Source organism: Lissotriton helveticus, chromosome 10, assembly GCF_964261635.1.
Source record: "Lissotriton helveticus chromosome 10, aLisHel1.1, whole genome shotgun sequence".
NCBI classification, from domain to species: domain Eukaryota; kingdom Metazoa; phylum Chordata; class Amphibia; order Caudata; family Salamandridae; genus Lissotriton; species Lissotriton helveticus.
This window is the reverse complement of record NC_136071.1, coordinates 329884040-329956128: the sequence shown is the minus strand read 5'-3', so window position 1 is coordinate 329956128 and position 72089 is coordinate 329884040.

Sequence of the window (72089 nt, the reverse complement as noted above, 5' to 3'; positions counted from 1 at the left end):
GAAGGGGTGTAACCACCCACTCCCCAGGTCCTCCCATAGGTGGGACCCTAGAGTTAGTCCAACCCTAAACTTAGTATAAGTATAGGAACCCAGTCCCTAGGACTTTAGATTACCTGGATGAAACTCTGAAGAAGAAATCCTGGACCTTCAACATTTCATTTCGACTGAAAGACTGAAGAATCTTCCTTGTGGTCAAGGAGTGACCTCCCTGTTCAAACAGGCACCAAAGAAGCATCTTTGCCATTCTGCATTTTCAAGGCTCCCACCGGACCCCGAAGAATCTGTGACACAGACACAGACTTCCAGACATCTCTGGAGCTGACACGAGTTACCTTTTGCACCGAGCACCTCTTGCACCGAAGTACAGAGGCCATCACTCCACAAGTGACCAGTGCATCCCCTTTCTTCACTGTGGCTTGAGGCTCCTTTGTGGTTCCTAGTCCGTTGGCTAGTGGGGCCCCACAAAGGCCAATCCTTTGTTTCTTGAGCTTTCCTGGTTGCTCCAGATGTGCTCTGACTTCCCTACACAGGAGGAGTCCCTCAGACCTTGTTGGTCTGAACCAAATCCAATCTTGTCATCTTGCGTGGGTTGCTGTTGCCAAGGCTTGTTGGGTCCAATCCGGATTCCGACGCTGCAGCACTTGACATCCTTTATGGGACAGCTATAATCCAGCTCCTGGTCATCGTTGACGCCTCTTGGACCTCGTGGGTGAAGAGTCAACCTTCACCTGCTTCACTTGAAAGCACCTGACATCGGCTGGCATTTTCCTGTTGCCATCCTGGTCACTGGCTAGTGACCCAGACTCTGTCCCCTCTGCTTTCAGGTTCTTCACATCTCCGGTCCACCCAGACAATTTTCCTCTGGTCACCTGCAGCAATTCTTCGCAGCTCTCCATTGGAATCGATGACGAAACCCGACACCAAAAGACACCTATGCACCTGGCTTCCGTGGGTGAGGTAACACGAGTACTTCAGTGCTCCCGTGGGTCTTGACTCTCAAAGTGTCTAAGTCTAAAAGGGTTCCATCGTAGATCACCTCTAAATGCCCTTAATCTTTAAAATTGTAACTTGTTCGTTCTCCATAGAAAGTCAATGGTGATTCGCAGCTGTGTTTAGACCCTGCACACGTCCCGCGTGGGTCTTCTGCATCCCTACCTTGGGTGGTTTCTGGTTGCCCCAGCGTTTCTACAGGCCCTAGACCTGCTATCTAACCCTCAAGTAGTTCTTATACCACTATTTTGGTATATGGTTTGTGAGGCCCCTAGGGCATAACATATACTGTGCAACTTATCGTATGCTAATTAAGTTACTTGTATTGCACTTTTACCTCTGACACCATAAAGAGTCCAGAGGGGTTGTGTTTAGAATAAATACAGTATATTTGATGTATACCTTGTGTGGTGTGCTTTCTTTGACCATTCAAGAAATTATAGACTGGTAAAACAACTTGCTTAACTCGCCTCTAAGTGTTAGCCTGAAGGCTGCTCTCCACAGCTACCACCAGGATAGCTTTCTATAAGGTTGACTTCAAACCTACCATCAATAAGGGTCATTTGGACTGGTGCAAGGTGGCCACTAGAATAGTGGACATCATATGCCAGGCCAACTTCTCACACAAGGGACTCCCTATCTATGGGAACCTCCCCACCTACTGGCGTCCCTCCCGGTCATTTTCTCTCTTCTGCCACTAAACATAAAAGTGTAGAAAACACCATTTAAAAATGACACTTTTGAGGAGAAAACAAAATCATAAACAATAATCCCCAACGTGTGACTCTCTAAAATGCAGAGTATTGTATTGCAGCCAGCCGTCACTGTGATACTACGCAAACGCAAGTCCTATCCCACAGCTGCCACCAATGTTAGAAATGGGATCTCTGGTTGGCGGAGGCTTGCGCCAAAGCCAGGAAGAGACCAGCACTCTTGTTAGGGCTGGGAAGTTACACACCAAAAATAACCCCTGCTCACCCCCTTGGTAGCTTGGCATGATCAGTCAGGCTTATCCCGGAGGCCATGTGTAAAGCATTTGCGCACGCACACAGCAACAACATCCCAGTCACACCACAAAAGGAATTCCACACAATATCAAAAATAGCCTTTGTATACTCAAAACACATTAGAATAGTAATCACACTATGTACACTGTGCCAACTGGCACAGGGCAATATTTACAAGGGATTATATACACCTGACAGGGCCACATGGACCACTGTGAGAACCATCACAAAGTTAACTTAATAAAAGTCAAATGGATAACATAAACTACATTATGCACAGTATTACACCAGGTGCGAATTACATTCTGCGCCAACCTCACCAGCATAAACACATTATGCAAGCATTTCTCAAGTCTAAACACATTAGACCCTAACCTCCTAAGCACAACTCATACTAGGGGCATAAATCACACAGTGAAACATAATCTCACTAGCATAAACCATGATATGCAGAACAACCTCATAATCATAAACAACAGTTTAGAGGTATAACACAGGGTGCGTAATCATACTACATACATTACATTTCCTAGCACCATATCACATTAGGGCCTGGCGCCCTTTAAATCTAACCGTCCCCCTGGCATCTGGCCATCTCAAAAGGGGCTCAAATGCCCTATGTCCAAAGAGTCAGGGCTGCTGCCTAGACAGCGAAGGTCAAGGGTGCACCACTGCACAAACCTAAACGTTGCAGCTGCCCACTACTTACTGGGCAGCTGTGGAGAAAAGTATGGGGCAAAGAAGTGCATCTCACTCCCAACTTCACAAGACCCCAAAAGAACTGTGCACCTAAACGGTGCAGCTGGCATTAATTGCTGCGCAGCTGTAAATAGTCAAATGAGGCATGGGCTCTCAATGGCCCTTTAAACAAATATGCCCACGTGGGAGCCACCCGGGTTAAGTATTGGCACCAAATGTTAGAGCCACAGGGGGCTCTGTAGACAAATGATGCACCCATGGAGCGCACAGGCTCCTGAAAATAATTATGCGAGCATTGGAGCCGCTTGGGCTCTAAAACAAATACTGCGAAGCATTGGAGCCATCTGGCTCTGAAAATAAACATGTCCCCTGTCGTTGGGGTGGCCCTCTCGCAAGCGTGGCTGCCCAGGCACCGACATTGCGCCTCGATATGGCTCCAGGTACGGGGACCAGCACAGGCCCCTCTGGGGTTCTTCAAATAAACATGTCACCTGTTGGACCCACACTGGGCTCTTAAAATAAACATGGCCCCACTGTTGGAGTCCTGCTCGGGGGACTCGTAATTTGAAACTAGGGCCCATCGCTAGAGCCACACCGGCTCTGAAACACTGAGGCCCCGTTGGAGCAGCCATGTACCCTGCCCAGCCCTTACTCACCGGGCTCCTGCGCAGGGGACCCCTCTCTCTGGATGCGGCGGGGGCAGGCACCAGCAATGTGCCTCGCACCCCCTTCCACAGGAACAGGCTGTGGCGCTTGCGGGGCTCTCTCTCCTCACGGGAGCCCCGCCTTCCTAACGTGCCATGCTTCACCCGGTCGCCCGACTCGGGACTGGGACTTGTAGTGTGGAGCCAACGAGGCTCCAGGCTGCTGCCTCCTTCTTTCAACTAGATTTCAGGCCCCGACCACATCCCTGGCAAGGGGCGCTTGACTTCCGGTTCGGTGCCGCGGCGGTGATTTCTATTAGGGGGCAAACGAGGGGTAGGCTGCCTCGAGATTAAAAATATACAGCGGGGTAGACACCGGCTTTCGTTAAGGGCAAAGTCGCGGGGTGGGCACCCGCGCATAAAAATAATAAAATAAGCGGGGTGGGCACCCGCATTGAAACTAAGGCAATAAGCAGGGTAGCCTCCTGCCAAAAATAAATATTAAGCAGCCAGGCGGGGTGGGCACCCACACAGCTCAGAAGGAGGGGGGAATCCCTACGCTGGGTATTCCCTCCAAAAGGGCTGCAGCATCAGCGCTGTGCAGCCCACGTGCTTTCCTGGAGAAAAATAAAAGAAATGCAGCACAGCGCTCCCAGGGCGCAAAAGCAGCATCAGGCAAAGTCAAAGAACAAGCAAAAGGTCCACGAAGATCTGGAGGCATCAGAGGGCCAATGTAGGGCATGGGGCCAGCACACAGGGCCCTCCAGCAAGGAGGCAGCCCCCATGACGGTCCCTCCTGGGCCCCACCAGCAGCAAGCCTCCCTCTGTCAGGATCCAAAAGAGAACGACATCATGAGGTCACAGCCCCTGCTTTTATACAGCATTTTCGTTTGTCTACAAGGTGCAGGCAATGAAAACACCAGATACAACTGGTTCAGGGGAGCTCCTGAGCACTTTGTTTTGCTCAGCTTCTATTCACAAGACAGTCCAGCGACATCAGACACATCACAGGAGGTGGAGCCAGCATTGTGGAGGGAAGGCACAGCCCTATTCAGGTCCCAGGTGCAACTCCAGTGGCGGCTGGTGACATTTGAAAGCTGTGAGGCATAACAGTGAGGCCTGAGTGCACCACAGCCAGTGAGCGCAGAGAGCAAGCCAGAGTGACATAAGGGGGGTTCGGGGAGAATCTCCCCCGAGAAATTGTTTTTAAAAGATTGGGCAAATGGTGCATTAATAAGCAAATTTGATAAAGCAAGAAGGTTAATAAAGCAATTCTGAAAGTGTAGTTAGTACATTGCACTTCCCCATTCTGGAACTGACCCCAAGGCAATGGTAGTAATGCGCAGAGAATTAATATACCTACTGCAAAGAACATATAGCATGCAGATCACAAAAAGGTCATATAATGTAAATAGTTAAGTGGATTGCTGCTTTTGTTAGAGTCATGCTTTTGTTACTTGCACTTTAAAAGTTAGTTAGTTTAAGAGCCTAAGTTAGTGTATAGAGCTAGTAACTGTCATCAGAGAGCTGCATAAAAATTGCAAGGCAGAGGTTAGAGCGTTATGATTTTTTTCCTCCAGTCATTCATTATCCTAATGTTGCGAAAAAGGCTGCATTTGTCTAGAAATGTATTCTTATTTGTATAGTCAACACAACCATGGTGTTACAACTGGTTTTAAATTTTACGTTTGTGCTGCTCCAGACCAAAAAGTCAGTCATAAACTATACTGCCTACCATTATGGATGACATGTGGCACCTGCACCATGTAGTCCACGTTTGTTTTATGTAACATTCCCTATGCAATGATTTACACACGTATGCTATTGTCTCTGTATAATGTGTGTGTGTATGAGACGGAGGAAGGGGGAGAGCCTTGGGTTTAACTACGAGCAGAGGAGAGAGAGGTTAGGCAGCAGCAGCCAGCATGCTCTAGGGGGTAGGGAGGGAGAATCGCGGGTGGAGAATAACAAACAAATAAAATAAAACTTATCTGAGTGCCCGGATACCGCACACCGCCTCCGCTCAAGGCCGGTCAAACTCTACTGGTGGGTCTGCATGTTCCTGCTGCAGGAAGCAGCCAGCAGGCAGCTTCCCTCCCATTGCGCAAGCCAATCACAGCGCTGGTAGGCGCAGCAGGAGAGCGCCCCAGCCAGGACGTTTTCTCCGCATAGAGAACAAGGGAGAGTGGGCGGTCCCACTCGAGGACAGGGGGGGAGTGGCTTACCCACTGTTGTGGGTACTGACTGTTTGGTCTCCCCACCTGCCTGCCCCCAACCAGGCAAAGAGGCACTACTGCTTTCTCGCAATGCAAGAAGGCAGAAACATAAATGGTAGTTTTTACCATTATGTTTCTGCCTTCTCCCACAGTGAGTAAGCAGTAAGGCAACGCCCCCACTGCCCAATGGGGGAGCCGCCACTGTGCAACTCTTCCCTCCCATCTACATGCAGATCTCCCTATTCACCACCTGGCAGACCCATCCTGGCTCCTGGAGCCAGCCACACCATCCAGCGCTTGTCACTCACAAGCCAGACAATCAATTCACATCACACAGGCAGACACACTGCACACAGAAATGTCAACTTCTAAAAGTGGCACTTCTCCACTAGTCACAATAAATCTGCGCACACCATTGCGCAGCATTTATTCTCACGAGTTCGCACATACTAAACTCGCCCCTGCACTCCTCTCATACCAGGAACTATCAGGGACACATATTTCCCCATTCATTCCTATGGGAGAGCAGCCCCATCTCACCACACATACACAGAGAGCGCAAGCACTTTACACTGGGCCACAGTGCTAAAGTGCACAGAGGCCTAAAATCACAAACACCAGGTTACAGAAAAAGGCTAGGAGAACGCAAAAAGCTTCGGGGTGAACCTGCCAAAAGGGCCAAGTCCAACACACAGCATTATGATATATAGCACAGAGACCGCACAAAACATGTAATGGATTTTGCTTAGTCATAAATGATTGTGCTGACTTTTTTGACTAAGCCAAGAGGTCTGCTTTATATATATATTGATGTATAATCCATTGATAAAGATAATTGGCCTGCAGGGGTGGTGGGTGACATTTGAAAGTGGTGGGGCGCAAAGTGATTTGCATACAGCACTGTAGATAGCGAACGCAGCGAGCGATCCCGAACCCCAAAAGGGGGTTTGGGGGTGTTACCCCCCAAGAAAAATTTGAAGAAAAATCATGCATTTTCATGCAAATTTGAGAAAGCAGGAAGGTTAATAAAGCAATTGTGAAAGTGCAGTTATTACATTAATAGATGGCATAACATAGGTAGCTGCTTATAATAGATGGCATAACATAGGTAGCTGCTTATTCAGTATAACCACAGAGCTTCATACATTCCGTCCTATTACGCTCAGGTGCTGAATTCAGTACAGTGCAATAATATCAAATTTCAGTATAAATACAGTATAAATACATATAAATACATATAAATATAAATACATATATCTTGTGCAGTATCGTAATACATCTCCAACATTCTCTTTAACCAGACCTCACATCATTACCAGACCTCACATTATTCTCTTTTTCTCTCTCTCATTTTTAAAAGTTTACAACGCATCAACTCAAATCACACAAGCCACATATTCACATAATATTCACTTATTCACTTATTAGGTTTAAGGATCATCTTGTATTTCTGTAGAAACTACTCTTAACTCTCCCAATTATTTAGTTGCTGTAATAAAGCTGTAAACGGTAATAGGAACTGCACCTCACTTCCGTGGACTGAAAATAAATGCATCGCCACAAGTCCAGACAACAACAGCTTACTGGCTCTATAAAGCCAGGCCCGGATTCTCAAAGCAAATCTTACACTTTTGTGTAAGTTTACTACTTTTAGGTGTTCACAAGCTACATCTGAAGTTTTACATCTCTGCTACTAAGTATGTGGACAGAAAGATCTGCCTAAAGAGCTCATCCCGACAGAGATATCATTTCTCTTGCTCACCAGCAAAATCAAACAACCACCGACCCCAACATGGGTATTGGACATCAACTTTGAGAGCTTTCCTGCCAAGCTAACACTCAATGTAAAATCACTTAGAGTGATACACTCTCCAGAAAGAACTCCTTTAAAAAGCACATCACCTAGAAAATGCATGGCATCAGTTTTCACTACTGAAAAAAACATGAAACTCTACCTCGCCAGAACAGGCTTTAGGGCATCAGTGCAAGTCTTAATACTCACCTAGATGCAGGCTATGATCTACTCAACGGTTTCCCCTGAATCAGGGGAACCGTTGAGTAGATCATAGCCTGCAGGGTCATTTTGCAGAACTAATAACTACTAAAATTCGCCAAAGCCAGGTAAATTAAACCGCAGAAATAATTCTGGTGCTCATTTACAAGCTCCTTGTACCTCACTTTTTCCCAGTTTAAAAGTGACTCCCCAGCGGCTCAAGGGACTTGTAAATAAGCCCCGCTGTGTCGCTCAAAAATCGTGCTATTTGTTGTGACATGTTAGTGTATTTTACAACTAAAGATACACAATATGAGAGTATTGCTAAAAATATCAGTTGAAAAACGTAGGATTTTGGATTACTCAAACACAATTTAAGATTTGTGCTGTGAATTGCTGCACTGAAAGAGTCAAACATTTGGGTTCAAATTAGATAAATACATTCATAAGCTCAATTAAGAAGGAAAGTCCAATGGATCAAAGCAGGGTAGACAATGTAATATAATTAATTATTGATAACAAAAACTGTGCCTTTAATTTGCCAGAGTCTCTTGTACAAACGTCTTCCATTGTTTAAACCTTGTAAAAACAACCAACTGTCAAACCAAAGGCAGCGTGACAGGCTCATGGTTGAGTTTTCTATCGTAAATAGCTTCTTAAATGATGCAAATGCTAATATTCAAAGGACGATTCCATAATGAAAAACAATTAACTGAGCACAGCGTCACACAGCCTAGGCCTGATCCAGCAACTAGGCTTGTCCGATCACTCCCGCCCAAACTAGGGGCCCAACACAGATTGTGGTAAGAGGGTCGCCGCCAGCCCCCGGCCTGCGCGTCACATGGGCTAGGCCCAAGCCGACCTCTGGGCCCTCACAACTGCGGACGCACAGGGAAAGTTCTCCAGTCAGCGCTCTGGTTCAGGTAGTATGCGGGCAGCACTCACCCTAGAGTACTTGTCCACTCTCCAACCGCAGTGCAACTCACCTCACACACCAGGTCCACGAGGCGACCAGAACCGGATCCTGTAGCCTGCCATCCGACATCAGCAGCCTGAGCAGCGCCATGCACCGCGAAATGGCCAATCACTGCATGACTACATTCAAGTCAAACACAGTGATTGGCCATTATGTAGTGCGGCTGAGCAGCAGTGCACCACCCACGCGGGGCATCCAATAATGGATTGCCCTACCCTGCTGCCCGGTGACCGGCCAATCCTGGCGCTGCAGCAGCGCCAGGATTGGCTAGGGGGGCACACTCACTGCTCGCCCTCTCGCCCTTCCTAACGCTGGGGGCTGCTGCCCGGCATTACCAGCACCCCCCCTGGTCACTCTGTATGGGGGGGGAGCTAACTGCGCATGCTCGGGCTAGTTTCAGCCCCAAGCTTCACTTGCGCGCTAGGGGTACCTGTCTCTGCTGCTGCAGCCCAGCCTGTCACTCAAGCTGTGCAGGACAGCCCCCTGCGCACAGCGCACTCCCGGAAAACTCGGAAGCTGCCCGGATTCCAGGCGGGGCTCGGCGGCAGCGCTTAATAAAATACTCAGGTGGCGATTATTTTTTTTAAAGAAAAGTACAACATTTCCTTTGCAGCCGCTGGGCTATGTGGGCTAGTGGGGTTACGCCCCTACGCCTCAATGGACGCACCGCGGCTGTTGGCCTGCCTTTTATATATTGATGTTCTTACCCTTTAAGAAACCAGTAGGTCTGCAGTATTTAAAATGTCACTCTTCTATATTATTTCTTTACTTTAAAAAATACAGAAATTCATTGGAAAAAAACAGAGGTCAAAATACTGCTCTAGTTGTTATCCGTGCCTTTTTCTTTGCAGGTCATGTTCTGACAGACATGTTATGGACCCAGTGTGTGAGAATGTGTGTCAGAGGAGGCTGCTATTTTGTCTTTGTACTACATGCTTCCTTGGTCAAGCTGTGACAGCCATTTGGGGGGTGGGGGGTAGGATAGGCAATAACTTGTCTTCTCTCTTCGTGTCACTCTAAGATCCAAGAGCAGATCAGACTCCATCCACCAGCATCTAAAAGGCATTCCGTAGAAATCTTCCTACAGAGATGCCAGCTTGAGTTTGGTTTTCTTCCCATTCCTCATTCCTTTGTCTTCCTCTTGTCAAATCCTGCTTCCTTTGCCATTTGATTGGTATTAGGGATATGCCACTGTGGGCTACAGTAGGAATTCATAATAGTGCAGTGTTTCTAAGGGTTTCAACATCAAGTAATTCTTTCCAGCAACATTACACAATAAAGCCATAAGATGTTCATGAAATTATGCTTTTAAGGCAAAATGTGCTTCTTTGGTATCTTTTGTGACTTTCGTTATGCGCACACACAATTGAGGTAAAAATTATTTGTGAGATACCGGAAGGAGACCACTAGTTCAAGCAAAAACTGCCTTGTGGCAAGAATTTGTCTGCGTGAACAAGTCTCTTACGTGTAAATAAATATGCAGATTTGATCAAGTCAAAATTTCAAGGAATTTCCGGTAAAGTGAAATTAGTGAATTATGCATATTTTCCCTGGGTATTTACTGATAGCATGGCAGAGGCTAGCCAGTACTTCCACATCTGGAGTTGCATCCTTTGTGGTACATGGTTGGTGGCAGTGCAGATATTTTTTGTGACCAGATATTTTCCAATGTGCTGATGGCAGGTAGCAGGCATGGCAATGTCATTTTTTTTTTCAAGAAGGCAAATCAGCGGGGTCATGTGCAAAACGCCTCTTGGGAGGAGGGCCTGCTGCATTCATCTTACACTGAACATGGAAGCACTGTGGCAAGTCATGTTTAATATTTTGTATTTGCTTTATTCATTCTTTGAATTAATTTCAATATTTGACTTTATAACCTTCTTATCTTTTTACAATATGCATCTTCTGATGTTGATTCGGTGTGACAATCTACAGCTACTTGGTTCCCAACTCAAATTTTTTCTTTCTAAAACTTCTAGTAGTACTGTCTAATGGCGAGGATGAAATACCTGTTCATTTTTGTCATTGTCAACCTCTCCACATTAGAGAAGCTCCTTTTGTCCTTATGACACTGACAATTGATCCCATTTGCAATGAAAACCCATTCAGAGGGCATACCTGCTGTGGAGAAACATCCTTTACAACGCAACTTTTACAACGCACTACCATTACGACACAACTTTTACAACGCAAGTTATTACAACGAATTGCGCTGGGGGGCGCTCTAGGATAGGGAATAGTTTAATTACTATCCAACACCTTCCCTACTATCCACGGGGACTGGAGTTGGAATAGTAAATTAAACTATTCACTATCCAGCGCCCCCCAACGCAAGTCGTTGTAACGACTTGCGTTGTAAAACCTGCGTCGTAATGGCATGCGTTGGAAAAGCATGCATTGTAGTGACATACATCCCCTGCTGTGGGACCCAATAGATTCTTTATTGGCTACTGAGTTAATGCCACACTCATCCACATTCGATATTGTCTATTGCTCTTTTTGTTTAATGTGTTTATTAAAGTTTTATACATGGTACAACATAAACTTCAACAGTGGCTCCAAGTGCAGTAAGACATGAGAAAGTATTAGAGTCAAGTTTCTTCGTTGAATTGGCAGTGCCTCTGGCTCTGGATTGCCCATCAAGAAAATATTAACAGCAAACATATGAAAAATATTTCACTCAGAAAAGAAAATGGAAGAAGAAAAGAGAAACTCTGCAGTCTGCACAGGATATAAGAGAGTAACAGGCACATGCATCAAGAAATGAGTTTGCGATTCCTTATTTGTGATTTTTAAGGAATTGCAAATAAGGAATCGCAAAACGCGATGCATGACTGAAATTGCGAATAAATAAGGAATTGGTAAAAATCGCCGAAAATATAGCGATTTCTTTTTTTTTGCGAACTCGCAAATTGCGATTTCGCAATTTGCGAATTCGCAATTTCCGGGGTCGCACTTTGATGCATGTTGATGACATCAGAACCAGGAAGTGTGCTCTCCAAGCCTCATTTTCAGTGCTGTGGCTCAGGCAGAGGAGGGAGCTGGCTCTGGGAGCACAGGAGAGTGAGAGAGAGAGAGACTGAGAACACCTGCAAGCAACTGAAAAATGGAACCAGAAAATACAGCAGAGGACAGCCAAAGTTCAAGGAAAAGAAAAGTTAAATTTTCTGAAAAAGAAATAGAAACTCTCATTGAGGGAGTAGTGCACAGCAATGACAAGCTTTTTGGAAAAGCTTCACTGAAGATACCTGATCAGGAGAAAAGGAAGATATGGATTAGAATTCAGAACAGAGTCAATGCCCTTGGGGTGACTCACCGTACCACAGAAGAACTGAAAAAGAGATGGTACGACCTGCGCAGTCGGGCCAAGGCGCGCATTGCAGACCGATTGAAGGAGGCAAGTAAAACAGGAGGGGGCACACCACCAGACACTGGAAACACTCCCATGGAGGAATTGGTGGAGTCAACAATCCAGCCTGAAGCTGTTGTTGGAGTCACGCAGCTGGACACCTCAGGAGCTGCACACACGTCTGAAGGTAAGAGGAATGCATGTTCACATTGTCCCAATTACAGAAGTCATGATGTCAGCTCAGCACAGCGTAAGCGCACACTGTAAAGCATGTACTACATTTCCTTTACTATGGGAAGTGCATCATGGGAGTTGTAGTCAGCGCAAGCAGTAATAAGGACAAACACACATGTACAATTTACAATAAACAGTTCCAATAGTGTAGCAGATGTTCAAAAGAACATTAAATTAATTTAATTACAACTGTGACCTAACCTCACAAGCATACATTAATGCTGTTTTGCACTGTTTAACCTCACAGATGCAGAACGTGATGAGGCCGGGGATATTGAGGATCAGGAAATGCACCACAGCAGCGCTCTGAACAGGAGAACACACCAGCTCTGCCAGCTACACATTCACGTGTACTTCATTCCCGTAGGTCACCTGTCCCAACACTGCTTCCCATGGAGTCAGATCATGAGTCCAGTGCTGCACCTGCGGTCAGTGTCCATCCAAGAATTAGCGCCACAAGTACACCAACGCAGATGCGGAGAGGCAATCGCAGAGTGCAACGGAGAAGACGCAGAGCACGCAGGCCACAGCAGGTTGAGCAGACAAATCAGGTGTGGGGTGGCTTGGAGGGACAGATGCTCCGTTCACATCGCCTGCAGGGCAAGAACACCCGATTAGTGAAGGATGAAATTGCAAAAATGTTAGCCAACATTGCAGTACTGGCCAGTAGTGTCCAGGAACTGACAAAGGTCATGCAGGAGGGGCAAGCATCGCACAATAGACAGCACCGGCAACTAATGCAGCAGCTCAAACAGCAAAAAAAGTCTAACAATAGGCTTGCAACAGCCACAGCACTGCTGGCACGTAGATCTGTTAAAATACAGACCGAAATGTGTCATTGGAGTGGAGATGTTGCAAAAGCTCTAGATCAAGTTACTAATGCCGTAGAGATGATGAGTGCATCTACTAGCGGAGTGAACACGACTGCACAGGATGAAAGTAGTGAATGTGCCTCAAGCCTAAGCAGTAAAACAATGCCAGTTGCAAGTGCAGTGAGACGCAATACACGCAGCGCAAACACATCCACTGCCAACGTAAGGCAAGAAGATGCTGCCGCAGAGAGGCGTCTGGGTGTTCGGGGGAAAAAGCGCTAGGCACCCATGCACAATATGTGCCACAAATGGTGACTTAACCATTGTTACAATGTGACCTATTCACTGACTTTCAAGTAATATTATTTTAAATTCATAATGTTTTATTGCAAGACTCTGGAGCCACTAGTCACTCTTGAAGTTTGCTGCAATACCCTGGTCACAATACCTTTCCATAAAGTTTACTTTGCATTGCATGTCCAGTGTTTGTGTCATCATTACTCACCTTAGAAGTAATTCTGTGTAATCTCCAATCTGCACCTGCGCCCTTCTGCTGCGCCTGATCCTTGTTGGGCAGTGTGTTGTTGCACTTGCTGGTTCCCATCCTCTGAGTCACTGTCAGACAGCTCCATTTCCAAACCTCCCTTTGTCGCAATGTTGTGCAGCATGGCACATGCTGCTACTATTTTGCAGCATTGTTCAGGATTGTATTTCATTGCTCCTCCGGTCTTATGGAGTCGTCCAAATCGGCTCTTTAGCAGCCCAAATGTTCGCTCTATCACGTTCCTTTGTAGAAATATGTGCTGCATTGTATCTCCTTTGTGCGGCAGTTGCAGGATTGAGATATGGTGTCATCAGGTAATTTAGTAAGGCATATGCGCTGTCACCTACATGTGAGGGATGAAAGGGTGTCAGTTCATGTTTGACATTAAGATTTGTAATAGTAATGGAATGATGTATTGCACATATTTACCTAGCAAATGTCCCTCTCCAAAATCTCCCCTTGCTAGACGGGTCTGAATGCCAATTTTCCTGAAGATATAGGAATCATGTGGATTGCCAGAAAATTGTGTCACAATGTCCGTTATAATGTTTTTTGCATTACACACAACTTGAATATTTAGGGAATGATAACATTTCCTATTCCTATACAAATATTCCTGTGCTGCAGGGGGACATATTGCCACATGGGTGCAATCTATGCAACCCAGTATTTGGGGGAAGCCTGCTATTTGGTAAAAATCCTGCTTTGTCTTAGCAATTTCATGGGCTGTGTTAGGGAAACTTATGTGTGAGTTTATCCGCACCATCATGGCATCAAGGAACTATTTCAATATTTGTGACAATGCACTCTGCGACACACCTCCTGCTACTGCAATGACTCCCGGAAAGCTGCCTAACGCCAGTAGATGTAGGCAACATAAAATCTGGACATGCGTTGGAATTGCATTGGTCCCATGAGTCTGTCGTCAGTCTATACTTATCATATATTTCGTCCTCCTGCTGTCCTAGCAATGTTATGTGGACTCTGAAGATGCGTTCATTGATTTGCCTCCCTCTCTGTCGCGCAGCTTGCAGCCTCATCCTCCTCGCCATCAGGTACATTTTGACTTCTGGGACCTCATTGTGGGTGTGTTTAAATCACTTTCTTTGGCTCTTCAGCTGTTTCAGATTTGCACTCATGATTCCCACCTGGTTCAGTCCCTTCTTAAAATGCAATAGCAATTTTGCGATTTTTGAGAAAATCGCAAATTGCGAATTGTCATGCATTTCAATTGCGATTCCTTATTTGCGATTCTGTATTTGAGAATCGCAAATAAGAATTCGCAAGGGTTTTCTCAGATTTATTTTGCGATTCCTTATTTTTGCGTAGACTTACATATTTTGGAAAAAATTAGGTTCATGCATAGCGACATGGGAAATTGCGATAGCAATTGCGCTTTTTTTGCGATTCACAATTTTTGCGAGTTCTTAAACGCTTGATGCATGTGCCTGTAAGTGTCTTACGGGTAAGTGGTAGCCAGGGGGAATAGTCTTCAGTGGTACCACCCGAATAGAAGCTGCAATCAGACCATAGTGTGGGGAGGTGGCTCTTCCATGGTAGACCGATGGTGATGTCGGATGTTGGGAGAGGTCAGTCTTCAATATGTATCCCGATCCTGGACTTGGTACCCACGGGTCCACCGTGGGTCTCGTGGGCTGGCAGGGGGACTGCTGTCATATCTATGAGCATGTGTTTGCAAGCCTATGTGCAGATCGTGCAAGTACGAGTCGAGGTGAATGTGTATCGTTTTTGGCTGCTACCTTAAGCAGGAAAGTCTCCCCACATTCATCACCTGTGAGGGAATTCCCCCTCATGCGAAGCAGTTTGAGAGTGTGGGCTTCTGCTCAGGTCCATGTCAGTAATACGTTAAGCCAGTGCTGGAGGCCAATGGCGGGCGGGCACCTTCCATGCCATAGCCAGGGCCGGACTGGCTACCGGGCAGTTGTGTGTGCTGCCGTGCTGGGGGCTAATTTCGTTGATTGGGACCTGCGTGTGCAAAACAAAATTCGTTTTGCTTTTTTTATTTCAAATCGCACGCAGGTCCACATCAACAAAATAATCCCCCACCGCAGAGAAATTAGCCCCTAGTTGGCAGCACACACAACTGCCCAGTAGCCAGTCCGGCCCTGGCCATCACTGCTTGCCGTTTGGACAATACAACGGCCAAGTTGATGAACTGGTGAAGATGTTTCACCTTTTACTCGGGCGTAGGCCAAGCAGGCAGGATTCAGGTGTGGGTGTAAGACTGCCACTGCAAGGTTCTGGAACTATTCAGCAGAAGACCTCGTAGGGGAGATACCTCTAATAATTAATAACTACGTTTTCCTACGAGAACAATTTTCAAAGCTTTTCTCATACCTAATTTCAATTCAGGTACAAAATCACGATCCATTTGAGGGTGTAGTTTCTGGGTCGTGTTTTTGCCATCCAACCTGCACGTCCATTTTTTGGGGATTAAGACATTGATATGATGAAAACGCTGCTTATTTCTTTGTAGAGATGCTTGTGAAAAAAGCCAGTTAAAAGGCTACTTATTATTTTGTACTAAAAAATAGTGACGGAGATACCTGTCTGCCAGAAGATGTTATACGTACAGTAAACCTCCGACAGGTATTAAGCATCCGTAATTAGGGCCTCATTTATGAGGCTCTGCATCACTTTTATGCCGCTGGTGCGTCACTTTTTGTGACGCACCAGTGGCATAAAAAATGCGCCTTGTTGCGCCATATTTACAAAGTGACGCATCTAGGTAGATGCGTCACTTTGTAAACCCCTGCGCCACATTATACCTGCACCAGGTATAATGTATGCAAGGGCGGCGTTTTGACGCAAGAAAGGGTCATGGAAGTGACGCAGTGAAATCTATAAGATTTCACTGTGCCATTTCTTGGCCGCCAATGCGTCAAAATCCTACGCCTGCTTCATGGCAGGCGTAAGACTGACGCAGGCACTAACAACATGGGACTTGCCCATGTGAAAGTACACATTGCTGGAGTTGCGTCACTTTTGTGACACACTCCAGCAATGCGTCACTTTTGCGCCTACAGATATGTCAGAAATACTGACGTATCTGTAACTCCTTGCGACATGATGCGTCATATTTTAAATATGACGCATCAATCATGACGCAAGGAGTGTGCACTGAGAAGTGACACATCGCTGCTTTCACGCAGCAATGCGTCATTTCTCATAAATGAGGCCCTTAGTGTTTTGCCCTTGACAATGCATACTCTCATTCTACATATATTAATCGAAACATTCTTGCATTTACACCCAAGACCACATGTTGGGGTATATATATTAAAATGCACAAGTCCCTTAGCCCAAATAAGCAGTTGCATAGTCAGTGTGCAATGGGCCCAGTAAGGAAATGGTCCCCGCTGGCTACTTTTTGATTATAAAATAAATAAAAAATCAGCATTCAATGGAACCCTCAGGCCTCTGGGTCCTGGTCCCACTGCACCTGCTGCACTAATAGAAGTTATGCCCCTGCAAAGAGAACAGGTGTGCTGGTAAATGGACAAATGCTTAGAAACAACTGAGGGACGCATATGCAGCAAATTCTTGATGTGTGACTATCCAACCACTTTCCACTCAAGAGACTCTAGCAACAACAATGCCTTGGTATCTGGAGTAAATCCTTAAAATCATTACCATAGGACTGAAAGGCATCTTAGGGTTGAAATGTTATTAAATCTGTAGTGAGGCTGGCAACCACATAGTGTTCAGGAAAATAACCTTTGGGGTTGAGCAATACACTTACTCCTCTGCAAAGGTGGCTCAAGGTCATTTGATCAATTCGAGGGAGCAGTAATAGAACATCTTTTTAGGAATCACCTGCATGCTGCTAATGTCACAGGCCATATCCATGGGATGTCTGTCGAAAGGCCGGTGATCATCCATAGGGTTGGAGAATGTGTAAAGCTTTTCGCTTCATATTTGTTTAAGACATCTGAGGCATACATATTGTCTCTTCAATTTACTTCCGCTTCACCCAAGGGAGCAGCCTTCTACGTTATGATTGGAAGGCAATCCTACGTGCAAAATACACAGCTGGGGCAGACTGTATTATTGGGATGCAATCTTTGCTTCTGGGTATTTGTGGTATGATACCCTTATTTTTTAAGGTGCAGTAAGCTAAAATGATCCCCCAAGAGAGCCTTCCACCATCAGGTAGACATGCTAACAAGAGACCATGGCATCAAGTGTAGAGTAAGGGGGTTTTGTTCTAAAACATTGAGTTTTATCGAAGTCTACCAGTTGGTGTCAGGATGGGTTGAAAAGCAGGAGAAAAAGGATTGGAATGCTGCATCGTGCTTAAAGAGGGCACAGGTGCAACCAATCAATCAAGTTTCTTGCAGAGTGAGACTACTCACCGGTTAGGGTCTCAAAGTGCTGTGGGGGGATTTGCGGTTCAGTCGAAGAGCCAGGTCATGAAGTCCTTCCTGAGTTGCTGCAGCAATGGTGATTGCCTGAGGTGCAGAGGGAAGGAGTTATAGGTCTTTGCAGCGAGGTGGGAGAAGGATTTTCCTCCAGCTGTGGTCTTGCGGATCTGTGGAATGTTGGCTGAGGCCAGTTGTGCAGTGTGAAGATGTCTGGTGGGAGTGTAGGAGAGGCAGGGTTGAGGTATGCAGAGCTGGCATCATGGATAGGCTTGCGTTAGGAGTTGAAGGTAATTCTTTTGGTGATAGGTAGCCAGTGAAGGTCTCTCAGGTGGCAGGTGATGTGGCTGTTGCATGGGATGTTCAGGATGAATCTGGTAGAGGCGTTCTCAATGTTCTACAGTTTCCTTAGGAGTTTCTGGGTGGTGCTGGCATAGAGTGCGTTGCCGTACTCGAGTGTGCTGCTGACAAGCGCATGGGTGATTGTTTTCCTGGTCTCGGTGGGGATCCACTTGAGGATCTAATGAAGCAGTCAGAGCGTTGAAAGCAGGAGGACAAGACGGCATTTGTTTGGTGGTTCATTAAGAGCGAGGAGTCCAGGATGATGCTGAAGTTTTGTGTAAGGTCCGTAGGTGTGGATTCTGAGCGTTGTGGGCAACCAGTAGTCATCTCAGGTGGAGGGAGTGGAGCCCAATATGAGTTGAGCTTGAGGCAGCTGTCCTTCTTCCAGGTGGCGACTGCCTCAATCCCGTTATGGAAGTTGCTCTTGGCGGCTGTGGGTTTGTCTGTGAGGGAGAGAATTGGCTGGATGTCGTCGGCGTAGGAGACAATGTTGAGTCTGTGGCTTCTGATGATGGCTTCCAGCGGGACCATGTAGATATTGGGGGTGGGGCTCATGGAGGAGCCCTGAGGCACTACGCAGCTGATTTATTTGGGTTCTGAGTTGAACGGTGGAAGTCTGACTCTCTGTGTTTGGCCGGTGAGGAAAGAGCTGATCCATTCTAGGGCTTTGTTGCACATGCCAGCGTAGTGGAATCTTCCGCAGAGGGTGTGGTGGGAGGTGGTGTTGAAGGTGGCTGAGAGGTCCAGGCAGATGAGGGCGGCCGTCTTGCTTCGGTAGAGGAGGGTGCATATGTCGTCGGTAGCAGCGAGGAGAGTTGTCTCGATGCTGTGGTTGCTTCTTAAGCCCGATTGGGAGAGGTCCAGGATGTGGTTCACTTCGATAAGCTTGGAGAGTTCGGTATTGATGGCTTTCTCAATTACTTTGGCTGCAAATGGGAGCAGAGTGATCGGTCTGTAGTTCTTGTGGTCCATTGGATCGGCAGAGGGTTTCTTCAGCAGTGTGTTGATCTCTGTGTGCTTCCAGTCTACAGGGAAGATGGCGGACTCAATCGAGCAGTTGATGGTGTGGCAGAGTCTGGGTGTGATGGAGGTGCAGGTTCTGTTGAAGATGTAGTGAGGGCAGGGGTCTGAGGGGGCTCCCAAGTGGATGCTCTTCATGATCCTGAGGGTGGTGTCAGAGGGGTGGGTGGCCCAGTTGGGGAGGGTCCACTGGGGTCAGAAGCCATTGGATATGGTGGTTGTGGGTGGGGTGGGTGGTTCTTGGGTGTGAAGCTGTCATAGATCTCCTCGTTCTTGCAGTGGAAGAAGGTGGTATGGTTGCTGCAGAGGTCTTGATCGGGGGAAAGTCTGCTGTTTCTGTGCTGGGTTTGGTGAATTCTTTGACCATGGCAAAGAGTTATTTGCTGTTGTGTGTATTGGCATTGATGTGTTCCTATATGGCTGCTATTTTTGTTGTTCTGATGAGGTGGTGGTGTGCGGTGATGATGGTTTTGAAGGCTGCATGGTCTGCTACAGTTTTGCTGCACCTCCATCTGTTCTCAAGCCGTCGGCAGGTGCTTCTGGACTCTTGGAGGGCGTTGGAGAACCAGCGAGCCTCCCTGGAGGGCTACTTGCCTGAGGGTTTCCTGAGAGGAGCCAATGTGTTATCACTGTGCAGTGTCTCATGCACAGGATCCACAGTCCTGGATTTAGACTTTAAACTACACGTCTAAAGACAGAGACAAGGGTTCTGACAAAAAAACCTGAAGTGTAACTGACTTATCAGAAGGGTGTGCAGGGCAGATTTGCATAGGTATGGTGATGCTGAAATCTGCAATGAGAGTGACTTATACATGTTTTATGTTGATGATCCAGTTTCTGAAGGGAGGTACCATTGGTTCTGGTGAGAGAGATGCAAAAAAATAGGAAATTGTTGAAGTAAAAAGTGCCCTTTTGCAGGTGCATGGATCACTGTTGAGTATTTTGGCCTTGTGTCAACTCATGCAGAGTGCAGTGGTGGCTCCAATGGCATCACACAAACTACATTTTATTGACCACTACAAATGCATTCACAGCAGTGCATGATTTCGTTTCCCCCTACTTACTTTAACATTACATAAAATGACATAACATAATATAACATAAAACAACGTGTATTTGTAAAGTGCACGTTCACCCAGTAAGGTAACTGGGCGCTGAATAACAGATGTTTTTCTGTCCACTTCAAATTCACTACCTTCATCAACCTCAATTTATCATCCACTGTTTTGGGTTGGCTTACAAGAATTTCAGGAGTGGAGAGCCACATACTTCAAGGAAATTCATAAAGCACTGTTGTCAAAGTGCTCAAGTCGCTGTGTCATTAGATATTGAGAAGGCATTTGACACCCTAAGCTGGGGCTTTCTTCATTTAACTCTCATCAACATGGGGTTTGGTCCGGCGTTCCTGGATTGGGTCAGCACCCATTACACTGATTCACCAGCATGGGTTAAGGCTGGTCAATTTGAACAGCTTTATTTTTCAAAGGGGCACCAGACAGGGCTGCCCATTATCCTCCCTTATTTTTGCTCTGGCCATTGGGCCACTGGCTTGCCATCTCCCCCAATGGACTGGTGCATCCCAGAGAGGGGCATGCACACCATCATTTCGCTATATGTTTATGATGCCCTGGTCTACCTATGGGACATTTGGACCACTCTTCCTGCCCTCACACGTTTAGTATATGACTTTGCGAATATATATGTCCTACTCGTGATTTTGGCCCAAGTGCTCTTTGTTTACCTTAGCGCCACGGCCTGACCTAGACCGGGTTGATTCCATGAAGACGTGTCTTCAGTGGGGTTATGACACCTTCAAATACCTGAGAGTTCAGATTTATCACACAAAGAAGTACCTTAAAGAGGGCCATATTTACAAGGCAGTTGGTTCCTTTTGCCGGTCTTTGGACTTCTGGCAGTTGTTACCTTTGTCCCCGCTGGGTCGAGTAGCGGTTTGCAAAATATTAGTTCTACCCCAATTACTTTTCCATAACGCTCCCAAAAAGCTTATTTCACAAGCCTAATGGATCATTGCTCAAGCTGATTTGGAGCGAGTGTTGGTACTGAGCTCCATTAATCACACTCCAGCAACCACTTTTCGGAGGGCAGGCTTGGTGCACCTAACTTAGACCGGCGCAACTACAATGGCAGATGGCCGGGTTGCATGCTCCAGCCTGACCTGAGTTACAGGCTGTCTAATGCTACTGTCCATCCTGAATGTGAGACAAGACAGATGGTGGTGGCCCACGCCTGTTGGCACAGGTTCATGCACCCCAGAGGCCCACACCTTCCATACTCCCTGGCAGTTGCCATCAGGGAACTACCATGATTGGTGTCTGTAGCGCAGCGCACTGACATGACCCCCTGGAGGGAAGCAGGGCTTGAGCAAATAAGAGAACATTACAATGAAGGAACCACAATGTAATTCCAGGATGTCATGGGCACTTACAGAGTAGGTGCTGGTCAGTTTTTAACATTCTTTGACATACAAAATGCGATGCGTAAAACGTGGAACTTTGGGGATGAAGAGCCCACTTCCTCACTGAACATGTTTCTGTCATCTGACGGTACTCTAGGCCGCCATCACAACCCTTTACGCAGCACTCAGTATTGCTCCTCCTGACCATGTGGTTGGGTAACACACCAAGTGAAAAGGAGTGCTGCAAAAGCCTCTATTGCATGCAGCTTGGGCTCTAGCTCTTCAGTTGATGGAGGGGATATCCAGTAACCCTAGGTTCCGCTTTACACAATTCAATTATGTATCTCTGGGAAAAGTTGTGCAAGTCTGATGGTTCATATCCTGCCCATCAAACAAAAAACATATTATATTATTTAGAATTATAATGTGTACTGGGCTTAAAAGTTCAGTTCTCAGCTCACTAATAGACCCTGATAAACCAACGGCAGTCTCGGTATCATACTAACTACCTGAGTGAACGAACTGGGGCTCTCATTGGCCAATCACCTTAGGGCACCGAATGCAGCATATCTGACTGTACTACAGCATTGAGATCGCCATTCAGATTGTTAGTATGCCAGAGACTCTAGAAATGCAAGGAAAGTATAAAAAACAAACGTCGTGGCTCTGTGCATTTATGACTGCACATCTATGTCTGTATGCTGTGTGTATTTTCTGGCATGTGTGTGTGTGTGTAAGGGTATCCATGCTTGTTCACATCACATCTATAATGTTAGACACGGTATAATTAAAGTAATTCTTGGCTTATTGTGGGCATCCATTGCAGGAAAGTGTGATACATGGGTATGTAAGACAGAACCTGATCAATATGGGGAAGTAGTACATGCATGTACTTACTGGAAAAGAACTGCTGTTTGGGCATGTAGGGCCCAATTCACAGAACTAACTTAATACCATTTTGGTATTTACAGAAGACACTTACTCATTTCGGTATTCACAGAAGTTAGGAGTCCAAACTTTAGGACTCCTAAATGCCTTCTGTGAATACCGAAAGTCTTAAAGTTAGGATTTTTCTCAGTTTAGGAGTAGTAAAGGTAGGACTCCTACCTTTAGTACTCCTAAATGCCTTCTGTGAATACCGAAATGACTAGGGCCCAGATGTAGGTAGGCAAATGCCGGTCGGTAATGGCCGAAATTCTGTAATTTCGGCCGTTACCCACCGGTATTTGGAAAATGAGATGTAGGGGCATGTTAAAATACAGATTCGGTAATGTTACCGAATCGGTAAAATACCGAATCGGTATAATTACCGAATCTGTATTTTGACATGTAGGTAGCACTGTAATCAGCACTACAGGGGTTTTAGAATTCTTAATTTACCACCAACTAGAAGTTGGTGGTAAATTAAGAAAACCCTTTAAAAAGCATTTCTTTTGCTTTTTAAACAGTGCCATGTTGCAGACATACATGCCCTAAGGGCATGTATGTCTGCAACATGTGCACACATGCACAATTGATGGGTGCAACAGGGTGTCAAAGTGACACCCTGTCCACCTTGTAAATTCGGTAAATTTACCGATTCGCTATTTACCCATTCGGTAATTGACATTGATTCCTATGGGCCTCAAGACCCATATGAGTCAATGGCAATTACAGAATCGGTAAATACCGATTCATTAATTACCAAATCCTACGAATTCGGTAATTAATTCGGTAAAATTACCTACATCCCGATTGCCAGTTCTTAAATACCGAATCGGTATGATTCGGTATTTAAGAATCGGTAATCTGGGATTACCTACATTGGGCCCTAGGTGCCTTCTGTGAATATGAAAATGAGTAAGTGCCTTCTGTGAATTCCAAAATGGTAGTAAGTTTAGGATTTTGTCTTAAGTTAGTTCTGTGAATTGGGCCAGTAGTCTCTAAATTAGAAAGGTTGATATTTTGGGATAAAATATGTGTATTTCATTAAAGTGAGTTTTTTGTGCCGAGAACTGAGCTGCTTTTCACAAAAGGAAAAAGTTTGCATACGGAAAACCATATCCGGTGGTAGAGCCTTCTCCGACATTGCTTCTAAAGCATGGAACGACCTGCCTCTAAAAATAGGGGTCTCCTCTCTTCTTGAATTTCACAAAAAGCTAAAGACCTGGTACTAGTCCCATTTGTCCCCAGGTGTGCCCCTAGACTCACACCTGCTCAGTGGCAGGATACCCTCCTGGATGATAATGCACTCCGCAAATCTGCTTAAAAGAGTTGTGCTTTTAATTTGTTTTTGTATTCGCACTATTTCCTGAAATTTATGCCTGAAGGAGACTGGTTCGAGCAGAAAACGTGTTGCGGAAACTGTAAAACCTTGGTTTGTCATGTCCGAGAGACTCAAAACTGTCTCCTGATGGAATCTTAAGTGACATTTTTACACGAGGCATGCCTTCATTTTCAGCTTTCAGTCAAGATACTGACAAACTACATTGTACATAACATGCATATTTTCAATTAAAGCTACTGTATTTAAAAAAATATTATTTCATTCACTTATAATTTTGCATGAGGCAACACAAGTTTAATTAGTGTACTACTAACACATCTTCTTTTTATGTTTCCCTGTACTTATTTCTTCTCTTTCAAGGCAAGCTGAAAAAAACAGCTGTGATTTTTCTGGAACCGAATTGAAATTGAGCTGAGCACGGAATTATGTTTAATGAGTTCAAGGCAAAACCTGCTTTTGAATAGTCTTTGTTCAAGCACCATATTTCGTTACCCTTGAAAACTGCTGTATTCTTTTTTGATTGTGCATTTTGTAATGCTGTCATAATCTATAACATTGCTTTCTGAGTGTGCCAGTTTTTTGTAGGGCAGCCTGGGGCTTCCTCCTAGATGAAGTCCAAATTCCAATATGTATAAATAAATACCTAATTATATAAATAAGGGAATGATCACATCCTGGCACTGGATAAAGTGTTGTTAGATAGGCAGTTTTTATGTACACAAATTCAATATGATTGTTTAACTGAAAGGAAAAAGCAACATATTTATTGAGGAGAGCATAATGTTAACGTGATTTCAGAGGAAAACAATGTGGCCTAGTAACAAAAAAGTAGCAAAATTGCACTGAGATTTTCGAAGTCTACGTCAGACTGTAGTTTGACCACTTTTTGGAATTCAGGATCACTGCAAGGAAATTCACATGGAAAGCTGCACCTGGTGCAGATTTCCATGCAGATAATGTGGGAAACTATGTGAAGACAACATACGTACACTTTTCACATTGTTTTTATCCATGTGGAAGAAAAGTTTTGCCGATTGAGAAACACTCCTCATACATCCGAACCAAAGTTGAGAGAGATTTCTCCTTCTCATTCTGGAAAGCGTTATGCCAGCACTCGGCTTAAGTAATCATACAACCTTTTCCAGGCTGGAAGGAGGAATAACAACAGTTTGTTAATGCCCACAAATACACTTTTTTTTGGGCATTCACAAACTTCGAAGACTAAGGATGTATGACGTTACAACGCATGCTTTTATCACGCATGCTGTTACAATGCAGTTTTTACAACGCAAACCTTTACAACGCATATCAATCAATCAATCAATCAAGTCATTTATAGAGCGCACTACTCACCCGTAGGGTCTCAAGGCGCTGGGAAGGGGGGGGTGCCGTTACTGCTCGAACAGCCAGGTCTTGAGCTTCTTCCTGAAGGAGAGGTGGTCTTGGGTCAGGCGCAGGTCGGACGGGAGTGAGTTCCAGGTCTTGGCAGCCAGGTAGGAGAAGGACCTTCCTCCTGTTGTTTGCATAGCGCTTTGGGGTGCTGGATAGTGAATAGTTTAATTTACTATTCCAACTCCAGTCCCCGTGGACACTAGGGAAGGTGTTGGATAGTAAATTAAATCTATTCCCTATCCTAGAGCGCCCCCCAGCGCAATGCGTTGTAATGGTTTTCATTGTAAAACCTGCGTTGTAAAAGCACTGCGTTGTAAAAGTTTCGTTGTAAAGGATGTTTCCCTCTCTGGAGCCCTGTTATTTGGTGCTCCATACATTTATACATTCTTCATGCTCATTGTGCGATAATGATATTAACTTGTGTGTATTGTATTAGTCAAAGTGATGGTAGGTGACTGCATTTACCTGTAATGAGAGTCACATATATATACACAATTATAATCAATGTATTTACTTGCACTAACTATACCCGGTTGGCTGCCATCATTTGTTTCTCCAAATGTTGACATAACTTGTGACTAGGCATGATCCACTTGACCTATTTTTTTTACAAACTGCATTCCAAGTTTCATGTTCCACTTTCCTCTGCAGGTACATTATCAAGTATTTCTCGTTAGTTTGCATAAAGCAATTGTTTACTGTTGGGAACTGTTAGATTAGTCAGTCTAATTGAGACTTGGTCATGATGCGACAGAACCTCCTGTAGAAAGCAGACCATACTTTTGCTAACTTCAAGGCTGTGCAGAAGCACATTTCTCTGTTTAACTCTGGGAAACTTGAAAGGCTACTTGCTCCCAGAGAACATCGTCTTCTGATTAGACAGGCCAGAGGGAATTGTTGGGCTGATGTTTCCAGAGCCTTATATCGTTCGTTCGAAAACTTTATTGTGGTTTGATATAACCATAAAAGCACATGCATTTTTAAAAAAACAGTTTTCAAACATTATTCCCTTTTTTTAAAATTATATACATTTAAAAATAGACCAATTGATTTAAAATACATCAACAGTGCAAATTATCAGAATAGGAAGACAAAATGTAAAAACTATAACATTTTAAATTATGTCTAGATGAAATTAAAAAAATGGTAAAATTACATTTATTACACACATTCATTCCCGAAGTCTACAAGATTTAATTAATACAGATGGGTAACAGAATTTAACTGATTAATTTCCTACGTATTAGCCACATTGAGAACAGGGACTTTGCAACTGCAGCTACTATCACTGTACTAGTATCAGTTCTCAGAATCCTATAGAAGACAAGATAATTCCTAATACCCAGGTTTTTACATAACTGGATAACCCATTCTACATAACTGGATAACCCACTTCTGCATAACTGGATAACCCATTCTACATAACTGGATAACCCACTTCTGCATAACTGGATAACCCACTTCTCTTGGTCATGATGCGACAGAGCCTCCTGTAGAAGGCAGACCATACTTTTGCTAACTTCAAGGCTGTGCAGAAGCACATTTCTCTGTTTAACTCTGGGAAACTTGAAAGGCTACTTGCTCCCAGAGAACATCGTCTTCTGATTAGACAGGCCAGAGGGAATTGTTGGGCTGATGTTTTCAGAGCCTTATATTGCACATCAATTGCGTATTAATTGTATGTTCCATAGAATAGTTTAGCAGACCATGTCCTGACTTCGCTGAAAGAAGACAATTCTCAAACTCCTCAGAGTCTTCTTGACCAGGGTGTTGAGCATCATGCTTGAGCACCCGTGTCTTTCCCCTGAACCATAAATGAGTTCTTCTGATGCTGACATATTCCTGTTTGAACTTTCTCTTGTCACTTTTGATGCCTTATTCGGATTAGGAAAAGAATGTTGTGGAACCAATTCATTTTTATTCTGTTTCCTCCACATCATAATATTTAGAAGCTTTGTCTTTATATTATGCACATTTAGATTGCATACATATATTGAGACACATGTTCTTGGGATAAATTGACTCGCTAAATGATTGCTTGTCGCCTTTAAGAAATTGTGCTAATAAAACTTCATGGTTTGGATACCATCCTCTGTCATTCTTACAGAGCAACACTGGTTTCACTGATATTGAATTGTGTTGCTGATGTTAGCTCCTTTCATACACTTTCAGTCGACAACCATAGGTCCATACGACAAATCAACGATCCTTTATGACAACTATACAAAAACATTTAGGTACAGAGAGATGCACATGATCATCTCCACACTTGTGCTAGAGATCTCTGTTCCTGTGACATGGCTTATGCATGCAAGGAATCCCTTTATGAAATTCTGACATGCATAATTAAGGCAAATATGTTTCTAAACTTATGTTTACAGATGAATTTTCATTTGTGAAATGATCCTAAAGTTATGAAATGCAAAATATTCTTAACAGTTAAGTATTAGGAGAACAAAACACGTAAGAGAGTATGAGTGGCCACATAAATACTTATGTGGTAAGGAGAGCCCTTAAACATCCTCGTACAGTCCTGACCTTTATCCATCTTCACAAGGACTCATAAACTCATAAACAGTGCAATTCCATAGGTTATATAAACTCACAGGCTCTGGCTTTGCACAACAAAGTCATTCCTTAAGTGAAACAGAAAATACAGGCTCAGACGCCACACAGCAGACTAATCACTCTGGTTAAATGTATATTTTACTCCAGCTTTTATATAGCAGAGCTATGCCTCAGATTCCTAAACTGTATACAGGCTTACACATTACAGAGCAAAGCTATCCCTCTCCATACAACAGAGCTATCCCTCAAGTAAAACAGGATGCACAGATGTTAGCTTAAGACAGCAGAGTTATCTATTAGGTTAGAAAGAATTTACAGGAATTTCTTTACAGCATATCTGCCTGTCATGTAATGCTGTTCTTGCATTACATGTTTCAGATAGTAGACCTATTCCACAGGTTACTTTAAACTTCTATTCTTTGAACAGAGTGAGCAGATAGACCACCTAAGTTGCACAAAACATACTGTGGTTCTAGGATGCAATAATATCTTTTAGTGTACATAAAATGTCTAGGTTCAGGCTAGAGTTAAGCGATTACCCTATTGTGAGACAGAAGATCCACTCACAAGCTTTGGCCACAAACAGCAGGCCTCTCCCATGTTACATAGATTCAACAGCCTGAGGTCGTAGGCTGAAAGCTCTTTTTTATGTTATTGTGCAAGTATTTATTTACTGTATAAATAAAATAGATCAATGGATGAGGTCCTCAAAATCACAGCAATAACCACATTTGAAATATGGCCTCTCATTCACTGTTCCGATTTCTTACCCCCAACTCCTGTCCATTCGCTAATGGTTAATGAATAATATTAACGATTTTCCATATCCAGGATTATTCTGATTGTATGTTTTTTTTTACTTGTACATCAAATCTAGTTTGTGCTCAGGGACTTAATACTAGGGACCAGATTACCAAGTCGGGCAGAAAGGCCCCATCGCAAGTTCGGAGGCTTTCTGTCCAACATGGTAGGTATAAAGATCAACTGCTGTATTAGGATGACGGCGGTCGAAGTTTAAACCTGTGTTGGGAATCTGATGCAGTTTTGATGGTCAGTCAGAAACACAGCATAATCCCTTAAAGATAGCATTTTTTCTCCATCAGGATAATGAAGTCGGCCTTGCAGACATGGATGGGCTGTCAGAGAGTGTCAGTGGGGGCGCCTTAGCAGGGCCACCTTCCACCCTTACACTCCACATTCTGCCCTGGTGGGCCCCTATGGTGGCCCCCTCAACATCCCTGCACCGTGCCACATGGTGCAGGGATGTTTACAAACTTCCATTTTTCAATGGGAGACTGTGCTGCTGGAGTTTTCAGCCCACCGCACAAGCTCCCATTAAAAAATAGAAGTTTCCGCCCGCACTATGTTACATCCTAATTGGGATTGCAGAACCGCCGACCCATGGATGGGTGGTTCCTTTCCCACAATGGCTTCTACCCAACATAAAAATAAGGGCCTAACGGGCACATGCATCATTGTCAATTGCATTCGCAAGCGATGTGAATCGCAATTTTTGGCCGTTTGCGAATGCAATTGACAAAATTGGGATGCATCATGTTTTTCGCAATTTTAGAAAACGCAATCATGTTGCGATTTCTAAAATTGCGATTGCATTTAAGAAACCGCAATTTCAGATTTCTTAAATGCAATGCATGAACATTTTAAATTTGTGAATTTGCAAATAGGGAGAGGTAAATTAACATGAAGTTGACCTTCATGGTAATTTGCGAAAACTTTCAAAAATGCACAAAAGTGCATTTTTGAAAGTTTCATTTTACATACACACATGCCCTTGGGGCATGTGTGTGTGAAAAAATGCACTTAAAGTTATATTTCAGGGGTGCAGGGGGGGTCCATTAGACCCCCCCTGCACCCTTGAAATTGCATTCCTAATTTGCGCAAATTGGGAATGACTTCCCATTCATTCCTATGGGCCTCTAGGCCCATAGGAATCAATGGGAAGGGATTCCTTAATTGCGATTCGCAAATTGTGAATCGCAATTAAGGAATTTTAGGAAATCTAAAAAAAAATTGCGATTTCTTGATGCATAGCCTTTTGCGATTTCTTAATTGCGATTCCTTAATTTTTGCAATTAAGAAATCGCAAACGGCAACAATGATGCATGTGGCCGTAAGTGTTTCATCATCATAAGTATTTCGATTTAAAAAGAAACAATATAAAAGACTGCAACAAAAAACATCACCTATGTCGTAGGTTAAAACATCACCCAATTTAACAACAGACCTTAGAAAAACAGCCAACATCAGAACAGACGGAGGATTCAGTGACATTTTTAAAAACATAAATGCTGTCATATCTAATCAGGGATAATTATTTATGTACCGAAAGGGACACCTTCCTGCAGAAAAACAATCATTAATGGCGTTTTGCTCCTTGTATGTGTGTTGTAGAATGCAGCACACATAGAAAGAGTAAAAAAACAAAGAAAAATTAAAGTATTTCTCCTCGTCACGCCACTCTGACGCCTCCTTTTGAAAGGCGTTGGTTTCTGAATGTATCTCAGCATGCGATCAGATGACGTGCATGTTTAGAGTCTGATTCTTACTCTATATATCCATTTAATATTAATCATTCCTGCAGCTTCTTCATGTGCAAACGGGTTTAAAGATATCAAAATGTGCAATGCTAGAAGACTAACAGGAAGAGAGCGCCTAAGAAAATAACCACTACACTGATAATGGACCATCTTTAAGTCTTGTGGCTCAACCCTAAGCTCCATAGCCTTCTGGTTTTGGTGATGTGTGTTTTATTACCTGTGCTTTTGATTGTACTTTTATGATTATTAATCAATAACCGAATACAGATTTGATCCTCATCATCGCTCCATTGCATGCTAAAGTCAGCCATCTTTTGAATTGCATCTTGCTGGTGTAACCCATTGAACAGCCACTGACATCTCAAAGGAGGAGGTAAGTGCTTCTCACATGATGAATATGGGAGTAGGAAAATATATCTAAGGGTCCTTTTCATGCCTTCCTCGATATTTTCTCAAAAGGGAAACACTTTTTTTTATGCAGCTCCTGTCTTTTTAATGAGCACTGTCCGCTTTATAAAACAGAAAATTGGTTTCCTTTTTGGAAATACAAAAACACAGAGTTCAGGAATGGTGGTCCACTGTTCCTTTCTGGCCAACACCTATGATTTTGTGGCCAATCAAGTGAGCTCGCAAACAGTGACCTGAATAATTATTGTTCATTTGGCAGGTCTACAACCCCATTGCAACTGGATATTTTACAACACAACTTACAAGTACATATGTTGCGTCGCAAAATGAAGGCTCACTATTTGCAACCTGCCTTTTGATACATGAGGCCTATAATTTTGCAGAAGATCACATACTCTGCCTTTTCTCTTTCCTTTCTCCTGTTTTTATTTCTTTTCATACATGTCTTTTTGCATCTTTCTACTGTCAATATTATTTATCTCAACTACTGAATCACTCACACCTCTTCCACACTGTCTTTCTAATCGCCTATGCTCATCTCATTTTCCACCCCATTCCTTGCCTGTCTCTTCCTTTCTCGTGCACTGTTTCACTACTTTCCTAAAGCTCTCTCTGGCTCATGGTATTCTTTCTTCATACACCTTTCTATATCACCTCTCTAGGTATCACATGCTTCATTCACTTTTCTCTGCCGCCTCGAAGGATAAATGTTATTAAATGATTTTTACCTAGAACATTATAACACATTTCTGCGAGCCCGAAATGATGCAATAACAGGTGTTATTAATCTCCAATTTCATGGATCAGAATTTGACGCCCTCATAAAAACGGAGAGCTGAGTTGGCCTTGCCAGGACTTCAACTTTCGGCATGCAGATCACATACCTCTCCTGTGCCCTTCCTCTTTCGTTTTCAGGATCAGCTTTCCTCTCTTTTGAGTGTGGCACTCTGCAACTGTCCACCTCATCTTTCTCCCATGCTCTCCCCCTTGCCTCTCAAAGCTCTTTAATTATTCCCTCTGTCTCTTACCCTCCCTTGTCTCACTTTAGTCTCGACCCTCTTTTGTCTTCTCTAGCCTCGATTTCTATCACATTTCCCAGTAGTCCACAAAACAAGAAATATTTAAAGACAGAAATAACAATAAAGTGTTAGCTGCTTTTTAGAGTATTTATTTTTGAACATTCGTGAACAATGCTTGCACTAAGACTCTATCATATAAACTTAAGTTGTCTTGGTAAATTTGAATGTCAGGCACTAAAATGCATCTGGGATTTTGTATACCTCAGGCTGTGTGCGGTCAGACTGCGCCTCACCTGCTCTGCTATTCGTTCTCTTCTGGTAATGCTAGCTGCTTGGCTGGAGTGTATTGTTCAGGTGTCAAAAGCAAAACTGAATGATGTCATGGCAGTATAAACTGATTTGGTGCCAGTGATCCAACATATAGCATGCATACCTCGTGTGCAAGAGGCAAGTGGGCGTAGTCCAATTGATAAAGATGAACAATGTTTCATAATCAATGCAATACCTTTTCAGTAGTTTTACTTTCTGCTTGGCACTACACACCATAATTTACCAAAAAGTAGAGCGCAGCACTGGAGGTCCTGGTGTTGGTTATTTTGCACGTAATCTCATACCAATGCCAAAGCAGCTGAAATGGTGTCTGGCAGGGTGGGCAGAAAGTGGAGTAGCTAGGTGGGGTCTGTCCACCCTGGGCTGCACTCTTTTTGGGGGAGGCGGAGGTGAGCAAGTAATGTCTGTCGACTACCACCATGCCCCCGAGAACAAGTCACCCGTCAGCCGCCACTCCCCCCAGAACAAGTAGTCATTTGGCCACCACACACACACCCCCGCCCCCACCCCTGCTCTTACCTGCACCATGCAGAAAACTTAGGGGCAGCCCTGGTTGGCAGTAAATCTAGCTACACCACTGTGGGCAAACCCAACTGACCAAAGTAGGGGCTGTAGGAACCTGTTTCACAGCCACTGGGAGTTTCAAACACAACTTTCAAGAATCAGTATCAGAATGCATAGATAAGAGATTGCTCAATTTCTTTCTAAAGTTTATCATTTTAAGTCATCTTTGGTGTGTCTGGCAAGAAGGGCCTTTTTACTACAGTCAACGAATAGCTAAATCTTGATTCTTGATCCATTATTGCTGTGCTGTTAAGGGCTACCATTTTCTGTTTTACTTTCAACACGATTGATTCACCACTGTTGGGATGGTGAAGAGTGCCAGCGGTGTGGATACGTCAGTCGTGTCTTATCACCTAAAATTTCCCCGTTTTGGGTCATCATCCACAACATTGGCAAGTATTCATATACAACAGTGAAATAATACAACTTTGAGGTGCGTATGATTTGCACATTAACTTGTGTTTTTGGATACATTTATCTAAATGCATTTTGGCAATGTCATCAAACTTGTCAAACCTATCAATTAAAAAATACATCTAAATTTCAGCTAAATATGTCAAACGTTTTCCTGAAGTTAGTTGCATTAAGGTAATATTGATCGTTAACTTTTGGACATATCTCATCAATCTGTTAAATGCTGTTAGAAAACGTGTTCTGAAGTTAAAAACAACTTTGTAACAAATTATTGATGAGAAAAGTGTAGTCTGTAAAGCTAATGTACTTTATTCTATCCCTATGTTTTGCTTGACAAATAACAGTTACACTGTGTAATAGCCTGCTTTCTAACCTAAAGGCACATATATGACATGATCCATACATGTACCACAGAGGATATTTTTACATGCATCCAGTTGTAGAGGCATATACTGGGGGGTAAACGGCAAAACACCCACATTTAGGCAAGTTCTTGTTTCCTTCTGCCTGAAGTGTTTTTTTGGTTTAAGAAAAAAACACATTGGTAAGAACTGGGCTTATTTTTTAAAGTTCTACAATGTAAATCCATATTTTATAGACAAGAAAATGTATATTAGTAATAGGTTTAAAATTACTGCACATGGTTTGATGACATTATAAACTGATTTAAGCATTTATAACAATTGGAACATTTCACCAGTGTACTCCGTCTCAAATCTTTATACAGAAAATATAAAAACAGTTCAGATATTTGAAATCAAATTGCAGCTTTTTAAAGCAAATGAAAACATATTGATAATCTCCTAATAAAGAAAAAGTCCAGAGACATTGTTGAATTTGTTAACTATCAAGTCCTGACCACTGCCGGCCGGCGGTAGCCACTGCTGGCCTGGCGGGGGCGATCCGCCCACCATCCTTACCTAAAAGGCCCCCCGCCATATTAGGATGGCTGGGGGGTCCGAGGGGGATGGAAAGTTTGTCCGCCACTTTTCCTCTGGTCGACACGTCTCCCGGGCGGAAGGCATGTGTAATATAATGGCGGTGTCTGCAAGACACCGGCATTCATATTAGGATGATGGTGAAGATCAGCCTTTCCATGGTGGTGTTGCAGCCATGGAAAAGCATGCGGTCTTTGCTTTTGGGGATCTGTTGTGGGCCCACAGGGTGTTGGGGGGTGCACATGGGGGTACCTATGGTACCCACCTGCATTTGCATGCACAAGGTGGCAGGCCCCGCATGGTGCCTGTCATGTTGTGCATGCAAATACACAACATGCATTTCTTACATTGCGGCGGGTGCTAAGAAATTCGGGAGAGGACCAACCAGGACCATAGGATATGAAGTAAATCACTGTTCAAGGAAGAACACCACTAGAACTGGTCATGTGGCAGGAGTTTCGACTTGCTGAGTGTTTGGTGGATCCAGTACCAATCAGTGAGTATTTTAAAAAACAAGGGATTTAGTCAGGGGTCTCTAAGCGCTTTGTTGTGCTCGTTAACCATTTATGTGGTGTATTTTCAGTTCCTAGAAGGGTTTGCCATGTAATTCGGGTATGATTCCCATTTAGTATCAAGTGAGCAAATTTAAGGAGCACATTGTAAAGACTTGATATCAGACCCTTTTATCTTTCCTGGATCCTGAGATACTGCAGAATAAGGGATTGCGCTATGGTCACTGGGGATGGTCCCAGCCCACTCTAATGCAATTAGCAATTAGCCAGTTGTTGGCATCTCCAGTGGTTTCCTATGTTCTGCATACTCCCTCTGAAGTGTTTGTGGTGATTTAATGTTATCATTGTCCACTAGAGTGCGCAGTCAAAATATCTATTTTTTTATATCACCCTACACTAATATCGATTTTTTAATATCGTAGGGACAGAATATTGATGTCAAGAATATCGGTGACCAGAATATCGACCTTAAGGGTAAGTAATATTGTTTTTTTTTATATATCGAAGTAATATCGAAGTAAGTAATATCGTTAGCAAAAATATTGTTGTGTACTAATATCGATGGTTATATTAGTGTTATGTAGTTTAGTATGTATTTTATATGTATGTTGAACATTTTTTGTACTGTATTTTTATTATTTTTAAATATATATATTAAATGTTTAGAAATCAGTAATTTTTTTATTGTAAATTGTGCTTTTTAGTATCAGAGCTGGTGGGAAGTAATGTAATTATAATTAATTAATTAATATGTTTTTATTTATTGTTATTGGTTATTAATGCATTGTTAATTAATTAAGTGGTAAATAATTTTTAATAAGGGATTCATTTATCATTATATTAATTATAATTAATGTATTATTATTTTTTATTTATTGTTAATGTTAATTTATTTATTGTTATTTCATTATTAATTGGTTAACAATTTGTATTAATTGATTAATTGATAATTACATTAATTATGTTATTTTTTATGTGTAGTGGGTTGTGGGTGTATAGGGGAATAGGGTGGGAAGTAGTTTAATTAAAATTAGTTAATATGTTTTCATTTATTGTTATTGATTATTAATTCGTTGTTAATGAACTATTAATGGATAATTAATTTTTAATGATTGGTTAATGTGTCGTGGTATTATGATTCATTTATTATTAATATGTATTTATTGTTATTGTTAATTGATTTTTGTAAATGTATTATTAATTGGTAATTCATTTTTATTAATAGAGTAATTGATAATTAAATTAATTGTGTTATTCTTTTATTTGTAGCTGGTTGTGGGTTTATAGGGGAATAGGGTAGGAAGTATTTTATTATAATTAAGTCATTATTAATGTTTCTTAATTGGTATTGATTATTAATTTTTTGTTAGATAATTTTTCATTGGTAATTAATTTTTATTAATTGATAATTAATTGTGTTATTTTTTATGTGTAGCGGGTTGTGTGTTTATGGGGGAATAGGGTATGAAGTAATGTAATGTTATTTAGGTGAATAATAATTAAATTTTATTGGTCTTTATTATTATTTTTTTTGTGAATTAATTATTAATATGTTATTTATTTTACAAAAAGTATTTATTTAATAAGTATGCTAATTTAACCCCTACGCTATCCTACATTTTCCACTCTGTTACACTCACTGGAGTGGGAATAGTAATTTTTACCCCCACACTATCCAACACGTTCCCTACTGTTGTACTCACAGGAGTGGGAATAGTTATTTTAACCCTTACGCTATCCAAAACTCTCCCTACTGTTGCACTCACTGGAGTGGGAATAGTAACTTTTACCCCTACGCTATCCAACATTTTCCCTACTGTTGCACTCCCTGGAATGGGAACAGTAATTTTAACCCCTACGCTATACAACTCTTTCCCTACTGTTGCACTCACTAGAGTTGAAATAGGGAAATAGGGTGGGAAATAGTTTAATTAAAATTAGTTAATATGTTTTCATTTATTGTTATTGATGATTAATTTGTTGTTAATTAATTATTAATTATTATTATTATTATTATAATTACATTTGTTAAGCGCGCAGCTACCCGGAGGTTTCCCGGCGCTAAGGCAAACAGAACGGTATACAGGGTGAGAGGAGCGTCAGACCAGAAGTTTAAGTATTGAAGAGCCAGGTTTTAATTCCTTTACGGAATGTCAAAAAGCACATTTCAGAACGCAGAGATTGGGGTAGGGAGTTCCAAAGAGAAGGTGCTAACAGGGAGAACGAGCGACCTCCCATTTTAGCTCTATTGACACGCGGTATCCTAAACTTATTCTGCGTGGATGACCTAAGTGTGCGGGGGGGAATGTATTGCTGCACCAGAACAGATAGATAGTGCGGAGCTCTTCCAGTCATAATCTTGTGCATGAGACAAAGTGCTTTGAATTTGACTCTGCTCTCAATTCGCAGCCAATGCAGTTTACGCATATGAGACGCGGCCGAGGTTCTGGCGGGCAGGTTACAAATAAGGCGAACTGCCATATTTTGTACCACCTGGTACTTCCTGGTTACCTCCTTGCAGGCACCCAGGAGTAGGATGTTCCCATAGTCCAGGCGTGAGGTGACAAGAGCCTGGACTACAGTCCTCAGGGTGTCAGCAGGCAGCATCCACGTGATTTTCCTCAGCCACCTGATGATGGTGGTACAGGTGGCGGAGACTTTCACAACGTGTTGCTTGAAGGATAGTTGATTGTCAAGGAGGACCCCAAGATTACGAGCAGTCACAGTTGGAGTAGGTAGAGGGCCCATCTCCGGCGGCCAATGTTGTGGGCCCCAGAGCGAGGTATCCGAGCCAAACAGGAGCAGTTCTGTTTTGTCCCCATTTAATTTTAATTTGTGCTTAAGCATCCAATCAGATATTTGTTTCAGTCCAGATTGAAGAGAGGAAGAGGGAAGATTTTTATTAGTAGAAAGTGAGTAGATAACTTGAGTGTCATCAGCATAGGAATAAATTGTAAGACCTGCCTGTTCCGCCAAAAAAGCAAGAGGTCTCACATACAGATTAAAGAAAAGAGGGCTAAGGATAGACCCTTGGGGAACACCGTGAGTGGAGGGGAATATTGACGAAACAGATGTAGAAGAAAAAACTTGAAACGTGCGATCAGAAAGGAAATTAGCAATCCAGGCCAGGGCGGAGCCACCGACACCCACAGATTTCAAGGTGGACAACAAGATGGAATGGGAGACGGTGTCAAATGCGGCACTCAAATCAAGCAAGATGAGTGCCACTGTCTCCCCATTGTCCACCTTTCGTCTGATGGTTTCCGATACACCAAGGAGAGTGGTTTCAGTAGAGAAACCAGCCCTGAACCCGGATTGAGAACCATGAAGAAAATTAGAAGTTTCAACGTGGGAATTGAGCAAAGAATTAACGTGTTTCTCTAGAATTTTAGAGAAACATGAAAGCAAAGAAATAGGGCGAAAATTAGATGGGTTGTTGGGATCTGCGTTGGCATTTTTTAATAATGGGACCACCATTGCGTGCTTCCATTCATTTGGAACAATTGCTTCAGTTAATGACGCGTTCAAAACCTCCAAAATAATATGGAGTAGGGCTGGGTCCAGGGAACTCAGAACTTGAGGAGGCATTGGGTCAAGGGGGGAACCAGATTTTATGTCTTGAAGATACTTTTTTAGAAGCGCAGGGGAAATAGGATCCCAAGCGTGAAGTAGGGGAATAGCGGATATAGAGCAGGGGATAATAGCAGGAAGGGAATTGCGTAAGGCTTGATCCGGGTGAGTGGACGCAGCGGGAGTAGAGTTAAAAATATCATAGATCTTATCAATTTTTTCAAGAAAGAAGTTGGCTAAAACATTACACTGGGCAGTGTCCAGACAGGGGTTGTTAGGTACAGTAGACGCACCTGAAAGCTCTTTGACTATTTTAAACAGGGCCTTGGGTCTATTTTGCGCCGTAGGAATAGTGCTATTAGCAAAATTGGCTCTGGCGATATCACAAGCCAAGTGATAAGCTTTAAGGGCAGCCTTGTATTTTGCTTTATGATCTGGGTTGTAGTTGGAACGCCATATGCGTTCCAGTTTTTTACAATTGGATTTTTCTTGGCGAAGGGCGTCATTAAACCAAGGTGCCGGTGGGTGATGGATTTGTGATTTATTTCTTTGAGTCGGAAGACAGGAATCCAAAGCTGTTGTCAACCACAATCTGACAGCAGGTAGCTCTTTAATAGTCATACTGGAAGACGTAGGTTTTGAGTTGGCAAGAAAGGAGTTTAATTTGTCAACGTCTAGACGTTTCCAGTTCCTGCTGGCTTTGTGAGGGAAAGCAGGATTAGAGGAATTAACCACAGTCATTTTAATTGAAAAGTTAACAATAAAATGGTCCGACCAGGTGACCGGCGTTGAAGATTGATAGGAAATGCCAGTAAGGTTAGAAATGATGGGGTCTAAAAGATTACCGGCCTTATGGGTAGGGTCGGAATTATGAAGGTGAAGATCTAAGGCTGCAAGATCCTGTAAGAGGCGTGTACAGATGGCACACGAAACAGAGTTAAAATGAATATTTAAGTCCCCAACGACGATAAAATTAGTTGATTGCGCTAAAAACGGGGCAATAAGTTCAGGAAAGGAGGAAGCCCAACTACTAGCAGAGCCCGGCGGACGATAGATCAGCGTGCCGGTTAAAGTAAAGTGAGGAGAAAGTAGGAGTTTAAACAAACCAGCTTCGCAGTTTGAAAAATCAAGGTCTTCCCATTTACAAGAGAATTCTCTCTTGAAAATAATGGCGATTCCCCCGCCGTCTTTAAGAACCCGGTTCCGCCCCACATAGGTGTAATCATTGGGGAGAGCCATGGCGATGTCAGGACCAGAGCTATCATTTAGCCAAGTTTCAGTGACAAACATGGCAGCTGGGCTAGCTGTCTCCAGAAGGTCAAAAATATCTCTCTTGTGTTTCGAGAGAGATCGACAGTTAATACTAATAAACCTCAAAAGGGAGCAGGGATTGGGCGGAGTGGAAGGGGAAGTGTGTATGTGGGAGGGAATATTCCAGAAAGTAGAAGACATGCAATCTATGCTTGAAGTGAAGGAGTCCAATGAGAGGGAGCAATTTGGGCAAGTAATGGGCGCATTGTGACAGTTAAGAACAATGTCCGAGGAACAAGATGACCCCTGCAACCGCAGTAAGGCGGTGCGAGAATAGGTTAAGTGATCGTGGGCAGGGGAACTGGTCCCTGGGCCCGTACTGGCGCGGACGGGCGCAGACGGGCTTGACTTGTGCGCGACTTTGGCGCGAAGTCGGCGCTCCCGCTGCGCTCGTCCGCTGCGCTTCCTCCATGCCGCCATTAAGTACTAAGGGGGAGGGAGCACTGGACCGCTCACCTGCAAAGACTCAGCGCAGGGCGGAAGTGGTGTCAGCCAACAGGAAGTGCGCTCCTCGAGCTGGCCCTCCGCAACAAACGGCACAAGCCGGGGCGGAACGAGGCCACGAGGGCGGTAAAGTGCAGGTAAAAGCGGCTTGTAAAAGGTGCAATATTACAATTTAAAACAATTTGTCCAGCGTGCTCTTAACATCAGCCGCGGACATAGAAGATAGATGTGCAAATTTACTAAGGTTTTAAAAATCGATTATGCGTGCTCTTTAGATCAGCAGCGGCACAATATTCATACTCAATACAGCATCCACAAACAACACACACCGCAACCTGAAACGCTGCGTTTGTCACTGGGGCTGGGAGCTGAGAGCAGCAGTTAAATACTTGGACGGGCTCGGCAGCACTAGACCGCTCACCTGCAAAGACTCAGCGCAGGGCGGAAGTGGTGTCAGCCAACAGGAAGTGCGCTCCTCGAGCTGGCCCTCCGCAACAAACGCCACAAGCCGGGGCGGAACGAGGCCACGAGGGCGGTAAAGTGCAGGTAAAAGCGGCTTCAAGTGATTTCACAGTAAAAGGTGCAATATTACAATTTAAAACAATTTGTCCAGCGTGCTCTTAACATCAGCCGCGGACATAGAAGATAGATGTGCAAATTTACTAAGGTTTTAAAAATCGATCATGCGTGCTCTTTAGATCAGCAGCGGCACAATATTCATACTCAATACAGCATCCACAAACAACACACACCGCAACCTGAAACGCTGCGTTTGTCACTGGGGCTGGGAGCTGAGAGCAGCAGTTAAATACTTGGACGGGCTCGGCAGCACTAGACCGCTCACCTGCAAAGACTCAGCGCAGGGCGGAAGTGGTGTCAGCCAACAGGAAGTGCGCTCCTCCAGCTGGCCCTCCGCAACAAACGGCACAAGCCGGGGCAGAACGAGGCCACAAGGGCGGTAAAGTGCAGGTAAAAGCGGCTTCAAGTGATTTCACAGTAAAAGGTGCAATATAACAATTTAAAACAATTTGTCCAGCGTGCTCTTAACATCAGCCGCGGACATAGAAGATAGATGTGCAAATTTACTAAGGTTTTAAAAATCGATCATGTGTGCTCTTTAGATCAGCAGCGGCACAATATTCATACTCAATACAGCATCCACAAACAACACACACCGCAACCTGAAACGCTGCGTTTGTCACTGGGGCTGGGAGCTGAGAGCAGCAGTTAAATACTTGGACGGGCTCGGCAGCACTAGACCGCTCACCTGCAAAGACTCAGCGCAGGGCGGAAGTGGTGTCAGCCAACAGGAAGTGCGCTCCTCGAGCTGGCCCTCCGCAACAAACGGCACAAGCCGGGGCGGAACGAGGCCACGAGGGCGGTAAAGTGCAGGTAAAAGCGGCTTCAAGTGATTTCACAGTAAAAGGTGCAATATTACAATTTAAAACAATTTGTCCAGCGTGCTCTTAACATCAGCCGCGGACATAGAAGATAGATGTGCAAATTTACTAAGGTTTTAAAAATCGATCATGCGAGCTCTTTAGATCAGCAGCGGCACAATATTCATACTCAATACAGCATCCACAAACAACACACACCGCAACCTGAAACGCTGCGTTTGTTATTTTTTAATGATTGGTTAATGTGTCGTGGTATTAATTATGATTCATGTATTATTAATATTTATTTATTGTTATTGTTAATTGATTTTTGTAAATGTATTATTAATTGGTAATTAATTTTTATTAATAGAGTAATTGATAATTAAATCAATTGTGTTATTTTTTTATTTGTAGCTGGTTGTGGGTTTATAGGGGAATAGGGTGGAAGTATTTTATTATAATTAGGTCATTATTAATGTTTCTTAATTGGTATTGATTATTAATTTTTTGATTGTTAATTTTTCATTGGTAATTAATTTTTACTAATTGATAATTAATTAATTGTGTTATTTTTTACGTGTAGCGGGTTGTGTGTTTATGGGGGAATAGGGTATGAAGTAATGTAATGTTATTTAAGTGAATATTAATTACATTTTATTGGTCTTTATTATTATTTTTTTTGTGAATTAATTATTAATATGTTATTTATTTTACAAAAAGTATTTAGTTAATAAGTATGCTAATTTAACCCCTACGCTATCCTAAATTTTCCACTCTGTTGCACTCACTGGAGTTGGAATAGTAATTTTAATCCCTACGCTATCCAACACTTTCCCTACTGTTACACTCACTGGGGTGGGAATAGTGATTTTGACCTCTACGCTATCCAACACTTTCCCTATTGTTGCACTCACGGGAGTGGGAATAGTAATTTACACCCCTACGCTATCCAACACTATACCTACTGTTGCACTCACTGGAGTGGGAATAGTATTTTTTACTACCCCCACACAATCCAACATGTTCCCTACTGCAGCAGCGGTGCGTCCATTGGGGCGTAGGGGCGTAGCCCCACCAGCCACCATGGACGCATCGCGACCGCCGGCCTATCTAAATAAAAGACAAATCAGCCGCCGGGAATGCGCGGGGGAGGGGGGGTGTGGCCTGCTGCAGCTTGAGTGACAGACACTCAGGCTGCAGCAGACTGTAGTGGGCAGTCCCGCTGGGGAACTTATAGTGCGCATGCTTGGGAAAGTTGAAAACTTTCCCAAGCATGCGCACTGTAAGGTCCCCAGCGGGACCCAGGGGTGCTGTTCGCCTGCCACAGCCCGGGTTTACAGAGGGCGAAAGGGCGAGCAGCAAATATGCCACGCTAGCCAATCCTTGCGCTGCTGTCCACCGGTGCAGCATCCCATTGGATGCCGCGCTTGGGGGTGGCACACACACTGTCTGACGCACGCACTGCTAGGATGTCGGGCCGGCGCCGCGGTAAGAAAACTTTGGGAACCTTTCTCCCGTTATTGGTTTTTTTTTCCGGACGACGTGTAAAAAACCAAATGCATTTACCATTTATTTGTAATGTTGTGTACATAGCCTGTTGTGTAAGCTGCTCGAGCCCGTCGTCCGACTCCATTGTACCTGCGTGTGTGGACACATTGCAAACTAATGTATGGTTTGTAGCAGGTCAAAATGGGAGTTGCGGCCGCGCCGTCTTCAGGTCTCAGCTGCAGCTTTCATTCTCACAGCTCTGCTCAGGAGGCTCAGCCCGGGCGGCAGCGGCGCACTTGGGTTCAAGGAAGTCAGGATGTTTTAGGTTATGTATGGTGGATATAGCCCTGAGGTTTTTTAAGGATTTGGTTGCAGAGGAAAGATGATTGTCGTGACATCCCGTCGTTGCGCAGCACTTTGGTTTCACTTTAGTGCCTTGCACAAGGAGACTCATGGGCCCTGGAGGCAGCGCTTGATCAGCTGCTTGCAGCCAGTGCCGCTCATGAAGGTCTGCCCTGGGCATGGCTCGAGGCTAGGGGCCACGAGGGTGCTTGCCCTGGGCATGGCTGTAGGCTCAAGGCTGCGGGGGTGCGTGCTGGTGTCTGGCAGGGGTGCGTGCTGGTGTCTGCCGCCGTTAGTTTTACTTCAGCCTCGGCCAGCCAACAGCCTCCTTTACTTGGGCTGGCTAAGGCAGCTCATCTCTGTGCAGCTCATCTCTGCACAGCCCAGCACTGCGCAGCTCTTCTATATCTCACTGCAATAACAGAGATCACAGCGAGGGAAGAAAATAAAGCACTGGCAGCACTCCACAGAAAGTAGAGACTTCTAGTTTATACACAGGGCACGTCTCTTTACTGGGCTCAGGTGTGAGTGGTGTACGAGAGAGACTGCACACTGGAAGGGAGTGTGTATTCCCGGTGGGTGAGGGGGAGTGCTTTGTCGGGGCCCGAGGAGTATTGTAAAGGGGTTCCTTGCCTGAAAGAGGGGGAACATCGGGTAGGAGAATTGTAAGGTGAGCACACGAGCGCATCACGGCTGAAAGTGTTTGAGTTAGTGGAAATGAGGGAGGGGGCTTCAGTGCAGAAGGAAAGGGGTGGTGTGTGTGGCTGTATGAGAGAAGCGGGAAGGTGGGAGAGGCTTTCCTCCTCTTGTGACTCATCTTTGTCCTGTATACAGTGCATCATTTATGCAGGTGCTTGGTAGTGGAGGGAATTAATTTTTGGGGTCTGAGAGCTATTTTTCTTCCACCATATTTTGGTCCAGAGCTACTACTGGAGAGAATTACAGAAAGGGAGCAAGACGAAAGCAGAGGAAGATAATGGAACAGTGACATGAAGATAGCAGGAATGAAAAATAACCTACAAGAGTGAGATAAGAACACAGGAAGAGCAGGTTGATTGAAAAAAGAAGCACGACGTGGAATCAAAATGTATAAGCCTTGGTATTCATGAACCCCTACATTCGGCAGCATGAGTGATAGCCTCTTTACAAAAAGTATGAGCTCCTTCTGTTTTTTATTTGATTGCAAATTAGGCATGGTACATGTATAAAATACCAATGAACTTGGCCTAAATGCCATCAAGGCAAGCTTAATGGCACACCAAATAATTATACATGTATCAAATGGGGTAATGTAAAGACTAGCATTTGAACATAGCTCAGCAAACCTAAACTATGTAGGATACTTGAAAAAACGTAGAACTCAAGCCCAGATGCTCAAATGGATGTAATGTATGATATTGATATGTTTCCCTGGTTTTCATTGCTTGAGTTAGTTCACGAGAAAGTGTCACTCATGGTCATTAAAATGTCACTCATAATTGCACTGAAATTATGAGCATGTCACACATTGCAATCGGAAACCTTGGCAGCTATGCAGGGAGCGCTCATAGTTCACAGCCCGTTCCTCTTCGTTCTGCTGTACAGACAGGCATGGTTTGTCTTTGTGCCTTTGTGTCTTCAAACGGCCCCTTTATTGAGGGTTTCCAGAGCAGCTCTTTGAAGGGGTTCGTATCAGAGCCATATTATCTTATGGTCACCAGGAGGTTCAGAGAGCCCCCCGCCCCGGGTGTAGTGTGGATCCTGGTCACACGGCGCATCATCTGCCGAGGGTCACAAGCAGCGCGCGCAGGGACAGAAGGACTCTGGCACTCACTCACCTCCCTCCCAGCCTCCTGCTCTTCTGGTGAAGCCTCTGACGCCTTCGGGGAAAGTCCGCGTGAGAGAAAAACGCATGAATAAATACAAATAAATAAATAAATTAGTTATAATAAGTTGGGGGTCAGAACAGTGTTGAGCCCCCACCTCTGTGGGGTCGGTGTTACGGTTCCTGCCTCCCCCTGTTCTAAGATGTGTGTGTTCATAAGCATGAGCCCTGAATATTTTCTCTATGAGAGCCTTTTTATGATTTCAAACCCTTTGCCAGGTGCCTGTGCTTCGAGTCTAGATGTTAACATTCGCTGTATTTTCGCAGGGCTCTGAGAGTCTTAGAAGTTATGTAGTGTTAACCCACTAATAGATCTGAAGGTGTTTTTATATGATACACATTTTATCAACATAAGGGAGCGAAAGACGGAGTCAATCTCAATGCGGTTTTAACCACAGTCTTGCAAGTTACAGGTATTGATGCTCGCAAAGGCTAGACGGTAATAATGACTAGGTTCCATGTAAGTGTCCGGCGGATGATGAAGAACTGCTCCCTGCATGCACCATCGCTTTGGCGCTGACCCGGCTTTTTAAATTTATTTATTTATGCAATATTATATAGCGCGGACTTTACCCGAAGGTGTCAGAGCGCTTCACATAAGGACCAATAATGATACACGAGGAACAAAATACGAAAGCAAACAATAAGTTACATGGATCAAAAGTGTCACTAGTGAGCGACCAAAATACATGAGGTAGCAATCGGTGCATTACAGGAGAAATAAAAGTGATGTGTGCAGGTTACAAAAAAAAAAAACGTTTACTCAAACCCTATTAAAGCGGCCAAATGAAAACAGCTGACCTTAACAAATGTGCTGCTAGCTGGTGGCTTAGAGTTATCAAAGAGTTGCAGAATATTGGCAACGCTAATACCGGGTGCGAGGGCACCGACTTCCAGGTCATGCCATTGCCCCAACTTGATGCGACTACAAAGCTGCTGGTTTGAGCAAGACATGGGTCCAGATTCCATTTTGACATTATGTGATTTGGGGCATATCTATGTCATTGTGCACAGAACTGTAAATGTATATGTTGATGTGCTTTGAGTTACGTGCCGAGTTATATGCCAAGTACATGTTACTGCGTCTCTTCCATTGAACCTTCTCAGCACACATCATGCTGTTGTAGCTACCGCATCCCATACCCAACATTTTTATGGTACAGCGTTTCAGGGCCTTTCAACATGGCAGTGCAAAAATAAATTTGCAGATGTGTGTACCAGCGATGAGGTTGATCACATCCATGTGTTGTGAGGCAGGAGGTGGGTCTTGCAGTAGGGTTAAAGGAACAGGGGCAGCGGGACTCATGGGAGTAGGAATGTTACCAGCATCTGAAAGTGATCACATGCAGTAGTCTGGGCTTGGTGTGTTCTTGTTTGCAGAACTGCTGGCGAGAGTTGTCTGTAAGCCCTGTCTGCGCAGTGTTTATATGTACGTCATGTTTGCTGTCAGTTGACCTCTGTTGCAAATGTATATTAAGCAGTTTTGGATGGGAAGGGAGTTCTGCCGAATCCCAGGATAGTGCCTATTGTATTATGAGGGAAACTGGGAATTGCATTTATATAGCGCCTACTACCCCTGGCCATTCGTTGGCGCGCTTCACTGCGAGTATCCAGTTGTTCCGACTACCGTCCTCAATGTAGCATCCTTGTTGGCTAGGCTACCCCGGCATTCGATGGCGGCTGTATAACTAGTTATTTTTATGTAATTAAAATGATAATGGAATCGATTAGTCGTTGACTGCGAAAAGCAGAATTTGTATGATTTCCAAAGTCGTCCTAAAGAACATTGTAACAGAAAGGTGTTTTTTTTCTCGTCAGTGCACTTAAATTGGTGTGAAATCCCCTTTTATTTAGCTCAGCGGGTTAATACATCTGCTGCAGAAATATGCAAGTGCAGATCGATTTGAAGCGCCCCAAAGGGCTGACTACGAGGTTTGTTCTTCTGTACTTAGGAAGATTTCCTTTTTTTACTAAGGGGGGGCGAGTATATCTTTTGCGACCGATACCCACATCTGGGTACATTGCCTTCCTTCCCAAAATCCCATCAGTGCCCGATAAATGAGCCGAACAAAGGGTTAACATAAACGTCTGTAAATACGCGATGATATGTAGAATGCAGGAAAGCGATTATCAGCTTTACTTTGAGACGCCTTCACCGCACCTTGGTGTAAAGGTCACTTCCGGGATTGTGGTGGTTCTTTCGAGCTTGTGCCGCATACTTGGCTCTGGAATCGACTAGAAAAGTCCGGGGTGTCTGAGAGCGCGAGTGAGTGGGTGTGTGAAAATTAGATGCACGCTGCTTCCAGCGCTGCGGCCGCGCCATGTGATCTTGTGCATGCCCATCCCCCACTGTGACCCCTGTCATTCTTTGTGCATGCTTACTGTAGTTCGTTGTCACACTTGTTTCGCTTTTGCCAAGAGGGACATGTTTTTAACGTGCCTTTTTATTCTTCCTTTTTAGTTTGAAAGATTGGAAAGCCCGCATGAACTACTTCCTGCAGCATTCCCCCGCTTCCAACGACTCCCCGAAAACCGTCCAGGGCAAGAAGGGCAAAAAGTACGCCTATTGCAGGTAAGAGTGCCACTACCTTGTGTGTACATATTGCATCTCGGGTGCTGAAGTGCACTTTATACTTTGCTTTTGGGTGACACCAAGTATTGCTGGTTTAATTGGATTCAGTTTGCTGACTTGTGATGCACGGCTTGATGGGTGCATGCATTTGTTTTCCTGTGACTAGTTTGTTCTGATATAATTGTCTTATTTGCAATAGTTTTCAGTACACAGTTTGCTCAATCAGTTATGATTTTGTGTGACTACCTGGATTCCTGGAGTGCCTCTGACTTCGTTCTGTTTCTTTACTTTTTGTGACTGTTGGTCCTGCGGGGAAACATTTTCAATTTATGTTGTCTTGTTTACTGGGAGCATTGCTTTTATTTTCCTTTAGTGTAATAGGCTGGCTGGTGAAGTGCACTTCCCATAGTGTGCAGTCACTTCAATTTGCCTTTAGGTGACTACCTGGCTTGATGGTGGTTTTCTATTTGATTTCATGTAAATCCTTGTCTTGATGAGTGCATTGGTTTTAGTTTGTTTGAGGTAACTGCTTCACATGCTGGTTTCATCACACAGCTGACACCCACCCTGAGAAAGCCAGAGCTGCCCTGTTAGTGGTATCAACACCAGTGCGCTTAGGTTCCTTACAGCTCCTTCACTTGAAGTGGGTTACCACCTACCCGTTACTTTTTGTATCCTGCTCGTACCAAGTCAGATCCAGACCCAGACCCAGACCAGTCCCCACAGTTGCTCCGGATTAAGGGACATTGTCATGTCATCTCAGGCGCGATGTAAAGACTCCCAGTGAGCTGAGGACTCTTTTGGCTCAAGAACCAACTAGCTGGAGACCCTTGTGGTTGTTTAAAGATTTAGGATCAGCCTGTAACTCAGTCTTGAGCTGGGTGGGTGACCTCGATTACAAAGTGGCTGTGCCAGATGTCCCATTATGACCCCTTTTGCCTGTCTCCCCTTCAGACACACAGGGCATAAAAGTGGGGGTTGCTCAACCCTGCCAAAAAACTGAGGGGTGACCCTAAGAGCACAGCTGCCATCCTATCAGTGGTGGGATGCTTTGGTGTGCTGGTCTGGTTTTCTGGATGCATTGGCTCAAGTTTTTTCCCATGTAATTGATTAGGTGTCTTGGTAAGTTGCTTTTATGTGAATGTCTGACTAATGACTGCGCATTCCTTTCAGTGTGCACTTGCTTCAGTTTACTTTTTGAGTCACTGTCTAGTTTGCTGGATGTATTGCTTTCATTTTTCTTTCATTAAACTGTTTGACTTGCTTGGTGCTTTTATGTTGGTGCCTGCATGCTGAGGTGTACTCTTCTTCAGTTTAAATGTATGTGCTGGCCTGTTGACTAGCACCCTGCTTTCAAAGTGAAGGTTCACAGGTTCACACTTGCTTTAGTTTACTTTTGTATGGTTGACTGCATGCACAGTTTTGCTGGATGCATTGCTTTAAGTTACTACTTGATGCATTGCTTTCAGTTTGCTTTCAAGTAATTGCCTCTCATTTTCCCAATGCTTGTGAAGGCTGTTTCCCAACTGCTGAGCAACTTCTTCTTCTCTTAGAGCTGAGATTTTCATGAAAGTCTTATAGTCTGAATTCAGCACCTGAGCGTAATAGGACGGAATGTATGAAGCTCTGTGGTTATACTGAATAAGCAGCTACCTATGTTATGCCATCTATTAATGTAATAACTGCACTTTCACAATTGCTTTATTAACCTTCCTGCTTTCTCAAATTTTTCTTGAAAATGCACGATTTGTCTTCTTTTTTTTCAAAATTTTCTAGGGGGGGGTTATCCCCCCTAACCCCCCTTTTGGGGTTCGGGCTCGCTCGCTGCGCTCGCTCGCTACGGTGCTGGATGCTAATTACTTTGCGCCCCACCACTTTCAAATGTCACCCACCGCCCCTGCCCTACTGTTGTACTCACAGGGGTGGGAATAGTTATTTTAACCCCTACGCTATCCAAAACTCTCTCTACTGTTGCACTCACTGGAGTGGGAATAGTAACTTTTCCCCCTATGCTATACAACTCTTTCCCTACTGTTGCACTCACTGGAGTTGAAATAGTAATGTTTATCCTTACGCTATACAACACTTTCCCTACTGTTGAACTGTTTGGAGTTGGAAAAGTAATTTTATTCCCTCCGCAATGTAATATTTTTGGTATTATTTTAGTTAATGTAGTATGTAGGTAATTTCTAAAATATTAAAAATATATTTTTTTTAAATGTGTTATATATATGTATTTAAGTTATTTATAATATTGTTTTATGTGTATATATGTATTTATAATATATAAGATATTTGTAACCATTTATAAGTTATTAAAATAATTATTAAAACATATTAATAAGTATGTATATTATATTTTATATGTATATGTTTACTTTATTTTTACATTATATATATATATATTACTTATAATTTTGTAACATTTTGAAATATTTTTAACTATGTTTATTTTCATTTCGTGTATTATTTACTTTATTTTACATTATGTTTTAACTTAAATAAAAAACAATATTATTAACAATATTTTTGACATCGATTTTTTTTCTCCGATATTTTTGTACTTACCATGATGTAGATAGGATGTCGATATTCTTGACTTCGATATTCTTGCTTAGTTATTTGTGTAGGTCGATATTCTGACCTTCGATATTCTGTCAGTGATTCGTCCACTATGTGTTCCATCCTCTGTATAATTGCTGCCCACAAGCTGGGCCAAACAATTGCACTTCCAACTAAACAATTGGCTGACTAGTGCCATACTGGGACTCGTAGGTGAAGGAATGGTTGGACTCCAATCAGTTTTCGCACCTCTTGCCAGCCAGCCAGCATAACTTGTACTATTGGGTTCTGATCCTTCGGGATATTTCAGGGTAAATTGGTAGTAACTTTCTTGCACCCTCCTAAAGGCTTCTCATCGGGTGAGTCCGAAGTGGGGAATCAAAAGGGGGTAAAAAGTAGAATGCCAACTGCAAGAGGTGAAATGCCAGAGAGTAAAGGGATATATTGCTGAACCACAGTCCCCCTGGTGTTGTGTCAGCCCATAAGCACGAAACATGTAGTCTTTGTTTACAGACACTCCACAGACAGGATCTGATGTCTGTCTTTATTTGTTAAATATTTCGGGACATTTATTAGGAGCATACTTAGGATGTAATTATAATGCGTGGATATGATAATTTTAATCAATCTGTAATTTCCCACACATTGAGAGATAGAAGTGGGTCAACTTACCTGCCACAGTGGATATGAAAGAAAGCATAGATTGTTTTGAGAGGAATGTCTTGGAACACCAATAATGCATTTCTACAAAATGCTGGAGAAGGAGGATGAAGCCTAAATGTTTTTCAAAAAACCAATAAAGATTTCTAAATTAATACAACCCAACTGGGACTTTTTTTGACCACAGGAAATCCAATACTAATTAAGGAGGTGTACCTGATCAACTTTCTCTGCACTCTTACAATATGAGGCTGGTAAGGTCCAACACCTCAAGTCAATTTCGTGACTACCTCTGAGTGCTAAAGACTTGACATTTGATGATGAATGTCTGCCTCCAGATACTGGACTCCTCTGTCAGTGAGCTGAATGTCTGCTTCCAAATGGCAAAAGCATGCTTAATGGAATTGACTTACCTGTTTGAGAGGTTAGTGGCTGCTTTAACCTACACACACACACAGATAGAAATATCACCCCCCCTTTTCACAACACACCTATTCACAGGCATAAGTAATTCTATAGCAGAAGCTCAAACGGGTAAAATGCAGTAGAAGTAATGATAGCCTGAAATATCAAAAGGTATCAGAAATTTTTGCTGCCAGGAACATTTCTCCATTATTTAGGACCCACCTGCAGTCTTATCATGGCTTCAGGTACGGGGCAAGCCTGGTGTAATTTCACAACATAAACATATGTAACTACATTCAGATTTCCATTATTGAGATATATTTGTATGCACCTCTATGCAATGTCAGGGTCTATATATATATGGGATTTATTTCATTATGTTTTTTTGTGCATTCAGTGTTGTCACACAAGAAGCAACAAATATTAAAAGAAAATACAGCAAAGCAAAAATTAAAATAAGGAAAATCTATTGGCGTTGGCACCTTTTTAGTAGCCACTTGCAGCTATGTATGAATTGACAATTTACATAATCTCGTTTGTCACTTTTCCTCAACTTTCCTGTCCCTTGTGTTATTGGATAAACTTACCCTGGAGTGGGAGCTGTTATGAAAAGTGCTCATTAAAGATACATCAAAAGAGAACTTTGTGGCTTATTAGGATGGCGGGCGGAGCTGAATCCACCCGCCATCCCCTCTGTGTTGGGACAATCCGCCAGACATGTGGTGGTCCCGCTCCGCAAATTAGGCTGCGATCGCCACCCTGGCAGTTGCATTCCGCATTTTAACATTGCTGTCATGTCACTGCACCACATGGCAGGCACCACACTGTGCCTCCCAATTGGTGCAGCGACTTGCAGGGAGGTACCATAGGTACCCCCCAAGTGCAGCCCTTACCCCCCACCTCCCATCCCCCCAGGGGCCCGCAACTGGCCCCCAAAGCCAATCCCAGCCAGCCTTTCCATGGCGGCATTGCCGCCATGGAAAGGCCTTGGACAAGCTACATTCTAATATAGCTGGCAGTGCCTGCTAGGCACCACCACCATTTTGGAACCTCTGCTCCTCCCGGCATGCAATTGTGATGATTGCCTGCCGTCGGAAAAGCGGCGGATGGACTTTCCGTCTGCCGCGATACCCACTGCCATCATAATATTGCGGGGGGTATTACACTTTGCGATGGCGTAACGGTTGCCACTGCCTGCTCGGCGGTGGTGATCGTTACGCCATCGTAATAAGCCTCTTTGTGATGTGAGCCACATGAGCCAAGGTCCAGTCATAGGGGCCGATTATGATGGCGGACGGACCTGAGTCCGTCCGCCACCATAGAGAAGGAGGGACCGTCTGCGGGGGCAGCAGCGGTCCCTCCATGCAGATTAGGATGTGACCGCCAGGGTGGCGGTCACATCCTCTATTTTTAACATTGCGGCGGGTGCAGCTTCAAGCTGAACCCGCCGCAATGTTAAAAATGCAAGCGCGGCATTTGCGTGCACAAAGCGGCAGGCACCTCGCTGTGCCTGCCGCTTTGTTCACGTAAATGCAGAGGGGTACCATAGGTACCCCCATGTGCACCCCCCACCCCCCCATCAACCAGGGGGCCCGCAACGGGCTCCAGAAGTGAAGGTCAGGATGCTTTTCCACGGCGGAAAAGCTGCCGTGGAAAAGCATACTTTCTACTCCATCATAATATGGCTGGCGGTCTCCGATAGACACCGCCAGCCATGTTAATGCTTTTCCGCCGCGGTCAGAAGGCGACCGCGGCGGTAAAGCAGTGGACAGATACCAAGACCCACCAGCCATCCTAATTTGGCGGTGGGTCTTTCAAACATCCGCGGCGGTTTTCCCGCATCCTCCGGGCCAGCGGTGGCTTCCGCCGGCCCGTAGGATGCGGGAAATCCGCGATCCTAATGACCCCCCTGATCTGTCTGAGATAACACAAGTGTAAATACAACCAAAACTATCACCTGCAGCTCTGAGTGGGACATGCAGTGGGCTAAAAATACATGTGAGTAAATCTACATGTCTAAATGTATTCTTACACTTTTTGGTAAATGTCTTACTTTTGACTACTCAACAACTTTGAGTGTACAACTACTACAAAGTGTAGGCTTATGCTTAATGTACTAGTCTAAAGCAACAATTAGTACCTTTTCATATGTAGGCAGAGATCAACAATACCAGTGTTAAGATCTCCTTATTGTAGAGATTAGGGGAAAGTGGAAATCTTTATAAACCTAAAATAAAATGGTTCAAATATTTATATTATAAATACTTATGTAAAATATTTATGTTTTTTCTAAAAAATGTAGAGTAAAAAATATAGACAATAAAAAATTGACTTGTATACTTCAACAGGTAAGTACAAAAATATCGACTAAAAATATCAATGTAAAAAACATAGATGTATAAAATATCAACTTTTATATAAATATAAAATAAAAAATATATAAAATATATTAAATATTACATATAATTTTAACAAAATAAATACGTTTAATATACACTTTAATAAAATATAACAAATAAACATAATTAAAAAAAATTACACGCAAACATAAGAATTTATATATATATATTTAGTTTAAAACAATTAATAAACAATTATTTTTAATTTATGTTAAAAGTTTAAAATAATATGAAAAAGAACAATAAATATTAATGATTAAAAATATAAAAAAACAAAAACCTATAATAAATTAAAACATTAAACTATTAAAAAATATTTAAACTTACATTTCACAATACAATCAGTGAAACAGTGAAAGTGTTGGATAGCAAAGGGGTAAAAATAACTATTCCCACTCCAGTGAGTGCAAAAGTAGGGTAAGTGTTGGATAGCAGAGGAATTAAATTTACTATTCCAACTCCAGTGAGTTGCAACAGTAGGGAAAGTGTGGGATAGCGGAGAGGTAAAAATTACTATTCCCACTCCAGTGAGAGCAACAGTAGGTTAAGTAATGGATAGCGGAGGGGAAAAAATTACTATTCCTACTCCAAAGAGTGCAACAGTAGGGAAAGTGTTGGATAGCGGATGGGTAATCATTACTATTCCCACTCTAAATAATGCGCCAGTAGGGAAATTGTTGGAAAGGGGGGTAAAAATTACTATATCCACTCCAGTGATCCTCCCTCAGCCCGACGCTGTTCAACAGTTACATGGCCCCGCTCGCACACGTAGCCCGACAGCATGACCTCAACATAATCTCCTATGCCGACGACACTCAGCTGATCCTCTCCCTCACCAAGGACCCCATCACTGCCAAAGCCAACCTCCACGAAGGAATGAAGGCCGTCGCCTGAAGCTGAACTCGGACAAGACGGAGGTCCTCATCCTCGGCTCCAACCCTTCAGCCTGAGACGACTCCGGGTGGCCGACGGCACTGGGCACAGCCCGACACCCACCAACCACGCATGCAACCTGGGAATCATCCTCGACTCAAAGCTCACAGTGACCAAGCAAGTCAACGCCGTCTCCTCCTCCTGCTTCAACACCCTCCACATGCTCCGTAAGATCTACAGATGGATCCAGACAGATACAAGAAAGACAGTCACCCAGGCCCTCGTCAGCAGCAGACTCGACTACGGAAACACCCTCTAAGTGGGAGCCCCGACCAAGCTCATCAAACGACTACAACGCATCCAAACAACTGATCCTTGACGTACCACACCACGGCCACATCACCCCCCACCTGGGAAACCTGCACTGGCTAACCTTCAAGCTCCTCACCCACTCACACAAGGCACTCCACAAGACCGGCCAAGCCTACCTCAACAGACAGCTCTCCTTCTACATCCCCAACCGCCAGCTACGCTCTGCCAACCTCTCACTCGCCACCATCCCGCCCATCCGAAGAACAACCCCCGGTGGGAGATCCTTCTCCCACCTCACCGCCAAGACATGGAACACCCTCCCACTGAGCCTATGACAGACCCAGGACCTTCTGACCTTCATGAGGATACTCAAGATCTGGCTGTTCGATCACTAGCGCCCCCTCCCCCCACAGCGCCTTGAGAACCTCGCTGGTATGTAGTGCGCTTTACAAATGATTGATTGATTGATTGATTGAGTGAGTGAGTGAGTGAGTGCAACAGTGAGATAAGTGTTGGATAGCTGAGGGGTAAAAATTACTATTCTCACTCCAGTGAGTGCAACAGTAGGGAAAATGCTGGAAAGGGGAGGGTTACAAATTTGTATTCCCACTCCAGTGAGTGCAACAGTAGGGAAAGTGTTGGATGGCAGAGGGGTAAAAATTACTATTCCAACTCCCGTGAGTGCAACAATCGGGAAAGTGTTGGATAGCGGTGGGAAAAAACGTACTGTTCCCACACCAAAAAATGCAACAGTATGGAAAGTGTTGGATAGGGAGGGGTAAAAATTACTATTCCCACTCCAGTGAGTGCAACAGTAGGGGAAGTGCTTGATAGCGGAGGGGTAAAAATGAGTACTCCCTCTCCAGTGAGTGCAACAGTAGGGAAATTGTTGAATAGCACAGGGGTAAAATTTACTATTCCCACTCCAGAAAGAGCACAAGTAGGGATAGTGTTGGATAGCTGAGGGGCAAAAACTACTATTCCCACTCCAAAGAGTGCAACATTAAAGAAAGTGTTGGATATCGGAGGGGTAAATATTACTAATCCCACTCCACTGAATGCAACAGTAGGATAAGTGTTGGATAGCAGAGGGGTAAACAAGTTTATTCCCACTCCAGTGAGTGCAACAGTAGGGAAAGTGTGGGATAGCGGAGTTATAAAAATTACTATTCCCACTCCGGTGAGTGCAACAGTAGGGAAAGTGTTAAACAGAGGAGAGGTCAAATTTACTATACCCAGTCCAGTGAGTGCAACATTGGGGAAAGTGTTGGATAGCGAAAAGACAAAAAGTACTATTCACACTCAAATAGTTAAAACTAAAATAAAAATCATAAAAATAAATAAAGAATATTTATATAATGAAAAATCAAATATATTACATTTATTAAAAACATATTATAATATGAATTACATATCACACAAATCTACAAATAATATATGAAATAAAATATTAAATACATTTATAAAAAAGAATTATTTTAAAGTAGAAAATATTTACAAACAAAAAAATGAATTAATACATAAATGTATTATTTTATTTCCTATCCTATATCACTACACCAATATCAAAACACTTCAACATTTTTAATTACATTTACTTCCATAATTAACATAATTAATAATCAATTAAACAATATTAGTAAAAAACAAATACACATCAATTGACTGCACACGTTTTAACACCATTATATCCACAACACACACCTACATTGAACTATAAAATATTAAAACACTATTAAAACTTATTTTACATTAACAACTATTAACAACTAATAATAAAGTAATTACAATGTATTTAATGCCTACCCTTTACCCCTTTAAAAGTAAAAACAACACACAAAAAATAAACAATTACCCAAAATAAGCATCAAATAATTTATATTAACGGCTATTTATTAATAATTAATTACAAATTAGTTCCCACCCTATACAACCCGCTACAGAACGAAATACACAAAAGAGTTCATTAGGATGTTGGGTGGTGGCACCACCACGTTGCCGGCAGTGCAGAAAAATGCATTTTCCGCCCGCGAGCAGCGGTACTCACGTCTGCCATATTAGTATGGCCAAACATAGACCATTTCCCGTCGGCTGTGGTGCGACGGTCACCACCATCAAAGTGCACCCGTAGCGGCGGCGGTGAGAGCCAATGGAGACTCACCGCCGTGCGGAATGACGTCTGCCCTACTCCACAAATTAGGATGCCCCAAACAAGCAGAGACACAGCACAATCAGACGGTGGTAGCTTGACAGCGGACCGCAAAACCAGAGTCCCGGTCCTCTCCACGACCGCCATGGATCCAGCTCTACACGTTTTTCCGGTGCTGTACCTGCTACATCACCAGCAACTCATGGATCGCCGCGCACGCCGCCGCAGGTATGCAACTACACAAACACAACACACAACACATGGGCTGACACAGGGTCCAAATCCACATCAGATACCCTGGTGGGGACAGGAACACATCCACAAGGGCACCCACACATGACCCACCTGCCACCAAGTCACTCCTCTGTATCCAGGATACATATTCACTGCGATCTTGCAGCAATGTCCCGATCACATCACCGCAGCTGGGAACACAAGGGAATGCATGTGCAGAATGCAGAAGGCAGGGCCAGTCCAAGTCATGGGCAGGGCACAAAGACTTTAGGGCCACACCTCCTCCCACCACACATTAGCACACCCCATGAAGGCACATGTCATGTGCCCATCCTGTGCACCCCCATGCACAACAGCAAGCCAGGTCAAACCACACCCTGCACAACACAACAAACAACCAGGGAGACAGCCACAGCAGGAGTGGCTGCACAGGAACACACAACACACAGCACAGTAGCACAGGGCCAGGGAAACACACTCACCACAACACCCCCACACTCAGGGAAACAGAAATGAGTACAAGCACCAAATGAACACATACAAAGAACAAACATACAAATGGACACAGAGCTTGTATAGTCACACATACATACCATAGACTGACACACCGACACATACACACCCCAAATGCCAACAGCAATGGAGCACAACAAATAGGAAAGCCAAAGTGGGATGCACACAAATAGAAGGCCATGGAGACAAACACAAGGAACACAGAACACCCCCCCTTAGACCATCAACCCACACATGGCTGGTACAGTCAGTGAAGTCCAACCACGGACATCACAGTGCAACAACACAGGGAGACAGCAAGGCAAACCATGTATAGGCACCAGGATGAAAGGAAGGTCCGGAAGTCAAAATGTGAACAGCCACACGTGCATACAACTACCTCACAGGAGTACACCAGCAGCACGACACACAGGGCCCCATTGACACACTCCATGACTGCCAAACACCAGGAGGAATGTATACACATACCCCCTTACACCAACAGCACACAACACCAGCCCAAGCACACTGAAGGCTGCCAAAACTTGCCAGTCTATAAACACACAGACACACACACACCCTGGGTGTAGCCACAAACATCACACACACACAGGGATGCCAGAACAAATGTCTGCATAAAAACAACACACAAACACATAACCCAACAGAAACACACACAGAACGACATCAAATACTGACATGCCCTGTGCAGCCAAACTGTGGAAAGGCAATGGGAGCACAGACACAACAGGAGTGCAGAAACAAATCACTCAGGAACAATGCACAGACAACATACCACAACACACAGAAGAAGTACACCATCACAGAACAACACCTCCACATCAAACAAACAACAGATGCACCGGCAAAAAAACAGAGCAAACACTGCAGGACATCAGGGGATGCACACCAAGCAATGACAAGGCAACATACACACAGCACTGCACACTCAACAAGCAGTGTGTGCACACCAAGCATACCAGTCACACACAAACATGAGTGACACAACATCAACCCACGCAACACAAATCAGCACAAACACAACAACACACCCAGGAAGTGAAGCAATACCATAGCCAACACAACAACACAATAACAACAGATGCACAAATCTGGGATACAAAGGTGGAATCAAATTGACCAGAGGACTGAGCAGCACACACAGCTGAACAGCAGATGAGCAACCATGACTGCCAAACAGAAAAAGAACATCACAAATAAACAATTGGGGAAATATCCTGAGTGGCACAGAGCTCCTGGCCAAAGAACTGCACCACATGGATGTACCATGTTACTCCGCATACTTTTACTCCGCATACCGTTACAACGCGACTTTTACAACGCATACCATTACAACGCATAGCGCTTTGGGGTGCTGGATAGTGGTAAGTATAATTTACTATTCTAACTCCAGTCCCCGTGGACCCTAGGGAAGGTGTTGGATAGTAAATTATACTTATTCCCTATCCTAGAGCGCCCCCCAGCGCAATGCGTTGTAATGGTATGCGGAGTAAAAGTCGCGTTGTAATGGTAGTGCGGAGTAAAAGATGCGTTGTAACGGGTGTATACCGCACCACATAGCACAGTGCCACAAATGAAGTGATGAGGAGGCACACACACACACATAGAAACCAAGGGCGACAGCCAACATCTATGTGAAGTGTTCTGCACGTCAGTAGTGGACATGGCAGGAATGCACAATACACAAACAGAGGGAGTCCAGACCCACAATGGGTAGGCATTTGAAGCACAGATAGGGGATGGCATGACACCTCACACAACATGCCATACTGGAGGCAAAAAGGCACCAAGTGACAGCAATGCTTGAGAAAACACAACCACAATGGCAGTGTGGAGCAGCAGGTCTGCACAGTCTACACAGAATCAAGACACATGGATGATCAACTTTACACAACACTAACGTGTCAGTCACACACTCTGCATACTCACAAGTAACAAACATAACAAGTAGGAGTCAGACAGAACTGCATAGACACACCAACACACTGCACAGTGCACAGCATACAACTCACACATGTGCTTACAACCACATCCATAGGGCTGAACAATCAAAACAACATGCACACAACTCCTGGGTGACACATGTGTGTGGTTGACAATGCAGGTGCACACACATATCAACACTCTCTAAAAAGTCACACCCTTCACACTGCACACTTCTTGACTACCCAAGAGTACATGTGTATGGTAGGCCATGGGACCAGGATGACTGGCCATCAAAAGATGACCACACACATATGTTGCTGGGCACACATAAAGAAAGAACACACATACATGATGACATTGCCCAGCCTGCCTGCAAACCTGTACACAGAATCACACTCTGTGATGGCAGTGTCCCCCAACCTGACCTGTGAAGAATCTAGCCAACATTTATAAACCATGAAAACGATAACTGCATTACAGGTACAATTGACATCATAGACACCACAAGTATCAGTGTCAGGAAAAACTGAAGTCCCTGTCACCCCTGTGAAAAAGAGTAGGCGAGCAAAGAGATTGGCAATTTGTTTTTGCGAATGTTGAAGTGGCACACAGAGAATGGGGCACAGTCAACCATATACACACACCAAAATAACTTTATTCAGTAAGGTCACTGACAAAACAGACAATAAGAGTAACTGTCTTTATTCACATATTGCACATATAGGCACCAAGAGTAGAGAAGAGCAAGGCACAACATGTAGATCATAACCATGAGAATCTGCACAGGCAAGGCCAAAACAGGGAGGCCAGTGGGCAGCTCAGGGTGCACAGTATATCCATGAGAATCTGCACAGGCAAGGGCAAAACAGCAAGGCCAGTGGCCAGTTCAGGGTGCACAGCACATCCATGTGAATATGCACAGGCAAGGCCAAAACAGGAAGGCCAGTGGGCAGTTCAGGGTGCACAGCATGTCCATGAGAATCTGCACAGGCAAGGGCAAAACAGGAAGCCCAGTGTCCAGGACAAAGTACAGAGCGAGTACATGAGAGGCTGCACAGGGAATAGTCCAACACAGCAAAGAGCAACAAGGCCAGTGTGCAGGACAAAGTGCAGAGCGAGTATGTGAGAGGCTGCACAGGGAACAGTCCAAGGCAGCAAAGAGCAACAAGGCAAGTGTCCAGGGCAAAGTGCAGAGCGAGTACATAAGAGGCTGCACAGGGAATAGTCCAACACAGCAAAGAGCAGCAAGGCCAGTGTGCAGGGCAAAGTGCAGAGCGAGTACATGAGAGGCTGCACAGGCAAGGGCAAAACAGGAAGCCCAGTGTCCAGGGCAAAGTGCAGAGCGAGTACATGTGAGGCTGCACAGGGAATAGTTCAACACAGCAAGGAGCAACAAGGCCAGTGTCCAGGGCAAAGTGCAGAGCGAGTACATGAGAGGCTGCACAGGCAAAGGCAAAACAGGAAGCCCAGTGTCCAGACCAAACTGCAGAGCGAGTACATGAGAACCTGCACAGGGAATAGTCCAACACAGCAAAGAGCAACAAGGCCAGTGTCCAGGGCAAAGTGCAGAGCGAGTTTAGGCTGCACAGTGAATGTGTGCCACTGTACCCTTCCATGGTCAGCAACACAGTCAGGGGGTATCAATGGGCAGTACAGACCCACCTGTGTGAGAGACAGCAGTGTGAGGGGGACTACAACTCAGACTGGGCAGTCAGGCGGACTGGGAGCAGGCTGTGTTTTGGGGACTGTAGGAGCACTTGACTGGGAAGAGAGCGGCCCAGGTGAGGTAGTGCTATCAGTGGCTTGGCAAGCAGGAGGGCTTCTTGGACCAGGTGGTGTGGTGGCACGTGGAAGTGAAGTCATGCAGATCTGAGATACAGCGTGGCTGGGAGATTGTGTAGGTGTGCCTTTCCACTTCTTGGGGATTCGAAATGGCTTCCCTGTCTTGGGATTAATGGAAAGTGGTGTGGACACAACAGGCACACACCAACAAAGCAGTATCAGGTGCAGACAATGGCACTCCCTCTGGGGACGCGCTGGATCCAGCGGAACGCTTCGCCTGGCTTCACCTTTGACCCTCCTTCCTTGTTTGCCAGGTGTAACCCCTACAGTGCCCTCCTTCCCCTGCTTCACTGGGCTTGGAATGGGAGTCGAAGTGGTGGGTGAATCTGCCTTGGAGCACCTCTTAGGTGTACCCTTGCCATGCATCTCCTCCTCAGTGGGCACAGAAACTGCATGCCTTTCTTTGTGAGATGCTTTAGAGACAGGAGAGTCCTTAGTTGGGGATGCCTCTGAGGCATGTGAGCCTGAGGTCTGCTTCTTTGTTTTTTGGGCCTTGGTTTTCCCTTTCGGGCTTTTGTCTTTCCGCTCTGGGGTGGCTTTGCTCTTCTGAGGGGATGGTGTCTGCGGGCGGGACCGCTTGGGTTGTTGCTGCTGTGTGCTTTGTGTGCTGTATCGTGACTGTGACGTATGTGAACTGTGGTAACTATCATTAGACGTTGCCACAACCTGGGGGTGGACAGAGGCCCCGGAGCTGGAATGGGAGTATGTGCCTGTTGAAGAGCAGACGTCACTGTGGAGGACAAAACCTGGACAGTACGGTGCAGCCCACCCACATCGGAATGTATGCCCTCCATGAAAGCAACCACCTGGGCAAAGTTTTTTGTCATGGTCAATGAAGGCATTGAGGAGAGCTGTCTGGCCTACACACAACTGGTGCAAAATCTCCACAGACTCAGCACGGAGGGCAGCAGGGGGGACAAGGGGAGGTGCAGCGGTGCCAGGTGTGCAGGAAACTTGTCCCCTCTTATTGACTCGAACACAGGCAGCACCACAGGAAGTGGCTGGGAGGGTGGGCACTGGACGCTGTGTGGTTGAAGATGATGGAGGGTCTCCATTCCCTGTGCCCGCAAACATGGATCAGATGATGTGGTACTTTGCGTCTCAGGCTGTGATTCCTCCTGCAGACTCCGGTCCCCCTTGAGGCACTGGTGACATATGTGTCACTGGGCTCCTGTGCAGTTGTAGTGTTAGTCTCAACCCCACTGGTGTCCGGCTCTTGTCCCTCCGTGACCACAGGTGAATCTGCATGAGAGAGAGATGAAGGGTCAGGTTAGTGGCAGCAACAGAACAAACCAATGCAAGCAATGCAGTACAAAAGAGGACCAGCTCAACATGTTGCACACCACCCTCTGCAATCACATGGTGGCAACTAACTACATAGACCCAACCGGTGCATGTAACCCGGATTTTATGTCATGAATGAGCCCTGTGATGGCCACACTGCAAAACACCCTGCCTGTGGCTCTAGTCTACCAGACACACAACTAGCTCTGCGCACACCTAGGGACATGATGGGGGCACACCACTTGTTGCCACTGACAGACCTGGATGGAACAGGAGGGGACAACACAGACACAGACTGCAACATGAGAGTCCACAATGGCAAAGATCCCATGTCAACCACAATGTTGTACTTTGGGGCCCAAACACTGGTGCACATTGTTGTCAGATGTCTAGGCCTCAACAATATGGGTGCATGCAATGGACGCATTGATCAAGTCACACTCAGATAGGGAACACTGCTGTTCCCTACCAATGTGATTCCCCAGACTACCCCATTGCTGAAAAAACCTGAAGAGGACAACTCAGACTGCAATGGAAATACACAGCATGGAGAATTACATTTGAAAGTACAGGTAGGGCAAATTCATGACACTGGCACCCAGCCCAGCAGCCACTTACATGACACTGCATCACTCCACCAACATCACATAAGCCAGCGCTGGCACAGGCCCTAAACACATGCAGCCTCTCCCAGCCAAAATCACCCTCCCCAAATACTTGCCCCTGGCTTGCTGCTGATGCTCCTTCAAATGTGCATTCAGCTCAGGCTGAGTCACCGCCATGATGCAGCCCATCAGTGGTGTAATGCTGCGCCGTGCCAACCGCCCAGTGCGAGGAAGCAGCCCAAGGTCATATCTGCCACGTTCTTTGCCAGCCGTTTGATGTCGTCCCACCTCTTGTGGCAGTGGGTGCGCCGTCGGTTATAGACCCCCGGAGCTCGCACCTTTGCTGCAATGGCCCTCCACACGGCCTTACTCTGGTGTACCTTGAGCTGCAGGCATGGGAGACAAGAGGGGGAAATGATCAGTGACACAGTGTTATGTACTGACATCTACCAGTATAGGAGCAAGATACAAACTCATTACTAATTCTGCAATATGTCCATCTGAGACTAGGGTACATCTCACATGGGACATCTGCATGGGATAACCTGGTGTGATTGCATGCAGTTGTGAGGGGGAACACAGTCCCTGCACATCTGACACACATGCACGATGCCAGCACTGAAACCCCTATGTGGCTTGCACACACCTCCAGTCCTTTGCATGTCTGAGCAACACATACAACACATAGCAACCTGTGTCTGGGGGTGGACTCACTGTGTCCAAGATTGTGCGGCACTCAATGTCCCTTTCTTGTGAATCGATAGGCATGTCATGGGTGTGGCATTGAGGGACATGGACTCACAAACCGAAATTCCTCAACACAAGTCCGGTTGTGTGCAATCTACAGGGCTGAGATGGTGCATAGCTGGAGTGCAATGAGAAAAAACCTAGTAAATACACAGTAAGTGAAGTGATGTGTATTCGTCTTGGTGGGCGGGCCCGGTGCTGACCATCTGGCTCACACTGAAATGGACAACAGGGGCACACACAGCCATTCAGCCAAGCAATTACTGTCCTGACTTCTGCATGACCAACCTACTGCGTCACTGTATGGCTGACAACCCAACACGGTTTACTCATACCTACAACTGCCGGCATGGAAACCTGTGACATTGGGACACACACCTTACCCCTGGAGACAGCATGTTTGTCAGTGCATGACACAACCCCTCCCCCTCAGGCACATACTGCATCAGTCCAACTACATGTGTGCCCCCCTGCCCTACACATCCACTTTTGAGTACTTACGATGACATCTGGGGCACCATACAGCCTTGGGTACTGTGTGAGCACCTCGTCCACCAGGACCTCCATCTCCTCGCTTGTGAATGGACTAGCACATATCTTCTCTGTCCTTGCCATCACTGTGGACATGGAACAACTGCTGTGGAATTGGGGGGTGAGGGGTCTCAGGCAGCAGTCCCCGGAGGCAACAGCAGATGAGGGGTCTCAGGCAGCAGCAGATGAGGGGTCTCAGGCAGCAGTCCCTGGAGGCAGCGGCAGATGAGGGGTCTCAGGCAGCAGTCCCTGGAGGTAGCAGCAGATGAGGGGTCTCAGACAGCAGTCCCTGGAGGCAGCAGCAGCAGCAGGTCAGGGGTCTCTAGCAGCAGGCTCTGGGAGCAGTGGAAATGTGAGGCTCCCTCCCACACATATATAGCCCCTGGGGTTGTTTCAAAGGTGCCTAGCTTCAGCAATTGATGGCCCAGGTCTGCCTCTTTCAAATGCATCCAATGACCGCCTCCGTGGTGGCAGAGCACACCTACCGTGATTTTCAAAATTGCATCATGCCACTGTAATCATCGTTCCCACTGGCTCTAGGGCATTCTCCATGGTGGTGACACACCGCTGGGGCCCGGTGTGCACTACCGCAATGGTGCATCATTCAAATGCATCCAATGACCACCTCCGCAGTGGTGGAGCACGCCTACCGCGATTTTCAAAATTGCATCATGCCACCGCAATCATTGTTCCCATTGGCTCTAGGGCATGCTCCATGCCGGTGACACACCGCTGGAGCCCGGCGGTAGCTACCGCGATTTGGTTGTCATACAAACCCATTGGGCACCACGATTTGGGTGATGGAGCATGCCCACCACCATTTGGGCATGACTCCATGCCAATGACGACCGCACCTGTGTGAATGGGGGGGTGCTGATGACACACCGCTGGGGCCAGGCGGTAGCTACCGTGATTTGGGTGTCATACAAACACATGGGCCACCGCAATTTGGGTGGCGGAGCATGCCCCCCACCTTTTGGGCATGTCTCCATGCCAATAACTACTGCACCTGTGTGAATGGGGGTGCTGGTGACACACCACCTGGGCCAGGCGGTAGCTACCACGATTTGGGTGTCATGCAAACATATGGGGCACCGCGATTCGGGTGGCTGAGCATGCCCACCGCCATTTGGGCATGTCTCCATGCCAATAACTACTGCACCTGTGTGAATGGGGGGTGCTGGTGACACACCGCTGGGGCCAGGCGGTAGCTACCACGATTTGGGTGTCATACAATGGCAATGGACAACGCAAACACAACCTCAGCATAATCTCCTACGCCGACGACACCCAGCTGATCCTCTCCCTGACCAACGACCCCGCCGCCGCCAGAGCCAACCTGCACGAAGGGATGAAAGAGGTAGCCGAGTGGATGACGACCAGCCGCCTGAAACTGAACTCGGACAAGACGGAGGTCCTCATCCTGGGCTCCTCACCCTCCGCCTGGGACGACTCCTGGTGGCCTCCCGCCCTGGGCACCGCACCCAAACCGACAGACCATGCACGCAACCTGGGCTTCATTCTGGACTCCTCCCTCTCCATGACCAGGCAAGTCAACAACGTCTCCTCGGCGTGCTTCAACATCCTACGCATGCTACGTAAGATCTTCTGGTGGATCCCCACCGAGACCAGGAAGACCGTCACCCAGGCCCTCGTCACCAGCCGACTGGACTACGGCAACGCCCTCTACGCCGGTACCACCGCCAAGCTCCAGAAGAGACTCCAGCGGATCCAGAACGCCTCAGCCAGACTCATCCTCGACATCCCACGAACCAGCCACATCTCCGGACATCTGAGAGACCTTCACTGGCTCCCCGTCAACAAAAGAATCCCCTTCCGCCTCCTCACCCACGCACACAAAGCCCTACACGACCAAGGCCCGAGCTACCTCAACAGCCGAGTCAACTTCTACGCTCCCAAACGCCACCTCCGATCAGCCAACCACGCCCTCGCCGCCGTCCCCCGCATCCGAAGAGCGACTACGGGAGGAAGGTCCTTCTCCTACCTGGCCGCCAAGACCTGGAACTCCCTCCCTCCCGACCTGCGCCTGACCCAAGACCACCTCTCCTTCAGGAAGAAGCTGAAGACCTGGCTGTTCGAGCAGTAGCGGCACCCCCCCCCCCCCCCCCCAGCGCCTTGAGACCCTACGGGTATGTAGCGCGCTTTATAAGTGTCACTGATTGATTGATTGAATGGCCATGTGTCACACATCAACAGTGCACAGTGGCCACATGGTCAATGGCACATCATTGTGCACACGATGCCAATGTTCCATTGACTCCACTGGTGACTACACCTGCCATGTTTGTGTATGTGTGTCGTAGATTGGTCTGTACTTCCTCACATGTCACTTATGAATTTGATGGTTGATGAGGCAGGTCATTGTTGTTGTGGACTCTACAATATGTAAACATGTCAATGTGTTGAGGTGCAGTGATAATCACAGCAAGGAACATTTCACTGTATGGTGTAGTTTCTTGCATGACCTCCTATGCCTGTTCATGCACACAATTGTCATTCCTGCGCAAACTGTGGTCAGTGACTTGTGGATGTGTGCCAGGTTGAAATGAAGCATTGAGGCATGACAGGTACAGCAGCTAATTATGAAACATTGGTGTTGAATTGTCACACATTTGCTGGATGCCATGCTTCCAGGCGTGCACATGTGAAATGTGGCCAAATCCCTATGTGCATTCACATTGACCTATGTGGTGTTTGAGGTACTTGTGTATTGAAATTTGAGAGGTGTGCCTTTTGTGTAGCTAAACGTGTCCCTACATGTAAGCTGGTGTTTCTCTCAATGATTAAGTCAGTCATTGTTGTTGCTGTGTCATCCAGACCGTGATATGCTGTGCCCATCTCATGATGGATTGCATTGACATGTGTCCACTTTCATCTCAACTAGGAGGAGGCCAAATATGCTTAGTCACTTGACAGTGCTGGAGGACATGGAGGATGTGGCGATCATCTGGAAATTCTGTCTGGATAGATCCACCCAAAAAACCCTTTGTGATATGTTGGAGCCCCACCTGTAGCCTCGCCGGACATATCCAACAGCTTTCACCCCCACTTACAAAGGTGATGGCTGCCGTACATTGCCATTGGATCGTTCCAGGAGACAGTGGCCAGCGATGGTGGCATGTCACAACCGATGTTCAGCATGGTGCTGCATTATGTTCTGTCCACAATGATGATATACAAGGACAGATATATCCATTTCCCCAGGGGTGCGGAATTGACAGCTGTGAAGGGGGACATACATCCCCTTGGGCACATCCCCCATGTTGTTGGTGCCATTGATTGCACACATGTAGGTCTTGTTCCATCACGGGCAAGTGAGCACATATATAGGAATCGCAAACATTACCATTCCATAAATGTGCAAGTGGTGTGCCTTGCAAATATGATCATCTCCCCCTAGTGTGCCAGATTCCCAGGCTCAGCCCATGACTCCTACATCATACAGAACAGCATTGTGCCCTAGCTGATGGTTAATCTGCTTCCGGAGCATGCATGGATTGTGGGTGAGTATGCCTAGTCGTATGACGTGCTGGGTGTGTGACCTGCTGCATTCTGCCTCAGCGACATTGCAATGTCTATTTGTGTTTGTCATACCTAGGTGACTCTGCATATCCCAACCATCCCTGGTTGCTGAGCTCACTGCGGAATCCCAGGACCCCGGCTGAAGTCTGCTACAATGAGGCCCATGGGAGGACACATTGTGTGGTGGAGCGTACTTAAGTCAGGTTTCCGCTGCCTGGACAAGACCGGAGGTGCACTGGCATACTCGCCCAGGACGGTGTGTCAGATCGTAGTGGCATGCTGAATGCTCCACCACTTAGCCATTCACAAGGAGATTCCCCTGCTCCTGGATGATGATGAAGACCCAAGGCCCCCGCCTGCAAACCAACCTGAGTCAAGTGATGAGGACAGTGGAGAGGAGGAAGGTGGTGACATGCGTCAACAGCTCATCACCCACTACTTCACTTGAAGGTGGGTGACAATGTACAACATACCCATTGTCTGATGACATTGCTGTTGTCGTGAAGGGGTATGTGAAAATTGTAACAACAGCCATTTGTAGACTCAGCAGTGGGTGGCAATGTTTCTGGGACATGTAATTTTGGAACTTATACGGGACATGTATGTTGACACTTGTTGCCCATTGTGACATCTACATGCTGGCTCATGTAGATGGTAGGTTTTGTGTGATGTCGGTAATGCCACACCCACACCAGTGAGTGTTGTTCTGTTTGGTTTCCCTAGGTGCCTTCAACGTATCCTTGCCTACATACAGTACATACTTCTGATACATTAGGGACATGTCGAAGACTGTACATCCTGCAATAAGGACGGAGCTGACACGACAACATGTGTGTAAGGTTTTCTAATTTTCAATGTTGACATATGAGGGTGGTGTACATTTCCATTGAGGTGGTGGTGGAGCAGTGAGTTGACAGTCATACAAAATGAGATAGTAGGGTAGTCACCACATTGATTTGGTGACCCAGTCCGACAAACATATGCCATTCCGAAGGCAGTGAGGGGAAGGACAGTCCAAATGGTCAATGCATTGTTGAAGAGGGTTGCCATCAGGGCTGGCTCTGTGACTGGGGTTTTGCAGGTGCTTTGCCTCCAGATACTCCCAGGCTCTTGTTAGGATGGCCCCTTGGTCGCTTGGCGGAGGGGGCCTGCTGTAGGACCAGTAGCGCCTGAGGACTCACCTCTCTCTGTGGCTGCAGGGGAGGATGGTGAACTGTCATCCTGCGGCCCACCAGAGGGAGGTAGAGGTGTTGGTCTTGGCGTGGGCCTGTCCCTCAGTAACGCCACTTGCTGGCTCATGAGGTCCACCATTTGTCCAATGCGGATGTCGATGGATCTCCAAGGCAGGATGAGCTCCCGTAACAGGTCGTCCGACCGGCCACTTTGTAACTGGGCCTGTCCATAGGTGCCAAGGATTCTGGTAATGTGTTCCAGGGATTGGGTTCCAACCTCCTGGTGTCTGTGGGTGACCCTTGCCCTCCCACCTACCCTGCTGCCACAGACCTGTTGCCTCACCAAGGTGGGCACCTGTATCCTCTCCCTGCCATCCTCAGTCGGTGGTGTGGGGTGGTCATCCTTTGGGACAGGGAGGGTGTTGCAGGCAGCACTGGTGGTGGTGGTGGTGATGGTGGTCGTTGTGGACGCACAGGCTGTTACAGCAGGGGTCTGCAGGGAAGGATATGCAGCTGTGCTGGTGGTGGGGAGGATGGGGTCCTGGGACCTGTTGCTCCCTGGCACACCAGATAGGCCGGCTTCGAGCTTATCGTCCAGAGGATCCTGGGAGTCTACATTCAAGAATCCATGTACCGGGGGGAGACTGGCTCTGCAGGTTGCTGGTGTTGTCCTCTGCAGTGAGTTCCTGGTCACCTGTGGATTAGATGAGAACTGGTCACTGTAGTGCACCCTGCATGCTTTGTATTAGCTGTGTGTCATCCACTGTTTATACACTACACAATTGACTGATCATCACATAGTTTGCTATGTGCACCAATGTGCCTCCTGACATGATGCAGTAGTACATGCATTACTTGTCCATGGTGTGAGGTGTCAATGCATACCATGCGACCCGTGCATAATTTATGATTATAGGGACCTGTTGCCATCTAGGGTCTGGCATCCCATGTTTTTCATTGAGGACTCTTTGTAGACTTGTCTGACCTGGCAGATGTCACATCTGGCCATGGACTGGCCATTGTCTTCTCCAGCATACATTTGTCCTGTCAGGTGCATATCTTGTTTCATACACAACACATGCTTAGTTATATTTGGAATGGCCCTTCTTGCTCTGGCCCCATGGTGATGCACATGTCAATTGGTGCTGTGCATGATTGTGACCAGACTTTCCTCTACATAGGCATTGGTGTGTCACACTTTGGTAGCTCTGACAGTTTCCTGTGCTTACCTGTGTACACACTGTGTGTGGCAATGGGGTCGGTCTGCATATTAGTGCAATGAGAGGGCTTGTGTTGTCATATGGCACCATATTGTTTGTGACAAATGTGTGGGTGCATGTACTGGCTACTTACCCGTCATGTGCTGACATGTGACTTTGTAATGTGACACATCTGTGTGTGCGTGGTGTAGGCATACATCCTGCTCAGTGGTGTAATGAGACAGAATGATACGTCTACCTACCTGTTAGTATGTTTGGTGTGCTGCAATGGCTTCCATCAGTTTCAGGATGGGGTGGGGGAAGTGCTCCAACTTGATGGTGCTGTGGGATGGGGGCATGGTGGGAGTTATGGTACGGGCCTCCCACCCCCAAACAGCCCTCCCAGGGAAGATGGCTACCTACCTGTACGTTTGTTTGATGTCCTGCAATGGCTTCCAACTGCTTCTGGGTGGGGGAGTGCTCCATCCAGCTGGGGTGTGGGACAGGTTGCATGGTGGGAGTAGTGTTACAGGCCTCCCACCCCCAAACAGCCCTCAGAGGAAAGATGGCTACCCACCAGTAAGTTTGTTTGGTGTACTGCAATGGCTTCCAACTGCTTCTGGGTGGGGGAGTGCTCCATCCTGCTGGGATGTGGGGCAAGGTGCATGGTGGGAGTAGTGGTACAGGCCTCCCACCCCCAAAAAGCCCTCAAATGGAAGATGCCTACCTACCTGTAAGTTTGTTTGGTGTACTGCAATGGCTTCCAAATGCTTCTGTGTGGGGGAGTGCTCCAACCTGCTCAGGTGTGGGACAGGGTGCATGGTGGGAGTAGTGGTACAGGCCTCCCAACCTCAAACACCCTCCCAGGGAAGATGGCTACCTACCTGTAAGTTTGATGAAGGTAATGTAATGGCTGACACATGCTTCTGGGTGGGGTGGGGGAGTGCTCCATACAGCTGGAGTGTGGGACAGGGTGCATGGTGGGAGTAGTGATACAGGCCTCCCACCCCCAAACAGCTCTCCCAGGGAAGATGGCTAGCTACCTGTAAATTTGATGAAGGTAATGTAATGGCTGACACATGCTTCTGGGTGGGGTGGGGGAAGTGCTTTCTTCTGCTGGGTGTGGGACAGGGGGCATGGTAGGAGTTGTAATTCTGGATGCCTGTACACATACCCCGATGTTAATGTTGGTAGCTACATTTGGTGTGAATGGGTGTGGCTGAATGTTAGATCTGTGAGACATGTTTTTGTGAGTGTGTGGTACAGATAAATGGGATGAGTCCTAGGTGGTGTACCTTTGTAGTTGAGCAAGATAGTACATATCAGTGTGGTGGTAGTCATTTCTTTGTACTTACCAGCCTCCACTCCCCCGGCTACTCCTGTGAGACTCTCTGGATGCAGTATGGCAAGCACCTTCTCCTCCCATGGTGTGAATATTGTTGGAGGAATGGGAGGGCCACTGCCAGTCCTCTCAGCCAGCTCCCGGTTCTTGATTCTCCTCTCTTTGACAACCCTCTTCAGATCATGCCACTGCTTCATGATCTCCTTATTGGATCGCAGGGTGGTC